Source organism: Hoplias malabaricus, chromosome 9, assembly GCF_029633855.1.
Source record: "Hoplias malabaricus isolate fHopMal1 chromosome 9, fHopMal1.hap1, whole genome shotgun sequence".
Lineage (NCBI taxonomy): Eukaryota > Metazoa > Chordata > Actinopteri > Characiformes > Erythrinidae > Hoplias > Hoplias malabaricus.
The window spans coordinates 13,046,711-13,118,799 of NC_089808.1; the positions used below are offsets into that span (position 1 = coordinate 13,046,711).

The 72,089-nt window shown below is 39.6% G+C and overlaps 2 protein-coding genes across 3 annotated transcripts; one reads left to right on the plus strand and one right to left on the minus strand.

Annotated features, from left to right (window-relative positions):
• Positions 1-16,683: 16,683 nt before the first annotated feature.
• On the plus strand, positions 16,684-22,521 carry mad2l1 (MAD2 mitotic arrest deficient-like 1 (yeast)). The gene is made up of 5 exons (XM_066682030.1): positions 16,684-16,859; positions 18,969-19,115; positions 21,357-21,477; positions 21,620-21,723; positions 22,235-22,521. The coding sequence occupies exons 1-5, from the start codon at positions 16,796-16,798 to the stop codon at positions 22,405-22,407; spliced, it is 609 nt and encodes a 202-aa protein (XP_066538127.1). The 5' UTR covers positions 16,684-16,795; the 3' UTR covers positions 22,408-22,521.
• Positions 22,522-23,643: 1,122 nt separating this feature from the next.
• Positions 23,644-56,718, minus strand: pde5ab (phosphodiesterase 5A, cGMP-specific, b). 2 transcript variants are annotated; one of them, XM_066681122.1, is made up of 22 exons: positions 56,587-56,718; positions 52,656-53,283; positions 50,222-50,311; positions 50,040-50,111; positions 49,790-49,879; positions 49,567-49,704; positions 46,201-46,268; positions 44,170-44,278; positions 42,997-43,081; positions 42,035-42,210; positions 39,686-39,745; positions 38,206-38,352; positions 34,106-34,231; positions 31,838-31,932; positions 31,586-31,673; positions 30,755-30,855; positions 30,315-30,392; positions 30,119-30,182; positions 27,420-27,494; positions 27,215-27,298; positions 24,463-24,593; positions 23,644-23,973 (listed from the first exon to the last, which is right to left on the minus strand). In XM_066681122.1, the coding sequence occupies exons 1-21, from the start codon at positions 56,694-56,696 to the stop codon at positions 24,471-24,473; spliced, it is 2,607 nt and encodes an 868-aa protein (XP_066537219.1). In that variant the 5' UTR covers positions 56,697-56,718; the 3' UTR covers positions 23,644-23,973; positions 24,463-24,470. The 2 variants fall into 2 exon arrangements, with proteins under 2 accessions (XP_066537219.1, XP_066537218.1); XM_066681121.1 differs by having other exon boundaries at positions 23,644-24,593.
• Between the last annotated feature and the right edge of the window lie 15,371 nt (positions 56,719-72,089).

Genomic DNA, 72,089 nt, shown 5'->3' on the forward strand with positions numbered 1-72,089 from the left:
GGTGAACTAAATGAAAGGCCAATTAAAGAAAGCAAATTGGTAAATTCCTAAATGTAATGCATTTAGAAATTGTATGATTCAAATTATATAAATTAACATATAGATTTTTAGTTAAAGGGCCACATAATGTGTGATTTGAAAAAAAATGTTTGTATTTTTCTTTCATGTGTCATGCTTTAAAGGGTTAAATTTAATTTCAGATCAACATTAAATTTCTTGCCTCAGCAAATCTGAGCACAGTATTAGACTTAACCGAGGTCATTATATAACTCATAGGTGAGATTCCTAAGCTCTTTTCTCAGGACAAATATCTGAGAAGTAGGACACTTAAAGTCTTTTTTTGTCTTTCCAACGGATCTTGTCCTTGTCCAAGAGACTACAAAGAAATTGAGGACAAGACCCCCCCACCCCCACCACCACCACCACACCCACCCTTTACTCCTGCTTAGCTCATTTTTCTGTTGGAGGAAAATATCCAAAACCTACACGTCAGTCATTTTCACCATTCTTGTACAGGAAATGTGAAAAAGTGTGGATAACAACCAGAGTGAACTAAACTAAAAGTAATTTGATCCAAAAGAACTGGATGTAAGCCCAGGATTCTCACTGCATTACACATTAGCTTCTGTTTCCCACTGCAGTTGTGTAATCGTCTGGATCTTTTTGAGAGATGCTTCGTTATCATTTTCCAGTTAAGTTAACTGCCAACTTTCTCTCAAAGAAACAAAAAATGCAGAAGAAGAAATGTCATACTCACAAAATTGTGTTAATTAACAGCACACATTTTGTGTTCCCACTGTTTTAACACAGCCTATGTCTGACATAAATTAAGGATTTAGAATGCTTGTTCATGTTCAATATCTGTACGCATTTAATGTGCAAAGCAAGATTTTGGCCATTAAACACATTAACAAAACACTCGCCTTACACATCAATCAGCCAAGGTATGTTTGTGGCCTGTGGTTTGCTTTTTAATTTTGTACAGGAGCTGTCAGATAATAGCAGCATATGGTTGGCAATTAGCATTGTGTACAGTTCAAGCCTAAAGGCTAATTTATGCTTCTATGAAAATGAATGGTTGATTAGCATAGTGGCTAACTTTATGCTAGTTACTCTTCCACAGTTAGACTGGTGTTTGATTTACAACTCAGGTAAACACACTGCACTGTACAAGTAAAAGTCCTCAGGCTAATCTTCAAGCAAGACGACCTTTGTCTAAAACTGTGCTATGAATAAAAACAAATATAAGATGTCTGCCAAATGAAATTAAATGCATTTAAACGTATCTGTATTCTGATGCAGATAAGGGGCTTTTGTGTAAGCACTGCTTTCAAATCCCAGGGTGTGCACATGTCTATAGTCACAAATATGTGTTAAAGGTGGGTCCTAAAGTGTACACCACCAAGACAGCCACTAAGACAGAGCCAGCACAAAATCAGACTGAGGCATGTGGAGAATAACCTACCTTCTAAATTTTACTGAACAAAGAAGTGACTATACATTACTTAAGCAACAGAGAGCATCCTCTTTGTTTTTTTGTACATTCTGGTTTAGACACTGTCCCTAGTATACACATTAACATTGTGTACAGGAATTGTATGTTGTCAGACACATAAAATTAACTACACACAATGATAATGCAGAAGACGCAGAAGTATAAATCAACATTAGATCAGCTCACATTTACCTCACAGTTAATCTCTCGCTTGTTAATGTGGCTTTTGACACTGAGGAGAAAGAGCTTTAAAGTATATACATGTAAAGCCAAAGTAATGTCAGTTAGAACATATTCCAGGTCACAGTCTTTAGGAGGTCATCTTCAGCTCATTGTTCTTATGTCATCACCTTCTGGTCGTCGTCTTGAGGCTCACTGTTTCAGATCATTGTTGTGAGGTCAACATCTTCAGGTTATCATCATCTGTCATCATTTTGATGTCAGGATCTTTAGGTCACCATCTTTAGGCTGTCATTTCCAGGACACCTTCAGGTCATCATAGTCCTGTACTGAGTTAACTATGTTTGCATAAAACTTTCTAGCAGCTACAATCTCAGTCTGCTATATCCTTGAGGTTATTTGTAATGAGATTACATGAGGTTATTTGTAATACTGGCACTGATTACATTGATGGATAGTTTGTGAACTGTTCCCTTGCAGTTGCATCTTCATGTTTTAAATGGTAGCAGAGTTTATGTTGCTTTAACAGAAGTAATGAATCCTTCTCAGTTTTTTTTTTGTAAAATCTAATATATTTTGGAAACCTGTCAGATCAGGTTCCGTTTGTGTAAAATATTGGTCATTTCAAAAGCCTGGACTTTCTATGTACTTTTGTCTGTTCATTTGCAAATTGATGAGTGGCTGATTTACCATAACCAAATATCACAGCAGTGGCCTCCTTTATTGTACACACCCCTCTCCCCACCCCCTTCTCATCCATGCATTAAATTACAGCTGTAAGCATAAACTCCTCTTGGGGTTCTAATAGGAAACATGATAAGACAGAATTCTAAACAGTTTTCCATATTTGTAATGTTAAAAGTTGTTACATAAGACATAAGAAAGACATATGTCCACACTACATACAGAATTCCCAGTTCGTCCTATTTCTGAGGTTATGTCATGACATGGCTATGAAGGTTCCCATGCCAAGGTTTATGTCAAGGCACATATTTTTCACTGATTTATTTCATTATGTCATCGGTTTTTGGGACTAACTTGTAAAGTTGCCACTAAAGGCAAGCAGTGTGCAGCAGCATTGTGTAGGCTTTGCTCATGAGCAGCCAAGAGCTCAATTACTGCATAGAGAAAATATGTGAGACACAGCGGCATTGAAGCAGAGTCACAGAGGAGAGATGTGCAGTAATTTATGGGGATTTCTCACACTGCAGTAGTTTGACTTAGCGCAAGTCAGCTGTACATGTTATGAGGCTTCTACAAATCATCTTATAATACAAGCTGTAAATACAGTCCGTGAAGTGTTCACTATCACAATAGTAGGTTTATCACTGTAGATATATTTTGTGTTCAATGTATTGTTCCAGAAATAATGGCGATACATTATATTATTGTTATATTAAGACCATTTAATGCTACTGATATAAGGATAATATAATAACATAATAATGCAATTACACCTCATTTAAAAAACATTTAACATAGCTTTTAAAACTATTTTTTAAGAATATTCAGACACTGGAATTGACATATAAACAATGTTTAAATATAAACAAACAAACAAACAAACGATACCACTGTTTTCAAACAGATCCACGTAATGCCTCCAGAACAAAGAGACCAGAGAAAACCAGAGAACAGAACAAAGCAACTGGCTAAATATATTGGTGACATTCATTCTCATGTCAGCAAACACAAGCAAACAAAATGTGCAATACTGACGTCAGTAACAATTATTGAGGAAATGTCCATATATTTTACGCTAATTATTGTAATTATTGTGACAGGCCTAACTGTCTGTTTAAAAGACTGGAAAAGTGAAACCACATTTTATGTTGAATTAAGACAGACATAGGCACAGTAAAGCATCACTGTAGTAGCATAACATTTGTCATTCCTTTTTTTTTTTTTTTAACAAAGATTTAAAAAAATATTGAAGCTGTTTGTTATTGTGTAAAACATTTCCCATGAATGGTCCAAAAGAAAGAAATGTAGTTAAACCAACTTTAATGCATAGTGCAAATAATTACCAATGTGGAGGTATGTGGACTTGTTCCATTATTGTTTGTTAAGCTAGTGGTTCTCAAGCTACATAGGGATAACAAAGCAAAACACCCAGCTCATAACATAGGGATAGACCCAAAATATGGACAGTCAAAGAGACACAAAGGATCAGACTGAGAACCAGTGCAATAAACTTAGAGGTTTTTTTTGTTTTTCCTACAGTTTTGGTTTTAAAATGTACTGTTGTAGACTTTATCACTGCACCTCCAGCACCCACCTTTATTCCTATACTGTGGATGTGTGTGTGTGTGTGTGTGTGTGTGTGTGTGTGTGTGTGTGTGTGTGTGTGTGTGAGAGAAAGAGAGAGAGAGAGAGAGAGAGAGAGACAGACAGAGAGAGAGAGAGAAATCACATCATAAATCATAATTACTTCACTGTTGATTTCACTCTCTCCCGTTGGTGCTCTACATTCCTTGTTGACTGCATTTTGATACACATAAGATTTGTAGGGGCCTGTTCCTCCTGTATATACACTCTTCACTGGTCATATTACCCCCGACATTCTGTAGATACATATGCTGGGCTCCCCTCTGTGTGTGTGTGTGTGTGTTTTCAGTTCAACGGCATCATGTCCAGCTGCAACTTTAAATGCCATGTTCCTCTGACAGATGGAGGATGGGTGGACTCAGAGGTCACTGGAACATATGGCCCTGTTCAGAACCCCTCGTAAAACTTTCACCTCCTAATCAGCGCTTCTTGTTGTTCTTTTTGATTTCTAAATACTCTAATATAAGGATTAATTCATCGTATTTTTTAATTTTTTGTTTTTATTCATCGTATATGTTCACATCAATATAATGGAAATTTATTTGGAATTTAAATGTATGTGTGTGTGTGTGAGGGGGGGGGGGGGTGCTACTCCATTTGGGATTACATGCTACATGCTAGTTTGCTAGTCCATTTGGGATTACAATGAGTTTGGCAAACTCCAGTGGTGCTTTGAGACTCTGTGCACCCCTGAGGGAGGAATTGACCACTCCACGCCCCCCAACCCACACACACTCTTCTCCCAATTTTACCTCATTTCTTTCTCTCCTTGCAGCTAAACAGAAGCCTGTTGTGTTGCTCCAAAAAAATCTTGGTTGGAGTTGGTAGCCAGTCAACGTAATTGTAAATGCACATGCCCAGAACTGGAGTCAGACCTTGTTCGCTTACAGTTAATTTTCAGTGGAGAGTTCTTGCTGAATATCATGCCTTCTGTAGCTCATCAGTCATAAACAGTTAATAGGTGACTGACAGGTTTTAATGACTCTGAAGGTTGTGTGTTTAAACCTTAAGCTGCAGTAAATGTTACCTTGTTTTGGCACGTGCCACATGTCAAGACAGCCCTCTCTCTCTAATGAACTCCCCCCTTGGTTTCGCTTGCTAAAGCTGAACAGAAAAAGACCACTGTTGGGCATTAGATGTTCTATATATATCCATGCAGTGCTCTTTCTGGATCGTGGCTACAGCCTCCACATGGCTCAGTAATCACCCGACCTGGGTCGTACACCTCTGACATGAATGAATAGCACTCAACTGAATAGCCCTCTTTCACCATACATAACGTTCTTTAAAAGATCCCTTACTTCTCCGTCACGTCTCACTGGATGCTGGATTATAAACGACGCAAAACCCCTGCTCTCAAAGCTCTTGGTTTGAACACTACAATCATACTGGAATAAAAATGTCACCCAACATATCATTAAAGTGTATTTTACAGAGAGCATTATATTCAAACTCACTGAAAAGGAGAGAGAAAGCTGTTTTGAAAGACTGAATAAAAAATAGTGAAATGATTCTGGCTCAACAAAATGTTTTGAGGATTTGTATAACACTTATAGAACTTGACAATCTGTAGTTTCCACACTTTCAGACAAAACCTCTTGGGGATAGGAGTATATCTGCGCAATTAACTTTTCAAAATGCACAGCCACACAGAAAAAATAACTCAGTCCAAAAATGTTCCTTAGGTTGTCCTTCAGATGTCATGTCTTGTCACGCCTTCGTCCTGTCAGTTTGTTGTCCCCGCCATGTGCTTTATTTGCACATGGCTCCGTTTTGTTTATGTTCGAGTCTCCGCCTTTGTTCCGCCTCCTCGTCCGTGTCATGTGTTACCCGTCCTCGTTATCTGTCCAGGTGTGTCTCGTTTGTCTCTGTATTTAAGCCCTATTGTGTCACGTCCTGTTTGTCGTACATTTTGATTCACATTCTCGTTTGTCATGTTTAGTCAGTCGTGTTTTAAAGTCTGTCCGTCTGTCTCCACAGTTTCTCCTTTCTCGTTTGTTTTGTCGTGTTCTCCGTGAGGTCCTGTCGTTTAGTGTTATTCTCCTTTTCGTTATATTCCAGTTCTCTGTCTTGTTGTTTAGCTTAATATGTCTAGGTTCATCTCTGTTTGTCTTGTTGCCGCTGTTTAATTAAAAGAACCCGTGTTTTAGCGAATGCGTCCGCCTTCCTCAATCCGCCCCTCGCTCCTGACAGAATGTACGACCACAAGGACGCAGCTAGCGCGGATTACTACCTCAAGGGGTGTGCCGTTCGCCGGACTCCATTCCGCACAGGCCCCAAAGATCCTGTGGGGGAGGCTTTGAAAGCGGCCTCGGAATGGAGTCGCCGGCTCCAGCTCCTGCCTGGCGCTGTTCCGGATCCTATAGCGGTGGAGTCGACTCGGGAATCGAGTCGTTGCGCCAGCGGGAGTCGAAAGAGTCGGCGGAAGAACCGTGCTGGAGTTCCCCCCTCGACGGAGGATTACCCCCTCAGGTCCGGGGAAATTTTTGGGGGGGCGTTAAGGGTAGGGGCTGTTAGCCTCACCTCCGTACCTCTGAGGCCTGAGGCTAACAGGGGCGCACCTCGAGGTGATCTGATGGGTGCGCCTGTGAAACCCCCTAAACCCTTTACAGCTCCAGCGCGAGCCCGGCGAGCAGCACGAACTCCTGTCTTCGTTAACGCGGCTCCTCCTGCCGCGCCTGTCTTCGTTAACGCGGCTCCTCCTGCCGCGCCTGTCTTCGTTAACGCGGCGCCTCCTGCCGCGCCTGTCTTCGTTAACGCGGCGCCTCCTGCCGCGCCTGTCTTAGTTAACGCGGCGCCTCCAGCTGCGCCTTTCCTCGAGAGCGCGGCACCTCCAGCCGCGCCTATCTTCGTGAGCGCGACACGCGCCTCTCCAGTCTTCGTGGACGACGTCGCAGATTCATCTGCCTCCGTGGACGTCGTCGCACGTTCTTCAGTCTTCATGGACGTCGCTGCAGGCTCCCCTGCCTCCGAGGACGACGTCGCTGCAGGCTCCCCTGCCTCCGAGGACGACGTCGCTGCAGGCTCCCCTGCCTCCGAGGACGACGTCGCTGCAGGCTCCCCTGCCTCCGAGGACGACGTCGCTGCAGGCTCCCCTGCCTCCGAGGACGACGTCGCTGCAGGCTCCCCTGCCTCCGAGGACGACGTCGCTGCAGGCTCCCCTGCCTCCGAGGACGACGTCGCTGCAGGCTCCCCTGCCTCCGAGGACGACGTCGCTGCAGGCTCCCCTGCCTCCGAGGACGACGTCGCTGCAGGCTCCCCTGCCTCCGAGGACGACGTCGCTGCAGGCTCCCCTGCCTCCGAGGACGACGTCGCTGCAGGCTCCCCTGCCTCCGAGGACGACGTCGCTGCAGGCTCCCCTGCCTCCGAGGACGACGTCGCTGCAGGCTCCCCTGCCTCCGAGGACGACGTCGCTGCAGGCTCCCCTGCCTCCGAGGACGACGTCGCTGCAGGTTCCCCTGCCTCCGAGGACGACGTCGCTGCAGGCTCCCCTGCCTCCGAGGAAGACGTCGCTGCAGGCTCCCCTGCCTCCGAGGACGACGTCGCTGCAGGCTCCCCTGCCTCCGAGGACGACGTCGCTGCAGGCTCCCCTGCCTCCGAGGACGACGTCGCTGCAGGCTCCCCTGCCTCCGAGGACGACGTCGCTGCAGGCTCCCCTGCCTCCGAGGACGACGTCGCTGCAGGCTCCCCTGCCTCCGAGGACGACGTCGCTGCAGGTTCCCCTGCCTCCGAGGAGGACGTTGCAGGTTCTCCTGTCTCAGTGATGGCGGCACCCGCCGCTCCAGTGTCCGTGATGGCGGCACCCGCCGCTCCTGTCTCGGTGATGGCGGCACCCGCCGCTCCAGTGTCCGTGATGGCGGCACCCGCCGCTCCAGTGTCCGTGATGGCGGCACCCGCCGCTCCAGTGTCCGTGATGGCGGCACCCGCCGCTCCTGTCCCGGTGATGGCGGCACCCGCCGCTCCAGTGTCCGTGACGGCGGCACCCGCCGCTCCAGTGTCCGTGACGGCGGCACCCGCCGCTCCTGTCCCCGTGACTATGGCGGCTCCCGCCGCTCCTGTCCCCGTGACTATGGCGGCTCCCGCCGCTCCTGTCCCCGTGACTATGGCGGCTCCCGCCGCTCCTGTCCCCGTGACTGTGGCTACGGCCTCTCCTGTCCCCGTGACTGTGGCTACGGCCTCTCCTGTACCCGTGACTGTGGCTACGGCCGCTCCTGTCCCCGTGACTGTGGCTACGGCCTCTCCTGTACCCGTGACTGTGGCTACGGCCTCTCCTGTACCCGTGACTGTGGCTACGGCCTCTCCTGTACCCGTGACTGTGGCTACGGCCTCCCCTGTCCATGTCCGTAGGTCGGCCCGAAGGACTTCAGGGCCGATCCCCAGAACTGTGCCCAGGCTGGTTCCTCAGACTGTCCCACAGACATTAGCCAGTCCTGGGCACTCCCCTGTTATTTTGGTTCCCTTGTCTGTCCCTGTCATGGTTCCCGTCTCTGTCCTTGTCCCAGTACCTGTTTCTGCCTTTGTGTCTGTCCCGGTCCCGGTCACTGTGTTTGTGTCTGTCCCTGTAAATGTCTTGGTCCCTGTTCCCCTACCAACTCCATTCCAGTCCCCTGTTAGTCCTGTCCAGTCTCTGTTTCAACCCCCTGTCTTGTCTCATGTCCAGTCCCCTGTTAGTCAGGTCCAGTCTCCGTATCTGTCCTATGTCCAGTCACCCGTCTTGTCTCCAGTCCAGTCTCTGTTTCAGACCCCTGTCCAGTCTCATGTCCAGTCCCCTGTTAGTCCTGTCCAGTCTCTGTTTCAGACCCCTGTCCAGTCTCATGTCCAGTCCCCTGTTAGTCCTGTCCAGTCTCTGTTTCAGACCCCTGTCCAGTCCCCTGTTAGTCCTGTCCAGTCTCTGTTTCAGACCCCTGTCCAGTCTCAAGTCCTGTCTCATGTCCAGTCCCCGTTCCAACCCTCTGTCCGGTCTTATGTTCAGTCCCCTGTTAGTCATGTCCAGTCACCGTATCCGTCTAGTGTCATGTCACCTGTCCTGTCTTCTGTCCAGTCACGTACCCCTGTCCAGTCCAGTGTCTTGTCACCAGTCTCTGCTCCCGTCCAGTCCCAGCACCAAGTCCTGTCACCTGTCCCGTCTTCCGTCCAGTCCCTGTTTCCATCCAGTGTCATGTCCAATGTCAAAAATTCTGTCAATTCCCATGTGTCCACTCCTGTCCTGTCCAGTCCGTTCTCGTCTCTTGTGGCCCCCCTTTGTCAGTCTCCTGTCATGTCCCATGTCCCGTCTAGTATATTCGGTCCTGTCGTGTCCCCAGCTCCTGTGTCTGTTCCCGTCCTGTCCTGAGTCCTGTCACCCGTTGGTTTGTTGTCCTGTCTTGTTTTCCGTGCCCTCTCCTGTGCCAGCTCCTGGGGGGTTTAGGAGTACGCGCCCAGGAGTTGCGCGTTCTTGGGGGGGGCATCTGTCACGCCTTCGTCCTGTCAGTTTGTTGTCCCCGCCATGTGCTTTATTTGCACATGGCTCCGTTTTGTTTATGTTCGAGTCTCCGCCTTTGTTCCGCCTCCTCGTCCGTGTCATGTGTTACCCGTCCTCGTTATCTGTCCAGGTGTGTCTCGTTTGTCTCTGTATTTAAGCCCTATTGTGTCACGTCCTGTTTGTCGTACATTTTGATTCACATTCTCGTTTGTCATGTTTAGTCAGTCGTGTTTTAAAGTCTGTCCGTCTGTCTCCACAGTTTCTCCTTTCTCGTTTGTTTTGTCGTGTTCTCCGTGAGGTCCTGTCGTTTAGTGTTATTCTCCTTTTCGTTATATTCCAGTTCTCTGTCTTGTTGTTTAGCTTAATATGTCTAGGTTCATCTCTGTTTGTCTTGTTGCCGCTGTTTAATTAAAAGAACCCGTGTTTTAGCGAATGCGTCCGCCTTCCTCAATCCGCCCCTCGCTCCTGACATGTCTTTTGAGGTGGGCCTATGTGTTCTGATAAAGTGACCCTGCTGCAGATGTAAAGCGAATTACCTGAGCAATATTATTTCATGTCATTAATAAAGAGCTGGAAATGCACAGATGTGGCACAGAAGAGGGAAAAAATCCCTTTAACACTCTTTTCTCTATACCCCCAGAACACAACAGATGTGTTTGTAAAAACCATTAGCATTTTACTGCAGCCTCTCTCGATTCCTCAGAGGAACAGCATAAAACCTGGAGAATGAAAAGGTTTCACGCAGCTCCCAGGGCCTAAGTGAAGTGCAGATGCTTGCATAGGTGTCAGCCAGTGTACCAATGTACTGTACATTTGTGCACAAGGGGCAGATAATCACCTGTGGCAGTTTTATACCATTCCTTTACTTGATATTTTTCCTGCCAGTTCAAGGGTTTCAGTCAGTCAGTGTTTATTTGACACACATCTCCATTGATCGCACAATGTGTAGTTGAGATTCTGGTTGTGTTCATGTCAGTGTGTCTGCTAGCCTCATCTCCATGTGCTACACTTACCCAGGATTCCCATGCATGTGTTGCACTGCAGTTCATGACAGAAAATAATAATAACTTTTCCAAAAAGTACATTTTGTTAATAATCAGGTTTTTAGGAAATCTCCCAATTTATAACAAAATGAATGCTAAAATTTGTTTGGTGATATAGAAAGACACACAGAGGGGCTCCTACTGATCAGGCCATATACGTTATGCTACCAGGCTCCATTTTCTCGTTCCCATTGCAGTCGCCAGCGTGAAAGTGCAGTAGAGTCGCAGCAAGAAATACAATTTGGAAATGTAAATTACACTTCTAAACCTTGAATTATTACTCCATCCTTGAAGAGGTCCTACAACCCCATTTCATCTGTTGTATTTTCCATAAAAGAGCTTTGGTAAGCAAAAATACTGGAGTTGAAAATCTAACACCCATATGGCCATATCCACCATTCAGTTTAATAGAAAAAGAATGAGAGTATGTTGAGTCCACATTTTTGTGCTATAATGCAAAGCGATATATATGTATATGTATATTTTAAGCATTTCATATTGTACATAGGAGCCTTGTTATAAATTATTTTGTTATGTGTATTGTAATGTTTCATATGAAAATGGCAGCAAAGTGTTGAGTCCACATGTGATACTTGATGACCTTTTTATAGTTCCGTTTTGATTGAAGCTCTATACTATACTAAAATGTTTATAGATGTATTTTGTTATTATTATTTTTTATATGAAACTGAACTTATATTCATTACATTCATTCAATCACGGTAACCGCTTATCCAGTTCAGGGTCGCAATGGGTCCGGAGCCTACCCAGAATCATTGGACACACCCTGGAGGGGGCACCAGTCCTTCACAGGGCGACACACACACACAAAACACATTCAGTCACACACTCACACCTATGGACACTTTTTTGAGTTTCCAATCCACTTACCAATGTGTGTTTTTGGACCATGGGAGGAAACCGGAGCATCTGGAAGAAACCCACGCGGACACGGGGAGAACACACTAAACTCCTCACAGACAGTCACTCTGAGTGTCTGAGTCATCCGGGACTCAAACGCCAACCTCCGGGTCCCTGAAGCTGTGTGCTGAACTTATGCCTAAAAAAATAAGTAGAAGTATTATTAATGTTTCGTTGCACTAAATGTATATAATTTTTTGAAAATGCTAATTGAATGAATGTAAATCTCACATTCATAGAATAATTCTGGTGAACCCTACTCTGTTTATGAGTATTTAAAGTCAGGTATCTGATTTGAAGCAAATGCACAACTTAATGCCTGTTAATGTACAGGTCAGGTTTATTAGAGCGTGGATTCATCTAAAGACATCAGAACACAGAATACCATTTAAACACTTTGAACTTGGCTGATCTTGATTCCTCCGGTAAGGAGAGGCAAGCCAATGCAGAAAGAGGAAGGACGGTTGCATACAGAAGTTTGAAGCTTCGTCCAAACTTGACAATACCCAATAAATAAACGATAGAACTAAAATTCAAAGGATACATATTGGAACTGGAACAGAGCCTGAATTCTTTTTCATTCACACACCTCAAAGCATTCTTCAGTTCTGCAGTTTTGATTTTATTTGTTTGTTTTATCATTTTTCCTGAAAATTGACATTAGTAGATTATATTGCCTGTGTGGTCTATATTAAATATATATTATATATAATTATATTATATTATATTATATATATACATTTTTCTGCCTAGTTTAACCATGGTCTCAGTCAAGAGTTTTATTCATTCTAAGTACCTTTACTCCAAGCCTAGATCCATTCCATATAGAGAGTTGTACTTGTTTCAAAAGCATATATTAAATACATTATTGTGTTATCTTGAGAATTGTGCATTTAATCATATTGTTGTTGTTTGCCTATATGTTGTTTTGCTGTATATGAGTCTATTTCTGTGTCTTGTATGTGAACCGTCTGAAAACAACAAAACTGAAGAACTGCACATTTATAGAAGCCAGTTGAAAGTGGTGTCCTTTACGGGAACTTTATAGTGGCTCCATTATGGCTAGTGGGTGGACATATAGATTGTAGGGAAGTGCTACAAAAGCTATAAAGTGAGGTCACAGCGGCTGTGGCCAGACGCAGTGCGACTGGATTTTTTGTGAAAATCCATCTGTCCGTCTGTGACGGTCAAGCCACAGAGCAGAAGGGTGACGTGAAACACTTCACGGGCTGTAGACTGTAGATGAACAGGGATGTGTTTTGGGGGAAGCTTATGCAGAAGCCAGAGTCAACATCCTGCTGTTAGTGTGATGCAATGACGAGTGAATGGCTCATAGGCTCACAGCCAAAACCACTCAGTACACACTCCAGAGTACACAAGGAGCTCCACAACTCACAGGAGTTTGTCTCTTAGAATAGTGTGTTTATTCCATACCCATATGAAATAAACCAAAAGATAGACAGAGTGAGAGAGAATGAAGACAGAGGGTAAAGAGAGGGAGAAATTACTAAAAGATTGTGTTTGACTATATGAGTGTGTGTCTGTGTGTTTGGGGGAGGGGGCAAGGGGGTATCAGAGGATGAAGGATTGTGTTTGTGTGTGTGTGTGTGTGTGTGTGTGTTTGTGAAGCTGAGAAAGAGATGTACAGACCCACAAGAAAAAAAAAAGGGGGGGGGGGGGGCAACTGACCACTGTGGTCCATCTGTGTAACTACCAATTGTTACACTCAGTTTGTTCTTGGTAAGTTTTAAAGACTGACCTACACATTTGTCCAGCATTAGGTTTAAAGGTTTACAGCCATGGCTTAACACTTAGAGATGCAGTTTTGTGACTGAAAGTGTGTTGGTTCTGTCCTGAACGCTGGCAGGAACATCCATGGCTTAAGTGGCCTTCACCAAGGCACCTAACCCTCCCACATCTAACACCCTCAAAAGCTCCCTGGGTGCAGAGGGTAGAGGCTTGCTGCTATTATTAATGTTTGTGTGCATTCACTGCCACGGATGAGCTCAATGCAGGGGTCTGATTTTGTTGTACTATTATACACTGATCTTAAAAGTAGGATTTCACAATGTCATTGGTTCAAAGCACAATAGCACTCCCTTCTGGAGGAGCCGTTAAATGTGAGTGTCTGAGAAATAGCTCTCCTTTTTGCAATTCCTAATTGTGACTCAGTGACAGAGTGAGTTACAAGCAAGTTCCAGGATGCGCTTTGTGTGTAAATGATTTTGGCCTGTCTTTTGGCCTGTTCTTTGAAGCTATTATGTTTTTTAGCTAAAGTCAATCTGAGGGTGTAATTTACAGACAGATGTCCTACTGAAAACTTTGCAGTGGTTCTAATTCCCCAAGTTCTATGGGAAGGGTATCTGCAGGCCAGAGACCAGCATGTGGGAGGGACATACACAGTAAGTAGGTGTATACCAACCAGTGTGAAGTTATGCTTAGTGTTGGGGTTAGGGACAATGTTACCCTGGAGACCTTGGTACCATAGATTTAGCACAAAAGCGTTAAAAATTACGAATGCATCCAGGTCTTTTAAATATCCTATTCATTTTCCCATAGAAATTACCAAAGTGTCCTGGTACTGCAAGGAAAGAGGGCGTGATTCCTAGGGTTACTAATTACGCATTAGTAAAACTTTCCCCTAACTCCACACAAAATTTGCAATGCATTTAAACAACCTATAGGTGACTCGTGAGCCATCTAAAGCCAGGTATACACTGTGCAGTTTTGAAAGTTGTGAGCGGTGGTGGCAGCTCACACTGCCTGTGATCATTTGTCATGTACGGATAACGTGGTGGTACCAAAAATACTCATCATATGTCATGCTCAGTTGGGCGAACCCATAGGTATGATGTCAGATGTATGATCAGCAAACTTTGGACACAAGATAAAAGCATTGCATTATGTTGATAATCAATAATCCTAAGCCAACCTATAAGAAAATAATTAATTTAAAAGCTTACTTGGATAACTACATTCCCCTCCCCAACCTCCGCATCAAGGGCCTTGGACACTGTTAGTTTCTTTAACATCACTGTGCCGTGCCCTGTTCCCATGACAAAATACCAGCAGCCCAAAATACTTGTGCGCCACAAATGTGGAAGGGTCCTCTGCAAGTCCTTTTATACAAAACAGAAAAAAAAATCCAACACAAGTTGCTACAAAGGCAGAAGGAGTAATTGTTTATGGACCAACACATACATACTTAGTTTCTTCTGATTAACTTTTCTGGCCTCCCTTCTGAAGGCCTTGTGGTGTTCCTTACAAATGAGCGTCTCTGGAACACAAACACAAACCAACATATACAAGACAAACAAAAACAATCTAAGTTAAGTTCTAACCCAAAATTGTTCTCTACTCAACATGAAATTAAAAATATTCCACAACACTTTGCCACCTTCCAGACATATTGCCAGCGGCTGTTGACTGTGGATCTCAGGTCGACTAGCTGCTTTCCAGTGTTTAACTGCACTGGTCTTGAATGAGAAAAATTCTTTAAACTGATGAGGTTCACCTTAATAATATAATAATGTGCAATTATATGTCATTGTACAATGTACATACTTGGGACTGTACCTCCTACTTGTAGGTACCTCCGGCCTGCAGAGATAAATATATATTTGGGGGGTGTGGGTGTTCTGTGTGTACCCCAAATACAGAACTAGTTAGAGACACTAAAACCATTAAATCCCTCTGGTGATTGAATAACACAAAAACAACAACTACAGGAAAATTACAAAGGAAGAAAAAGTGGAAAAGAACAAATGTCCTTTTTTAAAACTCGTGTGTTGACCCCAGTGACCCCAGAGAGTCTTGGCTGCTTTGAAGACACTGCACCGCATACTATTAGTGCTGTGGGAAAGAAAAAGAAATTTATGTCTCTGAAATAGAATGTCAACAGGAAACAAACCTCTCTCTGTCTGTCATTCTCTCCACAGTCAGCTAAACACAGGATTGTGTATTATTTTGGAAATATTTAATTAGGGAGTCTATCAAGGTTCAGCCAGATCTAAATAATATAACTAAACAATAATGATTTACATTGCTCAAAAAGGGAAAATTATGTACCTCTATATTTGGGGCAATTTCATGTCAGAGATTTTAAAATATATTTGAAGAATTTAGAAAACATGTAGATGGGATACTAATTTGTAAATGTGGATACTATGAGGGTTGTCTTTTGGGACGATTTAGTGTAAACTTCTAGTTTTGTTCAGGATAATAACAGGGGGTTGTTTGGTGAAGTGTAGCATGTAGTGGTTAGAGAAGAGGGCTTAGGACTGAAAGATTGATGGTTTAATTCCCATGACTGTCAGGAAAATTTGGGGGTAGTTGGGGTGAAGGAACAGCACTGTCCTGCTCTCTCAATCCACAGCTGATGTGGCCTTGAGGAAGGCACAGAACCCACAACTTCTGCCTGGGTGCGGGGGAAGGCTGCCTGCCACTCTGGGTGTGTGGTCACAGCCACATATGTGCTAAATGTGGAAGACACATTTCATTGTACGTTGTACAATGACACATAATATTTGCACAATGCCATAGCTCCTGCTCACCTGCCTTGAGACTAGTTATCTGCCCTCCATTTCCAGTATCTGCTACACTACCTACTTTCAAACCAGATCGATACCCCCTGTCGTCAACACAAAGCAGCTCCTTGATATTTGATAGAGCTGATTCAGTACAGACCTTTAGTTAAGACCTTCATTACCTATACAGACTCCAATGCTGCTACTACCTGCAGTTTTAAATTAAAACCCTGTTTATAATTTGTTTGACCAGAGGAGGATTGGTCCCTCTTGTGAGTTTTGGTTCCTTCCAAGGTCTCTTCCCCCAGCTTTGAGGGAGTTTTTCCTTGCCACTGTCGCCTTGGTCTTGCTCACCTTGGGTTATTAATTTAAATTTTGTTTTAATTCTCAATTTCTGTAAAGCAGCTTTACACTATCAGGTGTAATGTGTAGTTTTGGGCATTCTATGGATGTGTTTTCTGATGTTGTAGTGTAAAGGTGAGGTTGTTTAATATTTGTTGAGTATATTAATATATGGTGTTTGTGCATTGTATGCTTTGCTCGGATAAACAGTTGTGGGTTTCGTGAAGTGTAATTGTGTAGTTTTCTCATGGATATAACAGAGTGGTGTGTTTTGTGAAAAACCTGTGAACGTATAATATTTGCGGATATTAAACAAAGTGGCGAGAAGAAGAAGAACGAGAAGAATATTTCTTGTGCGCAGTGACGTAACGACGCATGTTGTTTTGGAGATGCGCATGCGCGTCAGTTCAAACACGGTCTAAATTCAAACGGAGCGGCGGTTAGAGCAACGAGCAACGAACAGCAGCCAGAGGACAGGCAACAAGAAAACAAAGCAGATATGGCGAAAACGCTACATGGAATCACACTGAAGGGCAGCGCTGAACTGGTCGCGGAGTTCTTTTGTGAGTTTGTGCTTTTATTTTTATATGTTAATTTATATATCTTCAGCGGCGTGTCTAAGACCGAGTCTCTTCATGTGTTTATAGTTCGCTGCATGTGTTCCCTCACCATTCATAGTCGTAGTGTATTTATCTCGTTTTTCAAACTTTAAACGTTTAAATGTTACTAGAAGCATGTGTTTTATGTGTGTTGTGCTACATTAACGTAACTGTTGTTTGAGCACACGTTTGCTATGCCAACCAGTGGCTAGTTTCAGAACGCGACTCAAATCTCATTTTTACTCGATGCATAGCGGGCAACATGAGTTTTAAAACGTCTTCGTAAACGATGTACGTCGCAGTTTGTTCGTTATGCAGGTGTTTACGCAAGGCTGATTCCTAAATCTCTTTGTTAGATAACGTTGAAATCTTGTGTTTGGTTGCTGGGGTCAGCAGTATTAGGACTCGTGTAGTGCACTATAAAGGGTGTAAGGAGCCAGTTGTAATCCAGATACAGTGACAATAAGGTATCACTAGCTAAGTAACAACGGTTCAGTTTAGATAAAAGGCATGCTTTTACTCAGAAAACCCATCTACACAACGCATGACTCAAAACTACCGACGGAGGAGGGGCGAAACAAGCATTAAGATAATAGTCTATTTGATAAGTTATAGCTTCATAGTTTTTAAGATTAGATAATGTCTGTTTATAAGATTATTCTATTTTGCTCTGATGTATAGATGTTTAAAGCTAATCACTGTTATCCCCTGCCTCTATCGCCACCTACCCTCACATTGGTAGCTCTGCCTTGCAGGGTGAGGGGATTGGATATTTAAATTTTTGACCTCCGAAACCCTAGGTGTCTGTATCTGCTGTTTTAAGACTGAGGAAAACCTTCAAATTGAAAATAATCATTCATGGTGTTTACTGCACATTTTTCTTATTTGTCTTTGCATATAACAAACATAAATCAAACATGTTTACGAGGTAAACAACTTTCACTGGTTGGATTTGTTCATAGGAATAATAATATAAATTAATTAAACTTTAAATTAAATCAGACATTTACAGACCTTTTATGATCATGAAACTGAGGCTGATTTGAGTAATCTTGCTGCAATAACCATGGTATTCCCAGGATACAATGGGAATTCATGACACCATGCGTTGCTCTAAAATCACAATATACATCTCCATGTTATTGGAGCAATTCTGGGCAGATATGCACCAGCTATATCATGACAGATGTCGGCTTTTGCACCATTCACTTATTAGTCAGGATAGTCCCTTTGTCACAGACAACTTCACATATGTTTTCCCCCAGACAAAAGCTGAAAGTGGACTCGTGACCACAGCTCCCTAGGCCTGTAGAGCAAAGCAGTGTTCATGTATGGTCTTGCATATTGTTTACAGGCTGCATGTAACTGCTGCAGCAGCAGACTGTTCAGCAACCGCAGTTCTGAAATTTCCTGAGCACCTTTAAGTGCGTTTATCCCTGTACAATGAGTTTCCTAAAAATCTTGCACATTTAACAATGTTTTCTGCCCCTGCTCTACATGAAGTGAGAATTCTCAAGATATGCTGAATAGTTTCATCAGACTTGGGTTCAGAACTCCTCCAAAAGCAACCGGCAACTCTCACTTACCACCAAGAGGAGACTCAGCCAAGTCTTCTTTAAGATTAACAATGCTGAGCAAAGCATATGATTTGGGCTTGACTCTGGCCACATGGTTTTTCAAGTTAGAGAGACAGTAATGTGCATCAGAAATCGCAAAATCTTCAGTTCAATATTCAGTTAAAAATTTATTCCTAGAGGGCAATTTACAACTTTACAGCTTTACAGAATTCCAGGTCCTAGTCCCAAATGAGTGCTGATTAGGCAACAGTTGCAAGAAAAACCTCCCTCATACCATGAGGAAAGAAATAACCTTGAGAGGAACCAGTACTCAATAAGGGGACCTGCTTACTGTGCCCAGCACCACAGCCAAGCAGTATATGTTCCCATTTTAAATTTGCCATCTCTAAGTTTCAGACTCATCTGTAAAACACTGCAAAATATACATAAAAAAAACACTCATATAAAATTATTACAACGCCCATGCATGTGTTCACTTTTATTTGTCATTTTGCAGCTTTTGGGATCAACAGTATCTTGTACCAGCGTGGAATTTACCCTGCGGAGACTTTTACCCGAGTCACTCAGTATGACATGAGTCTTCAGCTCACCACAGACCCCAAACTGAAGAACTATCTCACCAATGTCGTGACACAACTGAAAGGTATGTATTTGTTGGTGCTGGGCAATTAAATGATCTCAGTTTGTTTTGTGATTAAACTTTTTGCTTCATAACGATGATATATTTTGGGCAAAAGAGATCAATAAATGTCTCTATTCTGTTACCATCAGACCAGTGGCGGATGCTGGTCTTTCAAGGAGGGGAAGCTCAATTTCGGCCTACATCATAAAATGTGTTGGTTTATTTATACATAAATTCTACCCTCCGTTCCTGAGGGGGAAATGATCTGTGACCCTGTCGTACCAACAAGGCATCTTTTCCAGGGACTTGACTAGTGTCCTCTCAATGGCCAGCAGAGCTAGGCTGCTTAAATGGCCTTGGCCCATGTGAAGTGTGTCCGCCTGTGTGTGCTTTGTGACGGTGGAGGGGCTCAGCAGCACCCGCTGGACAGAAACTGCGATAGAAGTCAGTCTCCAAACACAAGCAGCTACAAAAAACTCCACCAGAAATAGAAGCTCGATTTGTTGCTAGTCGTTTTTAACAAAGAAAATGCCGCTAAGAGGATTCAGAAAGTCTCCAGTTAAACTCAGAACAGAATGAAAATTTAATGCTCCTATGGATCTTTACACCAAAGGATCGCTGATTTGCTCATTTCTCTGTCAATCAAAAAGGGATTCAGCCTCAGACAGATCATCCAATCCTCATGCAGAAGCTGAGCGTCCGGGCCAGCCCACTGCCCCAAAGACACTGAGCGTCCGATGGGCGGGACAAAGCCCAGCATTTATCCAATGACTCGTCTCGTTTTGCTGCACTTCGCTGCTTCGCTTTTGAACTCTGTGGACACTCAGTGTCCTCACTGTTTAAATCAATGTGAAGCTGCGGGAATGATTGAGAGGAAAGCCGCGTCTTTACCAATGATAAGAAGCTGATTCTGAACAAAAGCTCGGTGCATTGTAGTGCATATTTATTCAATGACATGTACACTCAACAGTATATATTTGATCACTTATTTTTTGACATTTTAGGGGAAGCTGAGCTTCCCTTGCGGTCTTAGAGAAATCGCCTCTGCATCAGACACAAACTCATGCCATGTGTATATGAATTAAATGTTATAGTCTCCTATTCTCTCTGGGTGTGAAGCACATTTGTTCTGAATATTTATTTACTTTAAGCATATACACACCTGATGGTGTGCTGCGTAATCAGGTATTATGGTTAGTAATTGAGCTCAGAATCTTTTGTCAAGTATCAGTATCTTGCGTGAGGTGGATGTTTCTAAGCACAAAAGGTTTTTACCTGTTCACAGTGCCAGGTTCTCCCTCTTGCTTACTACTTTAAATGAGATGGTAATACCATAAGTATGTTTTTGACACGACACAGATAACAGGTTACTATTTTTGGTAAGACATTTGTCAAAATTATTTAGATTGCACCAGTGAAATATTTTGAATTTGTGTAATTTTCATATTATGCACATGTCTATTGTTATGATGATAAACTAATCTTTTATTATAATGAATATTTGGGGTATTTTCAGCTTTTTTTTAAGAAGGGTATACTTTAAAACTGAAAGTGTTACTGTAATAAATATAATATTGTGATAACATTTTTGGCAATAGTGTCCAGCTCTAGTCTGTCATACGAAATATCTGACAGAGCTATATGTTGTCATTATTGGGGCCACAGTTAATCAAGTGATTATTTTTCAGTCTTGGTTTCATGTGAAGTTTTTATTATTATTTTTAATGTCCTCAATATGTAAACATATTGAACAGTTTTAGATTTTCTGTAGTTCTCTTAACTATGAACGACGCCCCCCCCCCTTCCTACCTGTTCATTGTATGGGCTTCATGGTAGCACAGCAAATAGTGTTGCTGTCACACAGCTCAAGGTTTCTGGGCTTGTGGATTCAATTCTCACTTTCTGAGGAGTTTGTTGTGTTCTCAGTCTACATAGGTTTCCTCCCACAGTCCAAAAACACATGTTGGTAGGTGAATGGTTCAGTGATGGATTGGTGCTCTGTCCAGGATGTGTTCCTGATTTGTGCCCAACTCAAACGGCTTACAGCATAAGGATTCTTAGTGATGTGTGTGTGAAATGACCTTATTTGCTATAATAGCCAACTGGTCACATTGAGATACAGATTGTGTGACTTGGTGCACTGAACCCTGACATCTGTACCATGACTAGTTCAGTGCCTGTTAATTCCCTAGAACACAGTGAACAGGATGATGCTCTTACAGAAAATGCATGAATTCATGTGAATTGTTCAATTTTCTCCAGAGTGGCTGTTTAACTGCACAGTACAGAAGCTGGTCGTAGTGATCACATGCCTTGAGACAAATGAGGTCCTGGAGCGGTGGCAGTTTGACATTGAGTGTGATAAGACAGCCAAGGAGAGCAGGTATGCCCATTCTTAAAATGAAGGCATTCATTCAACTGGTTTGGCAAATGATCTCTTTGCTAAGTGAATTCAAGAGGCATATTTCTTTCTTGACTGGATTCCAGTGACATGGTATAGCATAGTTTGTTGTTTTGTGTTGTAGTGCTCCCAGGGAGAAGTCTATGAAAGCCATCCAGGAGGAAATTCGTTCTGTTATCAGACAGATCACAGCCACAGTCACCTTTCTGCCCTTACTGGAAACAGCCTGTAAGTATACTGTTACATTCATTGAAAAGATCTGTTCACTAATAGAGTTGATGTTAAATGCTTCCTGTGGTTAGACAAGTGTAAGGGAGCGTGGTCTGGATGGGATGATATTTGCTGGTAATGGCCACCCAGTCTTGTATGCTAATGAGTCAAGCCAAGTACAGATCATGGCAGTGTAATGACGGGTGGTTCCTGTTGTCGAGCTGATCCTTAAATAAAATAAAGTATGATAAAACACTACTTTTACACCTCATTAATATTATGTCAAAAGCTGATGTGAAATCAGTAACTAATTCCAGATTTAGCCTTGACCACCACATTGGTGTTTGTGTTAATAGTTTCAATAATTAATAATAATTCCTCTCCAAACCATCATGTAACTGTTTTTGGAACTACCCTGTGATTATTTATTGATACATTAAGTGCAATAAAAATCTAGTTAAAAATGCAAATACATTTTTGTGGTGTTTTAATATATTGTATGTTTTGTCACTGCCTTGAATTTGCACAGGTGCCTTTGACCTCCTGATCTACACAGACAAAGATCTGGAGATTCCTGCACAGTGGGAGGAGTCTGGACCTCAACTTATTGACCAATCAGAGGAAGTTCGGCTTCGGTCTTTCACCACATCGATCCATAAGGTCAACAGCATGGTGGCCTACAAAAGAACAAACGCCGTGTAACTGTCTCTGTCTGTTTCTGTACATATTTGTGAGTTGCTTGTACCTAAGCAAATCTCTGGTTTGCTATGGTTTTTTATGTCAATTTTGTGAAAATTGAAAATAAATATACTACTTAGACATTTAAAAAGCCCTTGGCCATTGCATTGATTTTCTCACTAAATGCATTATTATAAATGGTCAATAGATGTCAGTGACGTTTTGGTAAAATGTAAATACTTCCAGAAGATACCAGGATAATTTGGTAAATATTTGAAACAAAATATTCTCCATTAATATAAATCTTTGATTTAAAGTATGTTTTTACATTGACTAGAGTATTTGGAACAGGTTAAAATAAGTATTTGCACAAAGGCCCTAAAATTAACTGTTTTGTCTGAGAGAAATCTTTCTTGCAGCTCTCATGGTGTTTGCAGCATGTTTGGTTTGTTGTGCTTCCACTGACAGACAGTGTATTTGTCTTTGAAGCAGCCAAAACTGCCTCGTCAATCAATTCTGAATTATTATTATTATTATTATTATTTTGTTGAGATCAGATTTGACTAGCTTGATGGTATATAGATAGATATATATAGATGTGAGTGACCTGTATCTGTAATGTGATAGAACTTGCATCAATATGTGCATGCATGCAGTTTCATTCTTTTGCATCTCCTTTCTAAAGGGGGTCCTAAACCTTGTGTGGTAGATAATGTAGGTCCTTATATAACTATCTACTATATATGTATACCCAAGTACTGTGCAATACATTTAACACAAATCCGTTTATCTTCAGAGATCACGTGCAAGTCCCCTGAAATTTAAATTTATGTTCTGTAAAGAATGAGGAGATGCATATCTTAAGGTAGTGTCACAGCTCCAGGGACCTGGAGGTTGTGGGTTTGAGTCCCACTCCAGGTGACTGTCTGTGAGGAGTTTGGTGTGTTCTCCCTGTGTCCGTGTGGGTTTCCTCCCACGGTCCAAAAACATGTTTGTAGGTTGATTGGCGACACAAAATTGTCCGTAGGAGTGGCTGTGTGTGTTGCCCTGTGAAGGACTGGCACCCCCTACAGGGTGTATTCCTGCCTTCCGCCCAATGATTCCAGGTAGGCTCTGGACCCACCGTCATCCTGAACTGGATAAGCGCTTACAGATAATGAATTATTATAATTATTAAAAGAAATAGGAGACACATTTGTGAATAATTAAATATATATTTTCCTTCTATTAATGCAAGAGTTTGTCACATAGACATATGAAATCAAATTCCCATCACATTACACAGACGGTATAAAGTTAATAAATATAAAAAAAAAAATGTGAAAAGACTAACACAATGTGAGACATTTAAAACTCTTCTGGAGTGAATATACACATTTGCAGTTGTGTATTTTAGCTCTATGGTGCATGATTGTGAGAAATGTTCTCTTCAGTTTAGTGAGTGAGCTACAAAACCCACAGATGGGACTAAATAAGAAATAAGTCTGTGCCCTCACCTTGAGGCTTTGCAGGGTTCAAAACCCTAACACCTGTGTGCTCTACTTTCTCTCTTTCATCAGGTTCCTTAGTGTAAGCAGTGTTTTAAATCGCCTGGAAAGGTCAAAGAAAGTCGTCGTTGCTCTGCTTTAACACATCCTACAGCAATCAATGGTGCAGAAGGGAAGCAGTTGCTATTGTACTCAGTTCAATTCCTGAATGAGTCTCAGTTCTTCCCTCTAGATCCTTCTGGATTACCTTTAGTGACTAGACAGGTAGGTTACTGAACTCACAAGACTGATTACATCAGCCCTCACCTTTACAGGGGAGGAGAGGTTCAGTGTTTTAGCTCAGATGAATTATAACCACAGCTCAAACTTATTTTTGTATTGTGCTGTATTGCCCTATCCACAAAACTAGATGAAACCAATATGACTTCAAAGTGTCCCAAAGATAAAACCATGTTAGGTCCAAGGATCAATGTGAGACTCTGCAAAAATTGTGAATGAAGACGATCAACTGCTTCAACCTTAAGCATTATTTGTGAAGGAAGGGCCTTGAAGGGGTAGATTTGCTTTGGCTGGGAAGAGCCTTGTTGACCACCTGTGAGTTTAAAGTCCTCCATTCAGTAAGCCTGCCTCCTCACCCTGCTCAGAGAGGAGTTTCCAATTCTGTCTGTTCTTCCTACAGCCCTCCAGCAGAGGGGAGCAGGAGTCTGATATACTTGTCAGTGTCTGCAACAGAAGAAGGAGGCAATATTTTGAACATCGCTTGTAGATATCATTTAACGGTAAGAAAGAAAAAGATGGATGTAATTCCACCACTGGCTGCTTCAAAGGTTTATGTACAGCTCAAAGAATTTTTAAAGGCTAAGCACCAGCTATATGAAAGTGTCAAAAAGAAAATAAATACAGTGGAATTTGAGTTACTAACTTGTGTTTATTGATGGTCAGAAAACATATTTCTTACTAATTCAAGGAATAAGGTTTAAAAGGCCGTTGGTCCACCCCCCCAACGGTGTTCGGAAACTATAATCGTCTTGCCTGTGACGTAGATGGTGGACAGCAACTCTAGAAGTTGCACTTAATTTAATGCAAAATGTGCATTACGAAAAGGTGTGTTATTTTGGCTGCAATATTTCAATGTACAGTGGGTCATCTGTGCACAAATGGCCCAAAGATCCCAAAATATCCAGAAAATGGACTAGATTTGTCAACTTTAAACAGGCACTTTGGAAAGAACCACCCACTCACTCCGTTTTCTAACAATATGGGCATGTAAGGAAACCAACGAAAGGTGTTCAAGAGCCTCTGTATACATGGAGGTAAACAGGGTAAGGACACTTCGCCTGTTTTAGTTTGTGTTAGTTAACGTTAGCTTGACTTGCTAAACTCGGTGGCTCAGATTATACTCGGCTACGTAGCTGCATTACGGAGGTTTATAGTGTCGGATGAATTCGAGTTCGACTTCGATCACATTTACAAGAATAACGGTCCCTCTACATTTGAGTTTAGCTCATTGCTAGGCTATTGTCATGAATAATGTTTGTTATTTAGCTAGATACTGTCATAACGGTGTTTTACCGCAGCGTTGTTCAGCTGTTGTCCATCAGTGACGTCACGGATGCGTTCAAGAATTTTCGTAGCGAGCTCGGGTTTTTCAGTTTTTCAGTTTTAAAGCAAATTAAGCTGCTATTTTCATTTTAATTCATACTTATATATGTCGGTAACTAAAATAATGTGAAATATTCATGGAGGTCCGTTAAGTGGTGCTTAGCCTTTAAACATATTTCTGTAAATCTGAATTGGTCTAAAGTAGTAGTCGGGTGTCAGTTTTGATATACAGCAATAAACAGTAGTAATATCTTCCCATACTTTTGATCTGATACTTGTATTTTCCTAGATAATACTGTGGCACATTACAGTTATTAAATCGATGTATAATGCAATAGAATAACCCTCCTGCAGCAATAAAATTAGCAAACACTGTAGTTAAATTAGAACGCTCAAAATTAGCTTTATGATCACAATACCTTTTATAACTGCTGTTGGACTAGTTTAATTCTTCAATTTAAAATATCTCCACACTGCTGGTATGTTAGCCTTGTCCTGCCACAAATTTCACTTTCTGCGTATGTCTCCCGTGGGATTGTTGACATAAAGGAAATGATTAGGCCCTTCCTCAGTAAAACTAATATTATAATCCGTTAAAAATGCCCTGATACCAAGCTATGAGACCTGGGGCCTCATTTATAAAACTCTGTGAAATTTTAAATGATATATAAGTGTAGTCTTTTTCTAAAGTGGTATAAAATCAGATATATAAAACCGTGTGTACGCACATCTGAACGCAAATAAAAATATTACAGAGAGATAAAAGAGTGTAGTAATTAAAACTAAATTTGAATAAAGTGTAAAGCAAGCACTTAAACACTTAACATATGACAGATAATTTAAACAAATCTGTGTTACTCTTCCTTTCTTTATCTTAATCTATGCGTTATCTGAGGAAGGGTTGCACATTTAATTTTTAATTGCATTTAATTGCAATTCTCTATTTTACCACACGATGTCACCATATCTGCTTTTTTGTGCGTAATCATGGGTCAAACCTTGCCTAAATGTGCGCTCGTTTTTAAGCCTAGCATTTCTTTAAAAATCAGTTTCTGGGTGAGATGTTGCGCACGCACATTTCAGACCCGTTATAAACGAGGCCTCTGGTCGTGATGTTTGTATTGGGATATACTTTAATATAATCTATTACTTCAGGTCTACATTGGCTTATTCCCTTCATTTAATAAGAACCTCATTTTACAAGTAAATTGATGAAATATTTTGAATTATGCAAGATGTAAAAATGCTAGTTAAAAAAAAATCATACACAGTCCTGTGACAACTACACAAGGTTTTCTCGTCTCAGGAGGAGTGCTAAATCTTGTTTCAACAAGTACCTTTTAAATGATGTTATCTTGACTTGGTTTTAGGTCCAGGACTACCCTTGAAACCCTTTGGTCTGCTGCGTCAGATTGTTAGTGTGAGAGACATTAGGCAGGCTGGTGACCACTAGGCTAAACTAAAGGACCCAGTGAGACCAGTTCTTTACATGTGTCTCATTAATATCCACTCCCACATCAACAAATTAGGGCAGAACGTCAACATCCCTGACTCCATTCATTAAACAGGTCCGTTTCAGTGTGTTCATATAGAGTGCCTTATCTCTGCTTCTTTGAGGCATTCAGGTTTAAAGCCTGTAAAAATGCACATACTTTTATACGAATTTCCACCAGCATTTTCATTACTAGCCCTCACTCTTAAATGCTTTTAAAGATTTCTAGACAAGCACTAGTTCGTTTTACCTCATATAACTGTGTGCAAATGGCATCGATGAAAGACACCTGCATGCTGGGAATCTTGTCACGCTTCTCTCTGTTCATCAGATCCTGAGAGAGAGGGAGAAGGGAGGTGGCAGAGACAGAGAAACGTAAGGATGTCTGTAGTTCTTTATGATTCTGTGGCACAGTTCTAACATTATAACATTTCATACACAGGAGGTAAACTTACAATAGGTTCAATGTTCAGCTCTCTTCTTTCTTTATCCCCTTGTTCAAAGAATTCTGTGGCCACAAGCTCAGCTATCTGAGAAGAAAAGCAGACATGTTTAAAAGAGGTAGAAAATGGCTTAGGACTTATGGGAAATTCTCACCTTCCCACTAATCTGGCTTCACTTCTCTTCCTCTCGCAGCACAGAGTCCAGCCATCTATCAAAGTGTTATTATTTCACTGCTGCCCAGACCTTATTCTTCTAGTTACCTCCTTGCTAATGCTCCTCAAATCTGACAGCTCTGCACTTCCTGCACTTTGCTGGATGGCTTTCATCACACCACTACAGCATTACTCATCTCTTTCTGTTCTGGTTTCTCAGTAGAGGTTGTGTTGGGTGTATTGCTCTGACTAGTCAATGCTCAGCTTTCTGTAGATTATAAGTATTATTTCACATCTCCCACTAATTTCTAACTCTTAAAATGTCTAATTCATGTTCCTAAGCCCCATTTAAGACTCACCCTGTCCCCCACATATTAATTAAAATGGCTTCTACAACACGGAAGCTTCTCTAATACAGCATTAGCCTTCTGTGTTCATATTAGCTGCTGTCCAAAAATAGGTCATGCAAACAATTCTGTATTCCCTTGTGGATTGTACCTGAACACAGCTCTAAGCTCGGAGCAGGATGTAATGATTTCATCATGCTTTATTAAACTGGCATCTGGGCCATGTTTAGATTAGAACGTTGAACCTTTGCTAGCTTTAGTGCATGTAATGTACCATGTCATTTTAAAGGTAACAATAGTGTAAATTTGCATCTCAATCTCCAGAGGTCTGTGCCAAAAATGTCCTCTTAACTACAGCCCGTCAGCTTCATTTCATACAGGCCTACAGCTAGCTCTGAAGTACGTTTTGTTTTTCTGCAAATGCTTTATCCTGTTCAGGGGCACGGTGGGTCTGGAGCCTACCTGGGCACAGAAACACACACTGAACGGGGTACATCAAAGTTCATCAAAGGGCATCACACCCTCACTCACACACACACATCTACAGACATTTTGAATAGACACTCCACCTACCCGCATGTGTTTAGCACTGAATTAGGAAATAGGAGCACCTGGAGGAAACCCGCTTAGACACAGGGAGAACACACTCAAGGACCCTAGAGCTGAGTTACAGTGACACTACCTTGTAAAACCAACATGCTGCACCCCTGAAGTATATGCATATTGTAATTTTAAAGGGCCCATATAAGAAAATTCAAAACATACTATTCACCCTAAGTCTATGTATATAAAGAAATCAAGCGGCTACATGCTTTCACATTTTTTGTGAAATAACAAAACCATTTGAGCTGGTGACAATATAGTATAGCTGTTCTTCTGAAATGTTTTGGTATAATACAGGGAAGCCAATCATAAGAGAATATTTAAATGTGTCAGGTTTAAAGGTGCAGCAGCAAAATTCAACATTTAGTTCTGACAAAACGGTCTGACTGAACAAAAGACATAAATACACACTAAACATGCTGTTATTGTCATACAGACAAATCAGACACACCTAGAGAGGTAGGAAGCTACACCCAGCACCTGGGGAGCAGTTGGGAGTTGCTCAAGGACATTTCATGTGGACTGCCCCCTGCCCCCAAATTCCTGCTGATCATGGGGATTGAACCAGTGTTTTAACAAGCCCACTTCTCTAACCATTAGATCCCATATGGGCTGATAAACAGCATAACTGCACTGGAATGGTATCTGTACATGTATCACTCTGCTTTACAGGAGTGTCCTATTACACATACGTTGAGCAATATCACACAAGAGAGAGTTCAGCCATTCATTATAACATCACTCCCTCTCGTGTGATATTGTTTAAATATGAGGGTCATATCACTATAGATAGACAATTGCTTTAAAAAGTGGTCAATTCACAGGTGTTCACATCTAGCAGATGTCTCAATACTGGATGATGAATTCCTTTCTGAAATGGCAGAATATTTAGTTTAAAATAGGTGGCTAATCATACAATATCTACAATGCAATCATTTAGCTGCAGTTAACACCATATAGAAATGTGTATATAACTTTAATATTAATCAAAGTCAATGTAGTCCCAGTTTATATATATTATAAGTATACTGGTACTGCCAAATATATATGTAAACAACATTAGATTTATAAGGGACAATACATCTTTCTAAACTCAAGGATGTCCAGATTTTAAGGGATAAAAAGAGATAATAGACAGTAGTCATTTAAAATCAATGATGTCAGGTCTTTCTTCATAAAAAGTAAACATTGTAAGTGGACTTCATAATAAGAAAAAATAATTGCAAGTGCAGGGTTCTGTCCCTTTAAGGTAAAGAAAGTGTGTCTGTGTTTAAAAATAAATCTGGCAGGACCACAGCTGTGCGTTCTAATTAGGAGCCCTGCCTGATAATTGCTGAAAAGAGTATAGAGGGGAAGAACAAGATTTGAGAGTCAAATGACAAGGGGAGTGGTACAACAAGAGGGAAAGTTATGAAAGGAACTGAAAAAGGCATTAAACGAGGTAGATATATTTGCGACAAAGCTTGTGTTAAAGGACTGTAGCATCACACACAGCCATTACTCAGAGATGGGATAAAGAGAGTAGCAGCAGTAAACTGCTTTTAAAGAAATTCTGATGGGCATAAGCTATATCCTTGGTTTTAATTGCATTGCCTTCTTGACTCTTACCCTCTTTTGTACAGGCCAGGGCTTCGTAATAGCAGAGATATCACATGCAGTCATCAGCATGGACCTGCCGTGAAGAAATGTCACCACAGACCCAGATAATTAAACTCAAAACACTTCTGAATTTTCAGACGAAAGCATTTAAAAATTATTCTCAGAGCTGGAAACAGCAACAACCGTCTGTCTCGATCCCATTCACCTCAGCAAGTCTCTGTGGCAGTTATCGTCCCAAACAAACTGACTGTTCTTTGTTAATTCAAAGAACTCTGCTCGTCTCCTGCAGTAACATGGAAAAATACAAGGTGGAAAAAGTTAATTCTCCAACAGTCTAGTCAAACCTGCTACTGTGAAAAAACATCTTAGTCATAGAACACTGACTTCAAGCTGAATAACTTATATAACCTCACAAAACCATTTAATATGTGATGTTATTCCAGGAACTGGTCTAAAACCGTTCCTTAAATTCAACCTGCCGCTGTATAAAAATGCATAAAATAGTAGGTGAATGATGTCTTTGGGTGTGGCTTCACTGAGACAAATCTTTTACAGTTTGTAATATGGTCTTATGACTGTCGCTATACATTATATTTAAGTTCTAAAAACACATCTCACTCTTATTCTCTTGGCATAGATACATACTTCATGTAGACAGCCAGGTCAGTGGCCAAGATAGCCTTCTCAATCATCTTCAGTGTAGTTTTATATTCATCCAGGGAAAGACCACTTAGAATTTGATTTCCCTAAGCAAAGAGCAAGGAGAAATTTTAGTGATCTAATAAAGCAAAACAAAAGCAAACAAACACATGACCAGAAACCAAGTAAGAGTTTCACGGTTGCTAGATTGGTAGTATGTTAACAAACTAGTGGCTAAAGTAGGAGTCAGGACTGGTTGATATCACAGGGATACTCTACAGCTGAAGGATATGTTTGTGAATAGCATGCTAGCTATAGTAAAGAGTTCAACGATGACAGTTAAAACAAATATGGAACGGTAAATTCTGTCAAATCAATCAGTAAGGGGATACAATGTCCTCTGCAGAATACTACACTAACAAGACAAATAATATAAATTATATTTATTTTACTTATGTTATATACAAATAACATTTCAAACAAAATTACATTTCCCATCTCCTTATATGAGTAAACAGAGCAGCTCAGAATATTTCCACTACCACAATGTAGAAATAAGCTCGATCTAAATGACAACAGTTACTCAGTTTGGCTCCATCAAATTTTTTTTTCCCGATTCACAGGATCATTTGATCTTATGATTGGATGAATTTGGGAACTGAAAAGCTTATAAAACAGACACACATCAGTGAAAACTCATCCCTCATGCTGTTTATAATTACAGGTTTTTTCTGTAATGTATCAAGATCCCCTTCACATGAGGGTTCTTCAAATAGCAAATATAGTATATATGCACCGTGCCAGTTTCTGACCATGACGACTGTAAGCTGTACTTACTGGACTGTTTAGGATCATGAGGCACTGGTTGAAGTGGTGATGCTCCATAATGGAGTGGCAGTAAAGCTGGGCCAGAGGATGGTCACTCCTGTTTACAAAATGTACTGTTAGAGCTACTTTATTCTTCTTTCTTTAGTGTATTATCCTTCCCCAATGATATAAACAACTCCCAGCAGCAGATGCTTTTGCTTATTTTGGTTGTCTTTCTCTTTGTTAAATTGAGCACCCAGAGGAGGAATAATACACACCAACCTCTTTATGAATGAGTTGTTGACGCCTCTGTGGTCCAAATCGTGACTTAGTGTTGCAATCATCAGAGCCAAAATCTCCAAATCACTCATGCTATTCTGTTGATTAAAACGCAGAAGAATTACTTTCACTAACAATCATTCGAGAGCTATTAGCCTGCCGTTTTTGTTTTATCCTCCTGCGATGTACAATGTCCAATTCTGTAAACAGCAATTTCTAAGGATGCACCAGTTTTTACTTCCCATGCATATACTATTCCACTGTAAATTAGGAAGGTTTTTACCTTCTCACATCAAGTTGCCATTTTGGAGATGCATATTTTTTTATTGGGCAGCAACTATATACTTTATGGGGACTTCAGAAATCTATACCATTCCATTTAAAATATTTTGGTAAAGGTTATGGAGTCACATCAAGGGCAAGCTCTATTCCTTCTGGGACTTTCTGCACGAGACACACTCAGGTTTTGAAATGAGTGGGGTTTGACAGTTTGTGGGTGGAATCAGGGCCATTTCTTGCAGTGAATACTATTGGCTCATGCCTCCTGGGTCTGTGACATGTGAAATTTAAACTTGCAAGTTTATATTGTTCACCTGGTGGAACCCACTTTTGACAGTGATGTGACACCACAGTCTAATAATACCATCAAAAAAAAACAAAAAAAAAAAAACCTTAAAACAGTATTAAATTGCCAAGTTGTTCAGGGGTTTCTAAATTAAGCAAATGAAATGTGTGCTTAATTGGGTGTGAACTTAGAGACAGGTTTGTTCATTCTACAGCTTTCTTTTTTCACCCCTGAGGTGCACTTTGTTTCAGTGCGTTTTGTGTCATTGTAGTGTTTGTGATTTCTGTGACAGCTGTTTAGAGTTTGTGTTTCCATCTTAAGTTTTACAGCCTCAGCTAATGTTGTTTTCCCCAGCCGGTGACTGCCAACTTTTAAGGGCAATAGGATCTGTTTGTAATCTTGAATTAGGTTTCTGACAGAAATGTTCTCTTTAGCATTACTGCAGAATACTTCAACAATATCATAAGGACACTGCAACATGACAGAGCTGAAATATACTAGTTAAACCACTGTGGGTTTTCAGGGCCACAAAGTTAAATGTTCTTGACTGGCCGAGTTAATTGTGTATCCTGAACATTGCATTTTCAAGTTTGCTTACATTTCTCTTAATGAAAACAAGACTGAAACACACAGCTGAAAGTGGGAACTGATAATGGCTGCATTATAAGCCTGACTGAGTATGACTAACAGTGAAGTAATGTGCATCACAACATATTAACAAACAAAACTAAATTTGATAAGAAAGGAAAAATGTAACAGTGTAAAAGTGAAGATGCTTTCTGTGGCTGGAGGGAAAATCTAACATTTGTTCTGATTACAAGTCATTTCCATACTCAAATTTTCCATTTCCATTTCCACATTTAAATTTTTCAAAATTCCATAATCAAATTTTATTTTGCCAAAACACCTTTTTCCTCAGCTAGCTAGCATATAAACCAAAAAGGAAATTGAAAATAAATTTCAGTTAGGCTGAAAATTGAGTTTGGCTTCTCTTGTTGTCTTATGCTACAATGTTTAATTTCAAATCCAGCATGGTCACACAAAGAGACTATAGGAGAATAACTATGACACTGGCCAACTACCAACCACATGGCACGAAGACCAGGTACATAGCACCACACATATTTGACTCATTTATATTCTACTGAAAAAAGAATGTTTATCCAACAGCATTGGTGTCTCGGATAGGTGATTTGTTATGGAACAGGGGAAAGGGATTCAAAAGCACTTTTAAATCCTATCTGAAGGTCTAGATGAGTAATGAAGTACTCAAAAGTTGGAGGATATTGGAAGGATAATATTTGTCAAATTCTGGCTCTACTACAGGTGGATGGGGGGATGGTGCAAAGCAAATAAATGAGATACAAAATGCATATCACTTGTAATTATTCCAGTCTAAAGGTGATTTGTGACTTTATTTTGTAATGTTCAATAACACGTTGCAGTTTTGTATGAATTACAATGTTTTAAATAGATTTCAGGTCTCTAAATGTTTTTATAGCCTAGGGCTACAGAATTGCTTAATCCAGCCCTACTACCTATAAAACTCAGGGGTGACCTGGTTACTCTTTAGTGACAAACCAAACACATTCTGTGTCAATAACCGTAGGACATAGTAAATGAATAGTGACATGCCAGACTGAATTTCAATAGCATGGCAAAGTGGAAACAGTCCTTTTGTGGGATTAATAAATTGGCTGACTGACCTGTAACCGGCCAGATCTGAGTATAGCAAACATGCACTGAGATGTATTGAAGGCATGCCGCCAGTTATGATATGCCACGTGTTTCCTGTAGTTCTTCTTCACACTTAAGATCCATTGACACAGGCTCTGCAAATAAGGACAATATCAGTCAAAGACCAACTGAAAAAAAAGAGATCAAGATAGTACATTGTTATATGATAGTAAAATTTTGCAGTTAACAAGAGTGGCAAATTTTCCATCATTTACACATCCTAGATAAAAAAAGGTCACTTTAATTTACAGGCTTTATAAATCCAGTTGTAATTCAAAAAAAAAGATAATCAAGTTATTTTCTTCTTATCTCTGAAGGACAATGTGCGTAGGCTAACCAAAATAGCACCAGTATGTAACCACAGAACTGTTATTTTCACTCTGCACAATTAGTTTTGTCACTGCTTATTTCATATAAATTAAACAGCAGTTCATTTTAAATGCAATTTAAGCCAAAGCAAACAATAATCAATTGAATATTTAGTTATACAGGGCTGGAGATTACCATGAGGACACAAAGTAATATTTAAGTACCTGCAAAGCATTTTTTTTTGTTTTAGAGCAGTTCAAGAGCTTAAGATGTACTTGAATATGCTCTGATCACTTCCCAGATAGCAGACACCATTGGGCATATTCTGTGCCACTTTGCTGTTGTGTGGGCCAGACATGGGCCAACTGTCATGAATTGGGCTTAAATTGGTTTACAGCATGTGTTGAATGGGCCAAATGAGCCCAGATTTGGTCCACAACACAGCTGATATCTTGCCCATATAAGGTGGAACTGTGGCTCAGTTAAGATAGCAAGACTCACCCTGAGTCAATACTGTGGTGTAAAGCCAAATTTGGGCCATAAGAGAAGTGCAGATGTTAGCCACATTTGGGTCAAACATTCATAGCTCACTAGGTTTCAATCACTTTAACCCTTGTTCAGATTCTTAAACATGGTGACCAGCAGACTGTAGGCACTAGCCTGGGCTTTATGTGGCTTATTCAAAAAAAGACAAATCTATTCAAATTAGTTTTCAGTAAAAGTCTCCTCTTTACTAGTGTAGTTATATCAGTTTTTTGCAACTGCATGTATGGCCTAATTATTTTGGAGTCTAATGTGAGGTCCATGTCAGGTGTGAATAATTTTCTATGCTGCCAGAAAGTCATAAAAAGAATGGCCCAGTACACTCTACTAGAAACATGCTTCAGACTAGGGCAGTGAGGTTTAAATTGAGCTTGGTGGTTATTTTTAGGTCCTTGTGTCTCTTTTATCAGCTACCTTATTTAAGAATATTGTTTTCAATATGAATGACCTTCAGTTTCAGACACTGTTTTTTTTTTGGCTTATCATAGTTTGAAATGCACTGTTGTCATTTCAGAGACTACTCAGACATTTGACTATTTTTTTTCATTCTGTTTTTAAGATCTCACACATCTGCAGCACAGATACAGTTTTTAAGATGTATCACATTTGATTGTCCAGTTCAACATAACATAACAACTATATGACTTTGCCAGTTGATTAGATGTAACTATGGCTAAGGCTAGCAACCACTTGAATGGGTTTAAATGATCATGCATTAATTTTCAGGACTGTATTTTGCTACCCTTATTGGAAGATCATAAGGATGGAAGAGTTGAAGTGGTAGTTTAGCACACAAAAATAATAACTGGAAAAATTTAAAAACCGATAGACTGATAGACCCTTTACTTAGTGTTGAATGATTTTGTGTAATTTATTGTTAAACTTATATTTCTACATTCTGAAATTGAATTAAAAGTGCAGTCTCTCACTACACAGTACTAGCACTGTATATCATTATACAACAGTGACTTTTTAAGCTCAAAGCTTGTGGGAAAACCCCGAATAGACACAACACAGACAAATAATTCTCTGTAGACTAAACAGACAGAATAGATATGCAGCTTACTACAAATTTCAGTACCCAAATGAAATGTCAGCATGTCAGACGTCAGAGTAGTTTTTGGGTCAGTTGACATGTGTACAACTTTGCCTCTTTAGCTTAGCCCTCAATGGGTGGTCACTCACTGGTGACTGAGCTGCGTGTGATTGATCTGGACACTACGCCAGGGTGGTCAGAGCGCGCCTGCTTTCACTCACACAGCCTCGAGTAAGCACTGCTTTAGAAATCAATAAAAAGCCTGTCTTTGTGCCCCATCTGTGGGATGTCTCTGCTGGCATCAAGAGCCATAAAAGGAGCTTGTTCAAGAGAGCCAAGCAGGCGGCAAACTGCAGTGGTTTGCACTGTAACTGTAGTCAGATGGTCTGAACCATGGTCTTCATCTGCCAATTATAGGTCAAATTAAAGGAGAAAGTCTATGATTCTGTTTTTAGATTTAATAAGCATATGAAGACATTACTTCAACTCAGTTCTTTTGCAACACTAATGCTTAGTAAATGGATGGCATTTTTAATGTAAAACGCTTATTTCCAACCCACCTCATTTCAGGGATTGTAATATTTGTCCTAACCCGATGGGACACAAGCACCCAACTGTTCACAGATGCAAACATCAATAATCAAATATGATGACTACAATACGCTTCTTAGACCGCCACAATCAATAGTTGAAAAACTGTTGATAGAGGATCACTTAAGAAAGTGTGTCATATCCGAATTTTGCAATGTTTTTTTTCTAGTTCTGCAGACAGCTCATTGAACAAGCTTAATGCTTGGAACAAGGATCTGGATACCGACATTTCAGTAGCAGACTGGAAAATAGCTTGTGATGAAATTCACACTCAGTCGATAAATACTCGCCTCAGATTAACACAGTATAATTGGGTAATGTGAATTTATATAACCACTGTGAAACTAACTTTATATAATAAAAATATACCAGATATTTGCACTAAATGCATAGAGGCTAAATGTACCTTGTTTCACTGTGTGAAGAGATAAGAGAGATGTGTGAACAGATTATTTCTAAAAATATTCCGTTGGATCCCAAGTTTTTATTAGGTATATACCCAGAAAATCACTATTTTATTAAATATGAAATAATACTGATGGACCTTATTTTTCTAAATGCAAACATTAATAGCATTATTTTGGAAAAATCCCACAGACCAAATATTTCATATTGGAGAAGACAAATGTTGCTAAATCTCCCAGTAGAAAGAATAACATACATACTGATAAATAAGCATAAGTATTTTTGAAAAAAATGTGTGGATTTATATACAAATTTTATGACTTAGATTTTATGGTAGAGAAAATATAAAAGAATAAGAGTAATATTTTAAAACAAAATGCTTTGTCTGTTTGTAAATTTGAGAATACTTCTAAGATAAGGATTACTATATGATTTTATAAAGTAACATATATATATATATGTGTGTGTGTGTGTATATATATATATATATATATATATATATATATATATATATATATATATATATATATTCATTAATTAATTAAATGTATTTTTTATCTTATGTTTAGTTTACAATAATTGCTAGGGAAATGTTTTGAAAATATAGCCATTTAGTAACCGATTTCTATTTATTATTAAAAAAGGGGTAAAAAAATGTAAAAGAGGAGTAACACTAATCAAATATGTATTAGCCTTGGGTCAGGTTCAAAGTGTGTATTCGCAGCTCAAATCCCACTTATTACTTTGAGACTAATTTTCAATTTTATCCTGTATTATCCCCTATATGTTTTTGTTTTTGTTGTTGTTATTTGACAGATTTTGATGGGCTTGTGTGAGATTTATTCTCCAAATGCAATGCTGTGTGTGTGAAGTGTGCTCATGTGTAGACAGAAAATGTGAGTTTCTAAAAAAATTTCAGTCCCAAATAAAGCCTTCAACTTTTACATACACACAAACAAATGTATACTTTAAAAGTCACCATGCACTCTTGACATAATAACATTTACTAAAATATTATTGACAAACATTTGGTTGTTTCACCTTCTCATTAGGTTACAATAAATGGGTTTGGGTAACCTAACAAACACTGTAACAGTTGCAACAACAGCTTTTTCTGAAAAAAAACAGCTTTTTCTATTTTTATTTGTATGAACCTGTCCACAACTGAGCAAAGTGAACATGTACCTTGTACTTCATTTGAAAGTTCTGCACAAGCTTGAGGTCCACAAACATGCGGATAGTGGCCTGAGTAGTCTCAGCGTCTGACAGGTCAAAGTCACTGAAGCTGAAATCTAGTAGTCTGAGAGACTGGGCGGAGGGAACGGTGGCTGCCTATTGTCAAAGAAAGAAAAAAAAACAATCAGATTTTTTTTTTAGAATTTAAGAATTTAAAAGGACATACTATTAAATGATGCTACAACAATGTAACTCTAATGTTTCTGCACACACACACACACACACACACACACACACATTCTACACAAACAGACTCTCAACCTCCAGCACAAGGGATCTCTGTCTTTCAGGCATTAATAATCAATGAGCTGTGATCAGCATAGTTTGAGGAGCTCAGGATGAACATTTAGATGTGCTGGGCTGTCTAACTGAGAAGAGACTACCATGGCAGTACATCCTGTTTGTGCTGCACTCAGACTGGCTTTGTCTCCTAGCTTGTATTTATGCTCAAGAGGAATAGCATCAAACTATACAGATATGGTCTGGCCTACAGTAGTAAATGTTTAGATATGGTCTGGCCTACAGTAGTAAATGTTTAATTTGTTTATATTTTTAAGCAAGGTTGAATTCCTATTAAGTTTCTTAATTTTTGTTATAAAGGCTTCTAACAATTTCAATACCAGAAAGTGAAATGACAACTGATGCTTGTTGGAATACGCCTTTATAGATATTTAGGATTATGTCAGCTGAGAAGGCTTATGTCTCAGGGAGGAAAACATTGCATAACCAATGCACTTTCCTATTCAAAATCACATTCACTACAATTTCAAAAAAGAAGAAAGAGAGAGTGAGCCTAAAACTGATGCAGTTAGTGCTGAAAATTTGGCTCAAGTAGAGGCTGGCAGAGTGGCATGGTGTGCTGAACTGGTTGATTTCTATCACTAATCAGAGCCTTCTAATGCAGTACCTTAGAGAACTGGATCTCAGCCACTTGTGTTCAATGGGACATCCTCATTATTAGAAAACAATGAGCCCAGTTTCTCCTTAGCCATTTAGCCCAGTTATTAGGCAGAAATCAGAATAAACATGCAGTCTATGGGCCAAAAGAATGGAAAAATACAGTTTTCTCTCTCAGGCTTATATCATACAGGGAGGAGTAAGTATCATACTGGAGGGTTACACAAAAAATAGCTGGACATTTTAAATAATTGGGAAGCTGCAGTGGGGAAACTTGCACAAATGTATTGAATAATTACAATTTTGAAAACAAATTCAGCCATCAATATCATATGTGATTAGATCAGAAATGTAGTACAACACATGCCATTATGTGGCTGGGGTACATACGCTCATACCTACATCCCAGAGACTAGCTAACGTCCTTGTTGTGGTTATCATCGGAGTAGGGGTTCTGTTAAGTATCAGGGCTGATGATGGCTTGTTTGGTGGATTGTGGAGCAGGAAGAGATAAATTAAAAGTGTAATTTACCGCAGTTACCTGGAGCGCCCGCGTCTCCTCCTCTGCAGCGGAGGCGTGATATGAGAGAACCTGAGGAACACGTACACAAACAAATACACACAGAGGTACACAAATGAAAAAAACGTGTTTTCTCTAATGTTGTATGTTGAGCTAATTTAGAATTTAGTGTATACTTAAAAATAATTGGTTTTTACCCCAAGTCTCATGAAAATTTTGATAATCAGCCAAGAGTCCATTTAGAGGTGATTCAGGTTCCTGAATCAATAATCACTTCAATCATTTTCACCTGGAGCTATATATAAGCATGATGTTTTGTGCAGTGTATATTTTATACATGTTACAGCACTTTATACATTGTCAGCATGTTGGTCTGTCTAGCTCATCAATGTCAGAAAATAAATAACCCAATTTCCAGTGCTCACAGTCCTTTGAGGCTAATCCCATCACTATATTTCCACACAGCTTTCTTAAAAACCAATTTTAAAATGGTTTCAAAATGGAGTTTTTTTTTGTGACAATGTTATATAATTAAATAAATAAACTATTAATTAAAAGGAGAATTAATTAGTTAAATGTTTCATTAAATAATTAAAGTAAAAATAAAATAAAAGCTTACAGAAATGTGTGATTTTTTTAATTATGTAAATGTGCCTTTTAAATATTTTTAAAATTCTATTATTTAAATAATTTAATTAATTATTTAACTATTTATATATTTATTTCATGAGCCTTGCAGCCTTGCACTATAAAATAATTAAATCTGTGATCATCCATTCATCCGTCAGTGGGCTGATCTAACTCCAATCCAGTCACACTGAGTGGCTAGATTTTGCAGTAAAGGCAAGACAGATAGATCACGAACATTAGATTCATATTTCCGTCTACTAATGATAATTTTAAGAAGGCAAAATGTCAAAAGCAGGCTAAGAAAGGCTGGAAATTTAATTGAACAGGCATTAAGAAACACCCATGTTGCTCCGTTATCTTCTACCCCATCAGGTTCCACCCCAGCACCCGACCGACAGCCTGTTGTTAGCACTAGCAATAGGTAGAAAAAGATCCTAACTTTAGCCAACAGCAGGCTTTCATTAGGACTGGATCTGAGTTAGACACACCCACTGACGGATGATGGATGATGTTGACTGATTTAATTATTTTATAATGCAAGGCTGCAAGGCATGAAATAAATATATAAACAGTTAGCTAATTAATTAAATGATTTAAATAATACAATTAATTATTTTTTTTAATTGAATATTGAAAAATAAATTAATAAATCACATTTTTACTTCAACAACTTTTAATTCAAATTTAATTTATTTAACAAAACATTTAATTAATTTTCTTTTTAATTAATTATGTCTTTATATATTTAATTGTATAATATTGTCCCAAAAAAAATCCTCCATAGGGAGGAAGGGTGTGAATGGGAAACTGTGGTGGAGCAAGAGAAAGCTTGAAGTGAAGCGTTGCCGTTCTGTCAGCTGTAGAAGAGTGCCTGTCACAACCACAACCCTGACTGTGACAGCTCCAGAACGGAGAGATCAGAGGAAGAGGGAGGGATCTAGCATCAAGTGAGCTGTCTTTGATTAGGTGTCAGTGAGCCGAGCTAGCACGGCAGGAGGATGTGGTCATCTCCATGAAATGAAGTGCTTGCACTGAGTATAGTAATGTACTGTGTTTAGTTCATTTATTATATGAGCACATGGATACGAAAGTTTCAACATTGAAAATGCCAGCAAATACTAAGCTAACATTACATTATAAAAGTTCCAATAGGTATGGTCCAAGATTACTCAAAGTTGTAATACTCGAGTAGAAAATGATCACAGGATATGACAAAACTAGATAAAAAAATAACCTCAAAGTAATACAGACACTAAAATATTCAAAGCTAACAAACTAAACACATTATACAAATGCAGACCAAACCTCCAGACATATGGTCAGAAAAAAACTAGTGTAGGCCCTCCTCCCAGCCATTTATCTTAGTATAAAGTATAAATCAAATAACATAGAAAAATGCAGTGTTTAAAATACAAAGACAAACACTTCTCCTTTCAAGTTCTCTCCTGGCACCTTCTGTTATGGATCATCTGTTATGTACAACAGCTACGAAGTGCATTTAATCATGCATTCCTCATTTATTTTTTCAGTTGTTCTAATCATTTTCAAATGTGAACAGACTACTTTAACTAAAATCAAATGTACCACACAGATTCTGTGTGTAAGACATAAGGAAAAACACACTGGCTTTATTCCAATATTTTTTAAACCTTGTTGGTCCATCTCTTGTGGTTCATTGTTTTACAGCTTTTTTCCAGCGTTCTTGTTAAATGTTTAAATAAGTGCACTGACCTCAAGTGTGACTTCCTGCTTGGCCATGGCCCTTTCCACAGTCTCATACATCTGAGTGTTCTGGATGCCTAGCCCACAAAAGATGGCAAACGCCTCTAGAAACTGCTCATCGTTCCGATTGAAGGCCTTTACCTCACCTGTGGCATCATCCATTTTGTTCACCAACTGGCAGACACCTTCATGAGCAAAGAACATTAAGTAATGAACGTGTCTCTTGAGTTAGAAGGCACAATAAATCAAGTTAAAGGAAATGTATCTAGTTTATCTTGCTTGGTTAAACATATTAAATTGTGTGTTTAAAATAGTGTAATGTAAGGCATTTCTTGAACAAACTGTTCCGCTGAAATGGCAGCACTGGTTTCGCTTTAATATTTATTTATTGTTTTTGGGCTAAACAGAACACTTTCTATGTCTTCAAAAGGCAGTGAGACTAATTAATTAGTTTATCATCTGCACTAAGGAACACTGTGGTCCATTTTAACTGCATATCTAACAGGGGATAATGACATTAGGTCAATTTAATAAATGAAGGCACAAAACCCAAACAGAACATCTATGGCTTTGTACCAAAGGAAACGGAATTTCCAAGCAATGGAAATGACTGGCTAAAATATTTAAATGTATTCAGAGCTTTTATAGAAAGACCTGTATTGCTGCATCCTAACTCAGAAGGAGGAAATCAGTTTCTTTTGACCAGCACCACAATGAATGCTCCAGGTTGTGTAGCTGGCTAATGATATTACTTGAAAATGCATGAGAAACGATGTGGATCACTGAAAGTGTTAGTGCTCTATTATCCTCTATTATAGTGTTGAGAGTAAGGTCAGATTCAGGAAACCAGTATTGCATTTAAATTTTTCACTTAACCTTTTTCACTTTATTATTCATAATTTTGTCCACTGCAGCAATTGTATAAAAATATGCCTCTGAATTTAGTCAAAAAACACATACAAATAACTTACCAATAACTTTATCTTTTTTCCCATTTCTGATTGGTGTGCACAGCAAACTCTTCACATGGTAGTTTGGAGAGTCTGGATTCTCACTCTGTGGAGAAGAAAAGCACAACAGCTGAGCTAAAGGCAGACAGAAATGTTCCATGTTAGGAATAGACTAATTCTGCACTAATGCCTCCAATGAAAAAACATTTTCACAAAAATAAATAACAAAAGGAAAGTCTTTTTTTCCCTTTTCCTCTGGATTTAGCACATTATCACTTTTTGTCCGTGTCCTTTACAACAAATATGATTAGCAATGTGATTACAGTTATTGTTGTCATATTTTGTCTGTGTTTGATTTCTGTTGCTCTGTCTGTTGTCATCTTCAGTAGCTTGTCTGGTTAACTGTAATTTAAAGCTTAAATATCCATAAATGGATTAGTTTAAAGTCATACCATAAAAAAATAAGGATAAATGCTCCTCTCTGGTAAGTGTCACTACTTTCCTATGCGTGCACACACACACACACACACACACACACAAAACAGTTTAAGCTTCTATATCCCTGTCTCTCTCTACCCCAGATGGAGGAACAGACTACTGTCCGAACATTGGAGTCACTCACTGTTTCCAAACTCATCTGTACGTGCAGCAATTAAATGACCATTAATCCTGCACATATTGAATGCATTGAACTTTCCTGAATTAACCTGAATTTCCTCTCTTTTTAGATGTCAGCGTTAATTCCTGTATCTTGCAATAAATTTGTTCAACACTATTTGAACTTTAATCCAATTTGTACTGGTGAAGATAAATATTCTAAACTGATAACAAAGCACTCGTGTCTCTCTGGGGGAGAGTCTAGTAAATGCCATAAATATCTCTATAAATCTCAAAGAAATCACAGCTGTTAGATACATGTATCACCATGTTAGCTCTGTGGTAGTTGTTTTGTTGGAAGAGGTATGCTGCTTTTTTGATCAGGGCTATGAAAGTGATTTTAATCTCAATGTGACAACTATAGTTCAAAATATTTAAATACGACATAATAAATGAAAATTAAGCAGAAGGAAATAAACACAAAGCAATGCATTTCATAAAGTTCCCTGAGAAATCTCTATGTGAAAAACCTGTTCCCAAAATGGGATTAACCTCTGGGTTAAGAGACTTCTGAGAAATGGTTGTGAGCATACTCACAGTCCAAGGAAATCTCTGGTCCTTGGTGACATCAGGAATGTTGAGTGGCTCCATGGTATTCTTCACATACTGGGCATACATGTAGTTAATCTTGCTAACGTCACTGTCTCTGTAAGGTCAAATAGAAAACTTTACTGAGATTCAAACTACAGCCACCATGACACACCCCTGTTATGAAGCTAGGGTCAGTTCTGGACTCCACACAAGTTATTTATATTAATGGTAAATTGTTGTTATTTATATTAATGGTAAATTGCTACATTGCTCTGCTTAAGGAAGGAATTAAAGTATACAACAGACAACATCGAGTTTGAGAGGTATCACACAACTGGTATAGGATGAGCTCTGATTAAAGAAAGGCACTGTTGCCGTCCTATATGCAACAACAGGCAAAAGCCAGTAGCTGTATGTTTTCTTGTTATGTTACAGAAATTTGTAAAGATTACGCTTCCCCGAAGCATCCTAATCAGAAACACAGACCAGCAAGATTTATGATCTGAAGAAACATTCTTTCATAATCTTAGGTTTGAGAACATCCTTAAAACAAACATTCACTAAAGAAACTGCTCAGGAATCATTCTGTTTTTTTTCCACAAATGTACAGTGCTTTAGACCTGTTTTTCTGAAATTTAAATGATTGAGGAGTTACTCTTGGCTCTTGAGTAAGTAAAATTCATCATACTTATCTTTGCAAACAGACATTTTTGGAATCCAACATTATATTATAAGGAAAGAAGTCCTGCATTTTGCAAAGTTGTGTCTCAAACATTGTGAAGTTGGCTATTTCATTTGGCACATGCCTCTCAGTGCAACAAATTATTGTACTTCAACCTGAAGTGGCCATGTGTACACAAATGAGCCTGTTAGGCTTAAATGAGTATAAAAATGTGTTTAACTGTAAATGGCCACTGTTTAAAAAATGAGACAAAATTAAAGAAAAAAAAAGCAGCTGATCTCCACCAGGTATTTGAGTCAAACTTTCCTCCAAAGCTTATGCAGTCCTCTCTCTCTCAACTCACATTCTCATGCTCTTTTTCTCCTATCCAGTAGTCTGTGTCAACAAACGATTATGGTGAAAATTATATTTCCTGAGGAAAAAAAAATTGTTATTTGTGTGCTTTTTATACCGAAAAACCTACTAGGGACCTTTACATTGTTTTTCCACATGGTAGATCACTAGCCACATGTGTGAGTAATATAACTGTCAAAAAAACAAAAAAAACAAACCCAAACTTCTGGCTTTAATGGAGTGCCGACATTAAAAAATAGCCATCTACGTGCAGTTTGGGAGTGTGTTCTGTACCTCTTCTGAAAAGCTTCGGAAGATTTCCAAAAGAAAGAAAATCCCTCCATCCAGACAGGTTAGCCTAAACAAATTGTGATTAAGCACCTGTCAGAGGCACTTAAGAGGAGCTCATGGTTTGAGCCAAGGTGTACTCTAACAAGGGTATAACCTTCTGTCTGAATAAGGAACACTTTCTTTCAAAAGAAAGCTAAAAAATTGCCTTGCAGTATTTCACCATTGTCTGCTTACAACAAAAATGTCATGGGCATAGTCTAAAAAACATCCATCCTTCTTCTGGACTTGCTACATTGAATTCCAAGATTCAAAGTTATGATGTGTTGTCAAATTCTCATTTGTAATGGCCATAAACAAGGAACAAGTCCAAATGTTTTAGATTATTACTGAAAATACTATCAATGTGCAGTGTTATGCACCTCTTCCAGTGTTATCCACCTTTTATAGATTATATTATTAACACAAATGGAGTTACAACAAGAATTTCTGAAAATAAAGCATGATTTTTAGTTCCTAGTGTGTCCTTTTGCTTTAATGACAGGGTGCACAGTTGAATCCCTGGAAACAACCCAACATTGTTTGATATAAAGATTAAATGTGAATAAAATTTGAATAGTACCTTAGTATAAGTGTGGAATCTAATATTTATCATTAATAATGTTTTAAGGTTAAAGTATAAATCTGATTTTCAATTTGATTTCAGACTTTTGGATCATAGTATGGATACACACCTGTTAGGGAACTCCATGCATCCAGCAAGCTCTTCGTACTCCATATGGAACACGCTGGAGAAAGCATTCTGGGACACAAGCAGAGCAGTTAGAACTAAAATCACAGACTCTCTTCGCTGAGGTAAACTCAAGGAAGGCTTCAGGAAGGGAAGCCAGTGGTTTCTGCGGTTTTTTAATGCTATTAGTGTCCGGTGACTGGCTGTGTAAATTTAACACAGAATCTCAGCAGTCACATACTTTAATGTGCTTGTGTTAGTGTGTTTCTGGAGGGGTTAGAATTTCCCGCTCGCAACAATTAAATCGTTTCGGAACATGGCTGAGGCCAAATGGCATTAGTCAAGCAAGCGAATCGGAAGAACCTGTAACAGCTCTCCACAATAAACACAGAGAGAAATTTAATATACTGTGCAACTGTGCTGCCAGAAGTGGAGTTTATTTCAACATTCCTGAACACACGGTTACCACCTTATAGGGACTTGTCTGCAAACCTGATCTCTCCTTGCAATAGCCTGCTTTTTCCAAATTTGAAGAGACCATGAAGAAAAGATAAAACACACCAGGGTGCCATCCAGAGTCAATTTAGGAGGAAAAAACTTTGAACACTAACTCATTTTCTAGCATTTCAACAAGCTTTGATCTATATTGAAAACATTTAACTCTTTGTCCAGTCAGAAGTATGCATTTATCATCTAAATGTAAGCTGGGCCTTCCTCTTTTAAAGCTACACAATGGTCCACAAAACCTTGTGTCAAGCTGACAAACCCCAGAGGTCTTGCTGAGCTTGGGTAGATCAGTCTGATTGGCCTATGTGGGTTTCTTCCCAACACACATCCTCCTGAACAACTAAGACATGGCTCTCTAAGCAAGTGGGTTGAGACAGCTTGAGACCACAGCAGAGAAAAACAGACCTCCCACAGAGGAAGGAAAATGTCAGCTTTCATCAGATATCCCTCTAAAAAACAGCCCTCCATGCCACTTTGACTTTCATGGTTTCATAAACGGACATTAGGACATTTCCTTGTAAAGCAAATAAGGACACTAGAACATCCTAGGGTCTCATCTGTTTAATCTAATAAAAGGTCAAACTGTATTCTGTTCTGAGGCAGTGCAACTTTAAGAGCTGAGTGGTCAGAGTGCAAGAAGATAAAAAAAAAAAAGCCAGGGCCAAAATAATAAGACATATTATACCATAATTTAAGTAATTATTGACAAGATCTGTGGTTTTTCAGTACAAACGTGCAGTGAGGTTTTCCTAAGGATTCTCGATAAGAACCTGCCAAGACTGAAATCAGCCAAGACTGGAACTGCTGCCAAACACACAATGAGCAAATTAGATTCAGTCTGATCTGTATTTTAATTTTATGATGTGAATAATAAGGTAGGTTAAGCGTACTATTGCTGCATTTGGAAATTAAAGCTGTTGCGGTGAAAGAGTTTCCCGTGTGGTGTTTTAACAGAGTTCAAAACTGTGATATGCGATATTATTGCCCCAATTTCTTCATTCATCCTGATTCTAGTGTTACACTACTAATTGTCACATGGAACCAGCCTGAATTGTTCGTTTTGAGGCTTCTCCATGACTCGGTGCTCCCGACCTGTTGAAGTTGAATTTGGTTTTGTGACTAAGTGACTAGAATTGTGTCCATTTTGTAAAACAAAGACTGACACTCAGCCATTCAGATGCCAAAAGTTGGGTAAACATTCATTACACACACACACACACACACACACACACACACACACACACACACACCAAAGTGTAAAACAAGAAAGACCATTCAATGAAAGGGAAAACATGTATACACTGCGGTGCTGATGGTTCTTGCCATTCCTTGTGCTTCGCTGGTTAATAGCATTAACGTATTGTGGTCAAAGCCCTATTGGAAATGGCTGCAAATCATACATTTCACACGTTTTGGAGATTACACAGTTTGACTGATTATGAAATTTCAGTAATACAGCAGGGGACCTGTGGCTTTAAGGGTTGAAGAACTTGGAACCCAAAGGTCATGAGTTTGAAACCAGGACTGCCAGGAAAAATGGGGAAGGCAGAATGAAGGAATAGCACTTTGACCTCCCTCAACCTGTACAGTTGAAGTGCCCTTGAGCAAGGCAACTAATCCCCAACTGCTACCGCGGCACTGAGGGGAGGTTATGTTCACTGCCCCTAATCACTAATGTGTGTGTGTGTGTGTGTGTGCTTCAACTGCAACGGATGTATTAAATGTGGATTGAAATTCTGTTCTCCTGCTGAAGAGTAAACCTTGTTTCACATTTTGTGTTACTTTTTTTTGGGAGATTTGGGCCATTTTATATAGAGAAAGCACACATACACACCCATACACACAGACACACAAGCAAAGAATGAACCTGGGGACATATGCTTTCTCTAAGTGCTGCTGGCCCAAAAATTCCCAGTGTTTTAGATGTGTTGCTTTTATCTCTGTTTGGTTCAATAATACACCTACTTTTTTGTTTTTTTTTCAGGACATTCCTATTATTAAGCTTTTCACTTAATATATGGCAGTCCACAGCCTGCACTTTGACATCAAAATCTTACTGCAAGAAAATGTAATGGAGCTTCCTCTTTGCCCATTTGAAATAAATATCACTCCTATTGGTGGTAATGGTTTTAAAATGTATCTCCACATCTCATGTGCTGCTGAACATTTACACCTGGTGTGTGTCTATGTGTGCGTGTGTTTTGCGTGCATGTTGTAATTGCTTCTTTGGCAGTGTAGAATAAGAGAGCAATTCAGCCTGTTTTTTGCTTGTGGTTCTGCTATAAATGAAAGCAGTGTTGTCTACGGACGGCTGATTGGCTGGACACTCTCCCTCAGCCAGGCACATCGAAATACCTAGCACTGCCACACTTCAGGAAACAACACTGCTCTCTAGCTATTTCTCAACACTCTCCACAGCATAGTGGGACTTCTCGGCCATTGTGGTGTATGTCATGTTATAACTTGCGAGTCCACTGATCTTGCTTCATGGCCAATCAAATCATATTTAAATCTATAGTGTAAGCTGAGGCAGCAAGATAGCCACAAATATCATGTGATCTGTGCATACTTGTTGTTTTAAAGAACAAAGCCCTTCAATTTTCTTTGTTCTGCTACATTGGAAATGAACCGTATTAGCAAAGTTTAGAGGCAGGTCTTTTGCTTGAGACTAAATGCTTTATGAAGAACGGACTCTCAGATTTGTTTGAAGCATGCCCAATGTTCAAGCAGAACCTTCTAAAAGCAAGGTGAGTTAATGCTAATATCTCAGATGGACTCTCATTTCTTATAATGTTTTCATAATCCACATTTGATTTGAAAAAAATCACTTTGAGTTAGCAATAAAAAAAATTTTAAAGCCTACCGATGTTTCTCCATCAGCAATGAACACAGTACATTCTTGTGCCTGCATGAAAGACATGATGGTTGCTGCAATCTTCCTCAGGAGGACTTCCAATGACTGCTGTTCTTCGAAAATAAGACTGGCCAGGTCTAACAACACCTAAACCATCAGTGGAATTGGACAAGTAAGAACCGAAGACACAAAATCTACTGATTTCAAATCAAGATTGAGAAGGACAAAATACCTGGTTTCGTCTGTTTTCAAGCTGTGATGTCTCATACAGTTGTGCATTGTGTAGAACAATACCAGAGAAAGCCAAATAGGAAGAAAACTCCTGTTGGTGAATGTAAAAAAAAAGGTTTAAATTGGTTTCGTGTTAAACGGCATCTACAGCATTAGTCCCAGAGTTCTAATCTTCATAAAACTGTCAGTAACAAAAGCCATTCTATACTTCAGACACACCTATAAAGAAAGCTGCAATATTTTTCTTTCACCTTCTCATCTTGTTCTGTGAAGGTGCTGTTCTCTCCACACCTCTTATTGATTGCTTGGGCCACACCGACAACCTTATGGAAGACCATAAAGAAAAAATATGATGGGATTCATAACAGGGCTGAGGGAACTCTTGAAAATATTGGACATGGCTATATAATTATTGCTTTTGAATGTCACTTACCTCATCTCTGTGGTTTTTTATGGGCATACAGAGGATGCTCTGTGTCTTGTACCCTGTTATCTGGTCCACCTCTGCATTGAATCGAGGATCCTACAGATTTAAAATTACACTTAAATCAATGAGTACAGCCATTGGCTGCTATATTTAAAATACCCTCAGAACTAGCAGTCTGTAATCCACATGTTGCTCTGCATACTTTGTTAGCCACTTTTTATTCTGTTCCTCCGAGGTCAGGATGACCAGAGGGCAGATACTATTTGAGCGGTGGATATTTTTCAGCGATGACATGGTGATGGTGGGTTGCACTGGTACAAGTGGATCAGACACAGCAATGAGTCAATGCTGATTTCACACTCACCAGTCCACCACCAACCAAAAATATTCATCCAAGTCCTTGGGCTGTGTCAGCCAAGTAATCTACAGAGTGGACCAACAAGGTAGGTGTATCTAATAGAGTGAATTGTTTGTTTAAAACATAAGCAGCAATGCTTTGTCTGATCCACCTAAATACTATGCTCTGTGGTGGTCCTCTGGGGAAGAAAATTGCTGCTGATATTTGGCACATATTGTTACTTATGTGTTGCTTAATCAGAAATATAGCTGTTGAGGAAAAAAACAAACAAAATGACTTTATCATTCAGCTTTTCTATCACATTCTGTAGCATCATATTCAACTTCGGCACTGAGAAACTGCATTAATAAAGTCTCTGCTTTATATTGTCTCTGCTTTATTTTCCCAGGCTTACATGAATATGAAATACAGATTTTCATCTTTCATGGATTTTGATATTGGCATTTACTTTAGAAACAATACATTGCATAACTACAATATCTTAGGTATGTCCTGTTATGCTGTGGGATTTTTATAGATTTCCTGTCAATCTAAAGCATTACCTTCCATCTTCCATGCTAGGCTGCCTAAAGGAAAACAACTCCCTGATTAACATTAGTAATGAGACCAATATGTACTCTCGTCTCTCTCTCTCTCTCTCTCTCTCTCTCTCTCTCTCTCTCTCTCTCTCTCTCTCTCTCTCTCATCCTCTCCCCCTAGACCTGTTGGGGAAACCATTATTAATCCAAATCAAGGATGGCTAAAAATATCTGTTACTATAAATCAACGGTCGGCTAGCAACTGAGCTGCACAACCACGTGTACAAAAATGAAACAAGACAGATACTACTTAAATCAATTCTGAAGCAGGATGTATCAAATATATCACAGTCAAGCACAATGTATTACATGTGAAAATGACCTAAGATAACATGCTTTATGGATATAGCCTCAATAGAACAATTATAAACCCATTAAGGAATGAATGTTGTGTTTACTAGAAGTTTGTTAGAACATAATATGGCTGCTTTTGAGTATTGAGGAATGCTTGTGAATCTGATATGTTTTCTAGCTAGCCACTGAGACTTTACAAGGATCAAAGGTTAATGCAGAGCAGGTTGCGATATAAATTAATGGGCAACAAAGTCTGTCTACAGGTACCAGGAAGAGCTATTGGGGAATAGCAGCAGCTTACATTGAAATGTAATACATCAAAACAAAACGCAGATATGACCTGTATTCTGCACAGCCGAACCAGTGCACTCACCCATTGTTTACTCGTGAAGTTTTCCGAGCACTTTAGCTAATGCTCTAGGGATAAATGTAGGGATATACATAAGAGCCAAAATCACAGTTTGAATGTTCAAATCTCTAAACATTTAAACACTCTACGGTAAAATATGTATAAATTTGGCTTATATTCCAAACCCATACTTGATGATGTATTTATTGTGCTTCAGAAGGGCAGAATGTTTAATTCAGCTCTTAGTGATGTTTAGTTCATAACTGTACTAAAATATCCATTCTTCATTTTCCTGTAATCTTACAGAAATGCTAGAGGCTTGCTAATTCTGGTAGAAGGAGTCACAGTTTCCACATTCAATGGATGTTTATGTACAATGCTGTGTACATCAGAGGGCACCCTTCACTTGTTAAATTTTCAGTCAAGAAAATAGGAGAAACATACAGTAGAATTAATAGATATTTTTCCAAACTTCTACATTTCTATTAGAAGCTGGCTGTATTTTGCCTTGCATATTTTACTTCAAATTTTTTTTTCATTGAAAGTTAAGAAGTTTTTTCTTTATCCTGTAATGTTACTATTTTATACATGTTTTTATGGAGACGATATGCTGTGGATTTGTGGTCATTTTGTTATTAATTTCTTTCATTCAACTTCTGTAACCATTCATCATGGTCAGGGTTGAGTTGATCCACAGCCCACACAGAAGCACTCAGTGCAAGGCAGGAAGACACCCTGGACTCTAATTCTACTGACTATACAAGTCAGATATTCCTCCATATCCATAGCAGGACAACATCACGTGCAAAGAAAAAAAATGAAATATTAAATACATAAAACATAAAGTACAACAAGTCTCACCTCATACGCGTTCTTTATGTTGAGGGGTTGCCCGGTGGCCGCGACATAGCCGACTATGCCTTTGTTCCACTCCAGACGGATGCCGCTGTTGGAGGCCTCCTCAAGAGTGGACCCCTCTGCTACATCAAAAAGCCGGCTGACCAGGAACTTTCTGTTGGAGCTGTCCTCACAGACCAGAAATAAGGAGTAGCGGTCTGCTGCAATTAACTCATGGGTGTGTAAAAAGATCTTGTGGCAGAGGGCAGTCAAGTCCAGGTGGCTGGAAACGTCACGGACGAGCTCCAGAAGACGGGCACAACGATCCCCCTGCTCTCCACCTACGCCCTGGTCTGGACCTTCTCCTGAGCTCAGTTTCTGGGAGGCTGGAGGTGGCATCTGCACCTTCTCTGCGTCGCTGAGGAAGGTGAGGGAACCCTCTGCGTCTTTCACCACTATGGGCCGCAAAGGACGATCAAACTCGGAAGCAGAGATTTTGCGGGTGGGGGTGGACGGAGCTGGGCTGGGTGAAGGAGTCTCAGTAGAGCCTGGAGGGGGCAGGGAGCTAAGGGGATCAGGGAGAGTTTTGGACCCCTCTCTGGAGGGCTGGATGGAGTGGACCCGCTCAGCAAACCAGGCGTTGACCATTTCCCTGTAAATGACAAACAACCAATAAGACTTCCTGCTGTAGTCCAGGAAGCTTTTAGAGAGACAGATGGGATGTGCACTGTTTACAGTGTCCTGCTGTTGCAATCACTAGAGCAGTATATGATGAGGATTCATTTTAGATTTTATAATCTGTGTTGTAATATAGGTCACAGCTGCTAAACTCTCACATCTCAAAGCTTTCTCTGACTGTCATGCACATCCATGTGATTCAGGATAATTACAGTAAATTCAAGTGCAAAGACTTGATATAAAATGATATTAACACAATGCATAAAACTTTAGTAAAACAAAATAAAAAGCACATTTTGTTTTATTAATCACATTACAGCTCTGATATATCACTATCTCAACTATGACTTTAATACTGTACGATCACTGGATTAGGAACACCTACCTTGTATCTTCATTTTATCAGCTCCACTGACCAAACAGGAGCTTTTTGTATTTCTACAGCTACATTCATTTGCTGCCGAACAGATTGTTTTGATCATTCTCTTGTCCCTCTAGTCCATCAGTGGACCCAGGGCACTGTCGGGAGGATATTTTTGGTTGGAGGACAGCAGTGGCACTGAGTGGTTTCAAAACTCTAGCAGCACTGCTGTGTCTGATCCACTTGTACCAGCACAGCACACACTAACACACCACCACTGATTCAGTGTCACAGCAGCACTGAAAAAGATCCACGACCAAAGTCATACCTACTCTGTGGGGTTCCTGATCACTGAAGAGCAGGGTGACTACGGTCTGTTATTGTAAAACTACAAAGTGATGCTGTATGGTCAGTGGAGCTGATAAAATGGACAATGAGCGTAGACACAATGTGGGTGTTCCTATTCCAGTGATCGTACAGTGTAATAAAGCTTTAACTTGTATTTTGGAATGAAAGTTTTAATTATTATTATTTTTTTTATTGTTATTGCTGTTAGATTGCTGCTAGACTCAGATCCCTCCATTTACAGGAAGCGCACAGTGGAATAACTGTATGACAGTGATATCCTTAAATATGAGTGCAAAGTCTAAAGTTCAAGTCCTTCTTACTCTCACATGAATTTGAACAAAGCCTTGAGTTCAGTAGCTTGACTGGAAAACCCCAGAGGCTATAAAACTCACTGCTATGAAATTTGCTTAATTTTGGCAAAATAAAACAGTACTGCTTTCCCTTAATAAAAATGACTGCATGAGTCTATAATATCACTCTGCTAGATACAGAGAATCCACTCTTCAGAGGAAGCTCCAAGTGTTCAAATGTAAGTGTCTCAGCCTGTGAAGATCAATCAATAGCACTCACTTTGAAGAGTGCTACTCATCTCCTCTCTACAGAACACATCTTGATTCAGTACGGCCAGCCTGTCGTATACATTCTTGGTGTGGACCTAAAATTTGCTTTTCACAGTCTGGAATTTAGTAAAGCAGGAAACAAAACAGTAGCCCACTAGTAAGGGATGAGGGCAAAGCTTCTTATTCAGAAAAAAGAGAGCCCAAGAACATCAGATTCGAGAAAATGTAGAAACTACAGTAAAGTGTACAATGGAGTCAACAGTAACTACTTGGTGTACACTGTAAATCAACAGAACACTATAATATTCATCAATGGATGACCATTGCCAGAATTGCTATTGTTCTGTTTATCTGGTTGTGTTTTCTCACTTTAAACTTCATTCATTGTTTATCTCCACAGCATGTTTTACAGGCTACACCAGTCTGTGTACACCTGTCCTGATAAAAACCAGCAATAACTAGAGGTCATAGGCAGTGTGAGGAAAAATAAGGGAAATCCAGATGTTGACTGCCATTATATGAGCAAAACAGAGTAGCATATAACTTTTATGTACTTAAAATGTGATTTTGACAATTGTTTGCCGACAGACAACACTCAAGCTACCGCTTAGTACAATATAATATAGATTTTAAAAAGGGAGTAAAGGAAATAGTTATAGTTATATTTATTAACAATCCATGAACAATTTGAAAGCTTGGTTAAAACTTCTTCACTATACTTTGAATGATATTTTGAGGATGACTCCACAATACATGTGGGGTTTAAAACTTGCAAGTAAAAAATATACGTCAATTTATTTATATAGTTTTCATCGCTGTGTTCAGCAAATATCTTGAAAATGCACGAACACATCATTTTATTAGTATTTTTTTTTCTAAATAAAATTATTGTATTACATAATTCAATTTCAGTCTTAAGTCTAGGTATAGAGCTTGAACTCAAAATTATTTTATGCCAATTCAAAAACATTTGTTGTTTTATTCATGCTTTTTAAACATTTTTCTGAAAGATGGAGAATGGGTTGTTGTGAACGACCCTATACCAGACTTTAAACTATCTTCTACTTTTGGGTATGGTCATATTTTGTGAATGTAAGAGTGTGTGCTGAGTAAGACACAAATGGCAACCACAATCTTGGAATCCAGATTAAAGCACCAAAGTCTAGCGAGTCAGTGCAAATTATAGTATTCCTTTGATAATTACTGACAACACAAAACCACAGAAACTAATATTTGGTCAGTATCAGATCTCATTTTTAAATCAAATGACCACACATGAGCTCCTGTGCCTGGTCCCTTGATTTACAGATGGGATCAGATAATATCTGCAGTCCGCACATTTCTTTACATTGTTCAGAAATTGTTGCCATTTGCTTTAACATGTATATGGTAACCAGCTCCAACAGGCCTACTACATGTAAACAATTCACATTGAGTTCAATTAAAAGCAAGTTTTGCTTTCTCTGAATATTTACTTTTGAAGTCGACTTATGAATAATGTATCAAATAGTGAAATAATTCTGTAAATAATAACTGTAAATTAAAAACTATGCATGAAATACAGCCTAGAGGGAAAAAAAATCAATTTTGTGTCATTTGCCAAATGCTGGATACCACACAGGACCAAAAGTGTTTATTTGGAGTCTTATAGCTAGAAACCTGAAGAGTGTAACCTAAGCTAAAACAGGTATTTAAGCGAAATTAAAGACTCAAAGTGAGCCCAGAGCTGATAATTGCCTGAGAGAGAGTGTTTATGAGGTGAAGTTGCTGTTTACAGGCTCAGTTCGGCACTAAGGCGACGCTCAGCTCATTATCACTGCACCACACTGGCCTTTCTGAGGGAAAGACAATGTTATCTAAGCCTAGTTCCGTCGCGAGAGATAAAGTTGGAGACCTGACAGAAACATATCATCCCCTGCTCCATTCCCCGCTCCTTCTCTTCTCTACACGGTTTTAAAATGTGCAAAATGAGCCGTATAAGGTCGCTGCGCTGGAGCCCATAACTCACCGGCTCGCCTTCCGCACAAAGTAGGAGTGAGCGAAGTCCACATTGTCGTCGAGCCAAGCCTCCATCCTCTCGCTCTCGGGAGGAAAACCCTCCATATCCCCGCAAAACATTCAGCCGCTGAGGGACATAAGCTACTACTGTCCGGTTTAAGCGCAGAGTTTAGTCAGAAGGACGAAACAAAACTGCCGTTTTAACTGTGAAACCGTTAACGACCGAGCGCTGATAAAATAAAACAACCCAGAGCAAAGCCATGTCACTTGTCAACATCCCGTGCGCGATACTGACCTCTCTCTCTCTCTCTCTCTCTCTCTCTCTCTCTCTCTCTCTCTCCAGGCTCTCACTCCCAGCTTTCAAGCAACACAGAATTCAATTAAACACCCCCCCCCAGTGAATATCAAATGTTTAATCTTGTTAGCATGTGGTTTTAACGCTCTTACATATCAAGAGCAAAATAAGCAGTCAGCACAATGGCTGATCATTTCTACTATGAAACAGCAGTGTTCCAAACAGACAGATTCAAACAGCTAGGGTTTCTGACGTCATAAACCTAAGGCAACACTCTCAACTTTTGGGTGGGTTTTCAAGCTGCAGGCAAGAGACAGGGACAGGGACTAATTACACATATATATGTGAATATTGCATATAAGTGAGTTTATTCAACTATTTTTTAAGACAGAATGTTTTCCCCTGGGAATAATTTCAAAACCTGTAACTGAAAGAAGATATTCTAGTGAATGTTTTCTACATATTCTGCATTACTGATTTACTGAGATTGTAAACAAAGCCATTCAGAGTGGTTTGGTCTGAAATTATTCAGTGTTAAAAAGTTTCCTGAGTCCTTCCACATTGCCTAAGCATTTTATCTTATTATATATTCTGTCCAGAATATTTAATAACAATATACTTATCACATAAACCTTTATATAAAATAGTGTTAAGTCCTTAGAAAGGTTTCTTTGGGGACTATTTTGCCTTAATGTCCCCCTTCATGTACCTCTCCTCTAGACCTCTGGATCCTATCCACAAGTATTTTGAACGATTGTCGTCAAATCTAATACATTCATTATCTGTAACCATTTTTCAAGTTCATGGTCGTGGTGGGTACAGAGTCTACCCGGAATCTACCCTGGTGTATTCCTTCACAGGGCACCACACACACATGGATAATTTTGAGTCACCAATCCGTCTACTAGTGTGTGTTTTTTGACCGTGAGAGGAAACCGGAGCACCCAGAGGAAACCGATGCAGACACGGGAAGAACACACCAAACTCCTCACAGACATTCACCTGGAGCGGGACTCGAACCCACAACCTCCAGGTCCCTGGAGCTGTGACTGCGACACTACCTGCTGCACCACCGTGTCACCTGTCACATAGACCCTGATGTGCAAGTGTTTAGTCATTTATTTGGACAGAAAAAATGTGTTAAGGTAATTAGATTACTAAAGATAAGGACCTCATAATTAAAAGTATATTGGCAAGTTCCAGACAAAATAATCCAAATTACATGTCACTGTGTTGAACAACACCACCCTGACCACCCCCTCTGTCCTGCTAATGTCGCTGCAGAAGGGTGTAGACTTACCAGCAGATGGTGGCTCTTTTTCTCCAGAGACATCAGAACACTTTGGAGACATATGTGCTCTCTAGGGCACAAATGTGACTCCAGTTATACTTGACTGGAAGAAGATAATGAGGGCCCTTTGGGCATATAGTCACTCAGACAGAAAGCAGTTAATGTGATCTGATTGGTAGAATAATGCTCAGTGAAATTAATGTATTTTTGTTGTCATCCATATTCATGTAAGCTTTTCCTGACTCACTGGCTTGATTGCTTATGAAGAGCTGCAATAGGTCAAGTTGAGCCCCTCTCTCTCTCTCTCTCTCTTCTTGTCTCTCTCTCTCTCTCTCTCCTTGTCTCACTCTGTCTCTCTCTCTCTCACTCCCTCTTCCACCAGTGTTGATGGGCACCGCATTGGTGCAACATCCGTCAAAGTGTCATCTGATACATTTGCGTGCATATACGAGCACATACACACAAGTCACAGCCCACCAACCGAACACTGTCCAGATGTAGTCATTCATTTTTCTCTGAGCTAAACTGCTCGGTTTGCCTTTCAGTCACAATTTCAAACAACACTCTATTCCATTGTATAATTCCTTGGACTACATTAAACAGTTCAACCTCTTTTGTAAACCCTGTCTCGAGGCGTAGCCATGGAAGATAACTGTGACAGAGGAGACGGCCCTCAAACACAATGGAAAATATCTTAAGAACTCCAGAGTGTGTGGCAGCATATATCATTCAACAAGGTTATCTTACTGGAGAAACAAATTACGTGAATTCTGTTTATACTGGGAGGGGTATTAAAGGTACCTGTATAATGGATTAATACACAGTAAAAATGTTGCAAGGCATTGTAAAAGTGAATAACGTCATAGTTATAGTGACAAAAGACCACCCTGGTCCTAGGGATTGTTTTTCTCCCGCAAACATGTTGGATGTGTTCAGCTGGAGTTCAAAATAAAATACACACTATGCAAGTATCAACAAGCATATTTTTAATTATTTCTCCAGTGACATTTGCATTTCTGGCATTTTGGCAGATGCTTATTAACCGACTCGTTACTGATGTAGGTGAATGCAGTGTTAGGGGTCTTGTCCTAAGACTCCTTTAGCGTTCCTGCCTGAGCAGGGAATTGAACCCATGTTACTGGAAGGCCACCACTTGCTAGACAGATATCAGATGATGTTAATTCCAACATGGTCAGACTAACTAATATCCATCTGTAGTATATTACATCACTAATATATGGATCAGCATATCCACCCATCTCCATGGTAACAGCACACTCAGCTCCAGAGTCAGGCTCCAACTTCATAGGAGCGCCAGTCACTTCTAAAACCAGAATTACCCTCTTGCTCATACTGTAAGCCATTGCAACTGTGCCAGTGGTGAATGTTTTCCAGGGCAGACTAACCTCCTGTTACACCCTCATTCAGGCCCTGTGCCCTGCAGCCGTTTTCCAAAAGAAACCCTTTGGTAAACATGCAGTGTTATGGACGGAGGTTTACTATTTTTAAAACTGTTGGAAGACCTCCTCAGGCAACTGCACACATGCACATAATCAAATCTTGTGTCCTGACACACAGATAGCATTAAAATGGAAGATTAACGGTCAGCTAAAATATGTCATTATGGAAAATCTTTATGAATGTGCCTCAGCTATGTATAAGAATTTACCCTAAATGCCTTTGTTGCCTCTTTTTTACATGAAACTGAACCAGAAGAAAGACATCTGATGATCTCAATATAATGTAATTATTGTAATACATTCATTTACATCATTATTCGCAAAATGAATACACAGCAAATTGAACAGTGTTAAATCAACACTATTAGTGTAAAAATGCAAACTTGTCAACACTAATAATGTTGATTTAACACTGGTGAATTTGCTGTGTACAGATAATACCTCTTATACTTATGAATTATCTATTAATTATATAATCTAAAGATATACTATGCAGAAAGTACTATGAATTATTTATTAACTACTATTAATTACTCAAAAAGGGCTATGAATTATCTAGTAACTACTATTAATTCCTAGCAAAAATGTGAAGAACTCTGAATAACTATGAATTACTCAGTCACTACTGTAAATACACAACTTTTTTTATAATAAGAAATATCTACTATGAGTTACCAAGTATCTGCAATGTAATACTAACCACTTTGACCTGCTCAGTAACTGCTATAACTACTATGAAACTAATACATATGGTATGAAATTATTAAAGTAATGGAACTGGACCTGATCTTGAGGCTTAAAGGTTAAAAATGGAAGACTGTTACTGTCTGATATGGGATGGATTTTATATGCAATGCTACACATGCCCTTTAGAACTGCCCATGCATGACATGCACACACCCAGCTGAAGCATGTTGTTTAAGGCAGAGTTACCTCCAGCAGCAGGCACCACATTCTCCTGAGCGTCATGGCAGCACCTCTGGAGTGTCGGTTGGGGGTCAGAAACGATGTATTAAAAACGCTGGAAAGGTTTTTGTATGAGCTCGAAAAAACGTCCCGGGCGAGCTGCTCTGAGCAAGAGAGGGTTTGATAGACTGTGGTGTTTGGAGGTAGAGAAGTAGAGGAGGGTGTGTGGGGATAACAAACACTCTCACCCTTTTCCCTCTCTCTCTCTTACTCTCTCTCTCTCTCTCTCTCTCTCTCTCTCTGTCTGTCTCGCTCTTTCTCTCTCACTCTCTCTGAGCTTGAGAAAACACAGAACCATCCCTGCTGAGCATCAGAAGGTCTAGCATGACTTGGAATAAATACAAACTGAAAGCTGGGGGAAGGGCTCATCTGTTGTTTTATGTGATGTGAAATAGTGGTCGGAGGAAACCAGCCTCTGAGGCAGAATGGAGCTTTCTCAACTCCTTTGTATAAGGCCTCTGCTCCACAATGAGGTCATAAACCTGCTTTGAGTGCACACTGCTTTGTTTACATTGTAAAAGCCTGAGGGTCATTATGGCTGGGCAGGTGGACGAGTAGTGGCGGTCCCATTTAAAGGGACAACAGTCTCTGCTGGACCATGGCAACTCTGAGACACTATTGATCCTACTGAACCCAAACACTTGTGTGCCTAACTAGTCAAAGTGTGAGTGTGTGTGCATGTGTGTATGTGGATGGGAGGTTGTGTGTGTGGGGGTGTGTGTGTGTGGGGGGTGTACCTTTAAGACCATGCAGAAAAAAGAGATATGATCTACAGTTTCAGGACCAACATTACTTTTTGCAGACTTCCCTTTAAGGTCTGTCCACTGTGGACACAGACACTCAGGTGTGCACAACCCCATTTTCAAAAAAGTTGGGATATTATGCAATATGTAAATAAAAGCAAAGTGCAATAATCTTCAAATAATTTAAATGTTATATTTAATGTAATATATTAAAAAGGCAAAATTTTAAATGTTGAATTTGAGAAATATTATTGTTTTTAGACAAGCTCTAGATGGAAATATGTTGCTCCAATCCCTTTATATATCGTTCAGCATTAACATATCGTTCAGCTTCACATATGTGCAAGTCAATCATGCCTTGTGCACTAATGCCCCCTAACACCAACACGGATGCTGGCATTTGAACAGTGCACTTATAAAATGCTGGAAAGCCCCTCTCCTCTTTAGCCTGGAGGATGCAGCATCCATGATTTTCAAAAAGAATTTCAAATTTTGTCAGACCACAGGGCACTTTTCCATTTCACCTCAGCCCGTCTTAAATGAGCTTGGACACAGAAAATGTGGCAATGTTTCTGGTTCCTGTTTATATATAGTTTCCCCTTGGCACTGATGTGTTTTAACTTGCTTGAAGTTCACTGCCAGCTAATATTGGTTTTGGGCCTTGTCTCTTGCATACAGTGTTTTCTCAGGATTCTCTAAAACATTAAATGATATTATGTGCTGTACATGATGAAATGTGGAAATGGAAATGTGGTTTTATTATCTTCAAAGAAACGCAAGAAATAAACTAAGAATCTCTGGAGCAGCTGCACATGAATCTGAGTCAACATGCTCAATGCCAAGTATTGGTTGGAGGAGTACAAAGCCCCTCAACTTTGTGCCGTGTATGTGTTGATTAAGTGATGTTTTAAAAAAACTGGCTACATACTGTATAAGGAATATACAGTGTATATCTATATAAATGTCTTGTGATTTGTAAAATAAAAAATAATAATCATTTGTGTGTGTGTGTGTGTGTGTGTGTGTCTGTGTAGTTTACTTTCAGGTGCATTCATTCTGTCATCTCCCTGGGAGATAGATTACTAACAAATGGCAGATCTTTTCAGGCAAAGCTTGGATGCTAAACTAATTGGAATACATTTACATCCACGATTAGCGCTCAAAAACATTATGCAAATTAACTTTTTATGATAAAATGGTGGGGATGTTGGAGAGGTGCATTTCTCTGCACACCTGCGAGTGTGGTAAAGCTGTAGATTTCTACAGTGGTACAGTGTACATGGCCTTTTTGAGTGGTACAGTTTTTTTTTTTTTTTACTACAGGTGGAGAAGCTTGGCTACACGGGCTGAATATACTGGCTAAAATCCTGAAAGAAACATAACATAAAATAGGCAGAAAAGCAGCTTCTCCAGCTGGCTGGCATTTTATGACTTAACACATGCTCTCACATGGTTAAGAGAAAAATTAGCTTGTTATTTGGAGTGCAAATTGTCCAGCTGCCTTTTGAAAACTTGCCTAATCCCCAAAGGCATAAGCTCTGCATGTCTCCCAGAGGAGAACCACGTCAGACTCCAAGCATATTGGAGATGGAAAGGTGTTATTTTAATCATTACTTCATCCCATCAGACCTACAGTAGCTGCTCAAAAGCTTGTGGATACCTTATCATTCTGCCTTCTTTCTGAAATCCAGGGTACTCATTCTGAATTTGAGCATTTTAGCAGCACACTCAGCAGCTTAAAACGCTCAAAGAAGGCTTTACACTAGATGCTGGAACATTGCTGTAATTGCCGTGACTTTGATTGCATTCATCCACACACACTATGTTGGGTGATTTGTTCTGGACCACTCCCACTCATCCGAGATGTGATGAATGCTTCATCCTTTAGATAACACAGGTCCACATTCACTGCCCAACTGGAGGGCTTTATACACTTTTGGCTGACACTTGGCACTGGGAAAGTTGACCATAACTCCTATTGGCCTAGTGATGCCATCTTTACCATTAAACAAAAAAAAAAAAGAAAAGAAAAACAACACAAACCTGAAACACAGCCTTTACTACAAAGAAAATCTGTTGCTGCACAATTTCTCAGACACTCTCTACCCTACCAATCTTGCGGCGGGGACCACCACAAGAGCACTGCTCAAAACGTTGTATCCACAGTATCTTAGATACCAGAGTCAAGCCTAAAGTTCACATAATCTTTTCATCCCTTTTTTATGAAAGATGCTTTACTGTCCCTCAATAAACCCCAGGATCTTATATCCGTCCACGCAACTATAACACAGCTGAACAAAAAAGGCGGTCTCATGCTTACAGTGGACGCCCATCTGGGACTCATCTGTCAGCCAAAGGTAATAACTTCAGCTGTTTTCGGTCTTCCAGCTGAGTGCGTTGTGTGTATTATCTTGTTACCTGACCATGAACTCAATTGTCTGTCTTCCTATAACCATACAGTGGTGGCAATAAGCTGTTGGACTTGTTACAATGTTTGTATTACTTATCTCAGTCTGAGTGAGTGTCAAATTATGAGTTATTTTATAAGGCCTATATCTTCCAATTGCCCTCCCTTAATAAGCCTGAAGTCTATTTCTGACACACAGTTAAAGCCCCCAGGTTTGTGGATACGGGTTCATCCAGCATTGCTTCTGAAATAGAAGGTATTAATTGGGAGTTTTTCATGCTTTTGCTGTAGCAACATTTTTGCCAGACTAAAAGAGGCACTTTCGCTAACTGATTCACTGACTGACTCCTAATATTGAGCAAGTAGGAACTGTTAGTTCAGCAGTATTTAACAGAGAGAACTTAAGGTGGCGCTACGACAGTGTCTGTCGTTAGCCATATTTCACACTCCAATTCATAAACTAAATTTGGGACTGTTCAGTGTGTTTCCACTGACATTAACTGGTTCGCGAATCAGAAAAATTAATTCCTAACTGGAACCAATGAGGTGGCGCAGCAGGTAGTGACTGTCTGTGAGGAGTTGGTGTGTTCTCCCCGTGTCCGCATGGGTTTCCTCCGGGTGCTCCGGTTTCCTCCCACAGTCCAAAAACACACGTTGCAGGTGGATTGGCGACTCGAAAGTGTCCGTAGGTGTGAGTGTGTGAGTGAATGTGTGTGTGTCTGAGTTGCCCTGTGAAGGACTGGCATCCCCTCCAGGGTGTATTCCCGCTTGGGCCCGATGATTCAAGGTAGGCTCTGGACCCCCCGCGACCCTAAATTGGATAAGCGGTTACAGATAATGGATGGATGGATGGAACCAATGAACAGTAGGTCCTTCAACGTGAACCGTGGTTGAATAATAGGAAATAAGACAGCAACATGCTCCGTTTATGTGTTTCTGGGGCTGTGTTTGGCGCAACACCACCATTTTGTTCTTTGGTGGTAGATCATCTAGTATTTATTTTTAAATAAAATGAACAAGAAAAACACTGGTGCCGGTGTTAAATATTATGAACAAAACTCTGTGCTCCTTTTTTCATTTCTGCATTTATTAACACTGCCCTCCATACTTCCTGTACAACACAATCACATAATAAAAACAACATGTAAAGACATTGAAATGAAGCACCAAAACTTCTCCAGACCTTCCAATGACAAGGGTATGTATTTTAGGTTTTCCTGTTTTTGAAATGCCAGAAACTATATATATAGCTATATGGTTAATGGCAGTCCTGCAAAACTTGCCTAGTTTCTCTTTGCTCTTGTTGTTTTTTTCTCTTCCTGTTAGACTTGTTTCAAACACTTGTGAGCATGCTTTTCTGTGGAGGTTACACAAGTTGTGTCCACAACTGAACCTTTGGGGGGATATAATGCTCCTTTTGCATTGTTTAACACAGTACCCTGGGGCCTTAAAGGAGCACTATATAATATTTTTAACCTGAAACTTACATCTTCAGTAATCAAAGTGATGCTTCACTGGCCAGTAATAGGGAGAATAGAACCTCTGATTTTGCTACTTTAGGCTCAAAATAGCAGAAACAGCAGTATAACTTTTGGAGGCAGTAGGATGTCACCACCCACTCTCCTCCTCCCCATAGATTTCAGTACATTCATTCATTCATTCCTTGATGGTCTGTAACCGCTTATTCAGTTCAGGGTCGCGCTGGGTGCAGAGCCTACCCAGAATCACTGGGCGCAAGGTGGGAACACCTTTTCAGTACCGTATAGTACAGATGTCAGTACAGCGATGTGAAAATTAATTACACTAGGGGAAGCCCCAAGAGCAAAAAACCTAACCTAGTGTTTTTTCAATGAAACATCTGTGACATGCTTTGGTCAAATGCCACAAGAATCAAAAGATGTGGTTCCATTTTCACTCAGTGTAACAGACCTGTTCAGAATGCTCACTTTCATCATCTGTTCCTTTAAATGAAAATGAGCCACAACCGAATTCAGATCAAAGATCATAGGAGTGAGAAACAGATTGTCACACTTTTGCTTGATTGTCTTTCTTATTCCCCTTAGGACTTTTTTTTCCTGGTTGGCCTTGTTTAGTTGCTGGTAAGCTGTAATTACTAGCTCCAGATGAGTTGGCAAAAAGTTAACATTTAAATGATTCTGTCAAAAAAGAAAAGAAAAAAAAAACAATTAAATGTTCACAGTAATTTTCTATTTTTTAATTATTTTTAATCTAAAGATGTTATAAATTACAGAGAAGCTTGGTTCAGAGTGCGAGAACAGCCTTGATTTCCAACATACAAACTAATCACTTTGGTCACACTGTGTACTTTAGTTGCACACAGAAAAAGTAATCGTCATGAGTTTTCTCTGGAAGAATTTGCACAAAAACTACGGGTATCAGAATCAAGTAAAAAAAATCACAATAACAGGACATCATTTTACTGTTCTGATATAATTTGCACTCGTCTCTGATTCACATTAATTATGATTGTTCAGAGCACTGTGTCATGTTCAACAGAATCTGTTACTATTTCCTGTAACTAGCATCATTCTGTCATTTACTGAGTTCTCAAAAGCAGAGCACTTGAAAGGAGAATGTGAACTCATGAGAAGATCATCTGTTGCCTGGCAACACTTAAATTTTAGGCTCCTCTGGCACGTTATCTTGTCCTTAAATCTTAGGAAATTTAGTGGAACAAATATGATTATTATGATTTTATAGTGAATCTTCTAAGCCCGACCATTGACCTTCTGGTTTTATTCAAACTCCTAATAAGAGGAGAAAACTGGAATGAAACACTCTACCCAACAGAAGAGAGTGTGGTCACTCATTCTTAAACTTTGCTTAGTCAGTTATCGTGAAAATGGTTCACTGTGGCATTTCAGGTGACTGAATTTACAACCTCCTAATGATAAGCACCACTAAAAGCCTTGGAGCTAAGTAATTTTTGTAGTATATCTGGCGCCACTATCTTGCCCCAGTGCTGTCTTCAGAGAGGCAGACCAATGCCATTATACTCCTAGCTTCATACTTCAAGGTGTGTGTGTGTGTGTGCGTGTATATATATATATATATATGCCATATATATATATATATATATATATATATATATACATACCAATGCCATTATACTCCTAGCTTCATACTTCAAGGTGTGTGTGTGTGTGTGTGCGTGTATATATATATATATATATATACACGCACACACACACACACACCTTGAAGTATGAAGCTAGGAGTATAATGGCATTGGTCTGCCTCTCTGAAGACAGCACTAGGGCAAGATAGTGGCTCCAGATATACTACAAAAATTACTTAGCTCCAAGGCTTTTAGTGGTGCTTATCATTAGGAGGTTGTAAATTCAGTCACCTGAAATGCCACAGTGAACCATTTTCACGATAACTGACTAAGCAAAGTATAAGAATGAGTGACCACACTCTCTTCTGTTGGGTAGAGTGTTTCATTCCAGTTTTCTCCTCTTATTAGGAGCTTCATACTTCAAGGGGTGTGTGTGTGTGTGCTTGTATATATATATATATATATATATATATATATATATATAGAGAGAGAGAGAGAGAGAGAGAGAGAGAGAGAGAAAGAGAGAGAGAGAGAGAGAGAGAGAGAGAGAATTATATTTTTTTCCAAACATGATGAGCTGCATTAGGGTTTAAGAGTTCTAAATTTTGAAGAATAATTTCTTCCAAAAGTGTCAAAACTGTGTGCTAATTTTAAACTTACATCTGGTGCAATATTAACTGTAACATTTTAATTTCATTCTTGCAGCATTAATATGCAGAACTTGATGTATTGTGCTTTTGAATGGTTGTGCTTTATAGCAAGACAATGATACACAACATAACTGAAAATTCACAACAGCCTTCTCAGTGTCCATTCTACAGGAAACTGAAGAAACTACAGGTCAGAATATAAATGATGAAGTATCTGAAGAAATGTATGTTCTCAGATTTCTTTACATATTTTCTTCCAACACAGTCAGTATTATAGAGAAGATTTAGAGTTGTTTTCTTGGCAAAGGCTGGGTGGTATGTACTAGATGCAGGGATGTGAATAATTATGACAGTAAAAGGTTAGATTACCTCAGAGGAATCTTGGATTTCTCTCATATTTTCCATGTGAAATCAGGCTGATAAACATCTTGGGTTTTTCCATAGTCATGCTAACTGATACCATTTATACGTTAATTTATTTTTATTACATCATGCCAAAAATATACCTCACAGTCTTTCTGCAGGTTTGTTAAACTGTTACCTCTACATTAACTGGAACTGCATCAACTACAATGTCATTTCTGTGCTGTATGACTTTATTGTGACTTTATTACTTTGAGCAATGTTTTGTTTTGGGGGTAAATTATGCATTCTTTTATATGAGCATGTATGTATTTATCTAGGAATATAGAGTAGAATGATCCTAAATCCCATATCCTGGGAATGCTTTATCCATCCATGTGGACCCAAGTCTTTGGTCATAAAAATTTATCACAGTGGGTTAAAACTCATAAAATCTTCCATCTGTTCTTCAAATGGTTTCCATGTGTAATTACAGGCCAGAGACTACATCACAACCGCTACCTCCACTTCACAGAGACTACTTATTAGCTGTGTAAAACAAGGTAATAAATATTAGGATATCAACTATTAGGAAAATTAATAAACTATAATGGCATTACAAGGAAAGGCTGAAGAAGACACATGTTAAAGAGCAACTCGATGACCTGAAATGGTTATTTGAGTTATTTAGTTATACTGACATGAGCACAATTGCATTTTTCACCTGAGAAAATCTAACAGACCCTCCCCAAATTTAACAGACCCTCCCCAATGCCCATTACTCCACCCCCATTTACATGCGTTTGGCTTAGAAAACATGGCAGATTCCACTAAATGCTCTGCGCCTGTTTAAACAATGGCTAAAAAAAGACCACACTCTGATGCCCAAATGCTAAATGAGAACAAACGTCATAAATTAAGAGTGAACATGTGAAGCACTTGTGCAAAATAGAGAGATTTATTACACATGGCGAGGCTGAAAATGGAAGCTGAATTAGCGAGAATTCTCTTGGACAGGTATGCAAACACAGTCTGTAAAAAGTGTTGAATGTCTGAATGACCATCTTAACATAATGAATCTTTGATAGGAGCTATATTTTTTTATTTTCTTGCCTACTGGATCCATGCTGAGCTAAAACTTGTCAGCAAGAACTGACAACTGGCAAAAAATTTTGCTCTGAGCACCCATAGGAAACTCATGCAGACACTGGGAAAACACACCAAACTGCTCAGAGGCAGTGAGCTGAGGTTTGATACCACACCACTGGTTACTGCTTTTAAATATCAGTTCCCTCTGAGTAGCAAAGTCTTCCATTCACTCTGAAACTGGAACTTTAGTGTCAACAGTGAAGCCTTGTATTTTGCTCTGGGAGACCAAGAGACAACTCTTAAATATTTCCATTGTTATATATTCACTTGCTTGGACACTAGGGGTCATGTAACGAAGCTCACGTAGTGCCCCTTTAAAATCATCCAGGGACCTGGAGGTTGTGAGTTCACCCGTGCTCCGGGTGACTGTCTGTGAGGAGTTTGTTGTGTTCTCCCTGTGTGCGCATTGGTTTCCTCCGTGTGCTCGGGTTTATTCCAACGGTCCAAAAACACATGTTGGTAGGTGGATTCGCGACTCAGAAAGTGTCCATAGGTGTGAGTGTGTGTCGCCCTGTGATTCTGGATAGGTTCCGGATCCACCGCAACCCTGAATTGGAGAAGTGGTTACAGACAATGAATGAATGAATTAAATTTATTTGTATAGAGCTTTTTACAACTGATGTTGTCAGAAAAACAGCTTCATGGTAAAGGCAATTTTTACATGATTTAACATGTAAAATTCTATTAAACAAACAATACTCGTGCTAGGTTTTTTTTTCAGTGAATGTGCCCTCACACTCCTGTGAACATTCAGAGATGTGCTTGAAGGATAGTGCAAGATATCCTTCTGTAGACATACTTAGTATTTTGGTGCCGGTCCACACACCTGAAGCAAAAAGAACTTTCAAAACATTGAAAGTGACACAACTAATATGCTGGGCATTGGAGAATATCTCATGAATCATTCCTATAATAATAGAATGTCAAAAACCCATAAGTCAAGGGGCATGCGGGGGTCTAGAATGAAGCTGCATGTCACATTACTTGCTGTGACCCCTGCTCGGGTGATGAAGGATACACAACAGAAATACACAGCAGAAAGCGGCTGGGATGGAGAAAGACCTATTCAGTGACTGCCTCTCAGATCTATTACTAACACTGTCAACCACAGCAGGCACATCTCCTGACATTTCAACGTATGCAGCAACCTGCTCAGTGTGAATATAGTGATTAGAACTTTTTAAAAAGAGGAAGTTAAAGCATCTGGCTCATTTTTGTCATACTCAGCACTCAGCTTTCAGACGTATGGCAAGAACAGAAGAATGCAATAAGATACTCACTAAACAATTCTTTCACGGAGTATTATGGGTTGTTAACATTCCAAAAGTGTTGGATAGAGCTCTGTCACTCCAGAGAATGGTGTTCCAATGCCCCACAGCCCAGTGCTACAGGGCTTGTAGCCCACACTTGGCACGGGGTGTGGTGACCTTATGCTCATTAGACTGCGACCCTATAATTTCTGTATGGAGATTGGAGATTGTATAAACTTTGGGTTTACAGCTAAATGCCTGTGTCAGCAATGGGTGCAACATAAAACAGCAGAAAACTAGAGACATATTTTGTAGTATTGAAATGGGATTCCTTGGTTTGGAACAGGAGCAGAACCCTTTTGATGATTTATGGAGAAGTTTTAGAAAAAGGATTCTTTAAAGAACAGGTTTTCCATCATAAAGTGGAATAAAAAAAAAACATTAAAAAGCCTTCTTGTTTCTACACTAACTGTCCATTTTATCCATCTCATGGACAATGTTGGTGCACTTTGTGGGTCTACAGTTACAAAATGAAACATATCTGTTGATCTGCATACTTTGTTAGCCCTCTCTGACATTGTTCTTTAACAGTCAAGGTCCCCACAGGTCCAACATAGAGCAGATATTATTCGGATGGTGGATCATTCTCTGCGCTGCAGTGTCACAGACATGATGGTGGTCTAAGTTGAAAGGGGTGAAAAGGTGGCAAAAAGTATGCAGAGCAACATGTAGATGGCAGTCTAGCATTACAACGTGCACCTGTATGGTCAGTGGAGCTGATAAAAATGGACAATGAATGACAAAGAGGTCATTGTAATTTTTGGCTAATTATTGTATGTTTTTTAGGGTATATAATGAGCTCTCTGACTCTCACTGCTCATCAAATGAAACACATACATCACACCATCAAAAACAATCACACACGCACACAAACAAAACAAAACAAAAAAAAAGAGAACTTTGCACATCCCCGTCACACTTGCTAATTTTAGAAAGGAGGGCTTGGAATAACTCACATCCCGAAATGGAAATTGAAGATCAACATGTTGAGAACTTGGCTCTACTGCTGTTTCCCCCTAAGGAGATCAGTGACTCATAAAAGCTGCCCCTCCCATCAAAAAAAAAAAAACATTTAAAAAGCTCACATGTCCAAAATGATCAAAAAAGCATGTCAAGACACAAAGAAAGGAAAACTCCAGACCCCCCAGATACTAACAGAAGAAAGCTCTAGGCCCCCAGATACTAATAGAGGAAAGCTCCAGATATTTTCTGCTGTCACTCTGGACACTCATCCCTCTCTCAGCTGATGAAAAGCATATGACTTTTCCATTTGTTTGGCAGCGACTTCAGAATCTGACCTGTGGAGGCAAACTGAATGAGATTTCTGATTTGACCACTAAAGGTAATATTAAAAAGACTTTTTAATAATACACAGAAATGGATATGCCTTGTTATGGATTTGGGAAATCCTGGGCTTAGTTTGAGAAGATAATACTGCAATATTCACACTAACACTAATACCAAGGCTGCCAGAGGTTATAAGGAAATGATTTATTTGAAACCAACTCATTTTGTAAGTACTCTGTGGGGACAGCTGTGGCTTGGGAGAAGCAAGTTTGGGACCCAAAAAGTAATTCCAATAGGAATAATATGATGCGGATGGGATTAGTGAAGGAACAGCGCTTTCTCCTTCCTCATCATCCATGGCCGAGGTGCCTTTGAGTGTGGAAGTGGCTACCTGCCACTCTGGGGTGTGTATTTGTTCACCACCCCTAATTACTTGTGTGTGTGTGTGTGTGTGTGTGTGTGTGTGTGTGTTCACTGCCACATATGGATATAATGTGCAATGCTGATTTAAAAAATTAAAATTTACATTTCATG

Coding starts and splice junctions, on each gene's coding strand:
- mad2l1 (XM_066682030.1), top strand. CDS start 16,796: ATGGCGAAAACGCTACATGGAATCACACTGAAGGGCAGCGCTGAACTG. Junction 16,860..18,968: donor ACTGGTCGCGGAGTTCTTTT/GTGAGTTTGTGC, acceptor GTCATTTTGCAG/CTTTTGGGATCAACAGTATC. Junction 19,116..21,356: donor TGTCGTGACACAACTGAAAG/GTATGTATTTGT, acceptor AATTTTCTCCAG/AGTGGCTGTTTAACTGCACA.
- pde5ab (XM_066681122.1), bottom strand. CDS start 56,696: ATGTTTTGCGGGGATATGGAGGGTTTTCCTCCCGAGAGCGAGAGGATG. Junction 38,353..39,685: donor GGGCGCTCCAGGTAACTGCG/GTAAATTACACT, acceptor CTTTGACAATAG/GCAGCCACCGTTCCCTCCGC. Junction 31,674..31,837: donor AACAACTCATTCATAAAGAG/GTTGGTGTGTAT, acceptor TTTTGTAAACAG/GAGTGACCATCCTCTGGCCC.